At 38.1% G+C, this 72,089-nt stretch overlaps 4 protein-coding genes and 2 pseudogenes across 5 annotated transcripts; 3 read left to right on the top strand and 3 right to left on the bottom strand.

The window, feature by feature from the left end:
- Positions 1-2,304: 2,304 nt before the first annotated feature.
- On the bottom strand, positions 2,305-3,660 carry LOC133872567 (uncharacterized). Its single transcript, XM_062310128.1, has one exon. It carries the CDS (start codon positions 3,658-3,660, stop codon positions 2,305-2,307), a length of 1,356 nt encoding a protein of 451 aa, XP_062166112.1.
- Positions 3,661-12,609: 8,949 nt separating this feature from the next.
- LOC133872565 (uncharacterized) lies at positions 12,610-14,621 on the top strand. Its single transcript, XM_062310126.1, has one exon. The coding sequence runs from the start codon at positions 12,768-12,770 to the stop codon at positions 14,619-14,621; it is 1,854 nt and encodes a 617-aa protein (XP_062166110.1). The 5' UTR covers positions 12,610-12,767.
- A 607-nt stretch (positions 14,622-15,228) lies between these two features.
- LOC133872217 (uncharacterized) lies at positions 15,229-25,280 on the bottom strand (annotated as a pseudogene).
- An 18,389-nt stretch (positions 25,281-43,669) lies between these two features.
- LOC133872481 (uncharacterized) lies at positions 43,670-45,513 on the top strand. Of its 2 annotated transcripts, none has more exons than XM_062309990.1 (2): positions 43,670-45,177; positions 45,305-45,513. In XM_062309990.1, exons 1-2 carry the CDS (start codon positions 43,822-43,824, stop codon positions 45,380-45,382), a joined length of 1,434 nt encoding a protein of 477 aa, XP_062165974.1. In that variant the 5' UTR covers positions 43,670-43,821; the 3' UTR covers positions 45,383-45,513. The 2 variants fall into 2 exon arrangements, with proteins under 2 accessions (XP_062165974.1, XP_062165975.1); XM_062309991.1 differs by lacking the exon at positions 45,305-45,513 and having other exon boundaries at positions 43,670-44,794; positions 44,971-45,210.
- An 8,226-nt stretch (positions 45,514-53,739) lies between these two features.
- On the top strand, positions 53,740-55,599 carry LOC133872560 (uncharacterized). The gene has a single exon (XM_062310121.1). It carries the CDS (start codon positions 53,740-53,742, stop codon positions 55,597-55,599), a length of 1,860 nt encoding a protein of 619 aa, XP_062166105.1.
- A 301-nt stretch (positions 55,600-55,900) lies between these two features.
- Positions 55,901-71,361, bottom strand: LOC133874380 (uncharacterized; annotated as a pseudogene).
- Between the last annotated feature and the right edge of the window lie 728 nt (positions 71,362-72,089).

Genomic DNA, 72,089 nt, shown 5'->3' with positions numbered 1-72,089 from the left:
TTCCCCTATTAAGGGCGGGTTCCTCTCCACCCCCCTGTTCGAAAGCCAGGGGAGGGCCTGGTCCGAGATCGGACATTCTTCCGTTTTTTCCCCTATTAAGGGCGGGTTCCTCTCCACCCCCCTGTTCGAAAGACAGGGGAGGGCCTGGTCCGAGATCGGACATCCTCCCGTTTTTTCCCCTATTAAGGGCGGGTTCCTCTCCACCCCCCTGACCAGAACATAGCGAGCCGAATTCCGGATGACCTTCTGCGCTTCCGTTTTCTCCGGAGGAAGTTCTCCTGTCTTCAAGTACCGCACGATTTCTGCTCCCCACTCAGGCTCTGTTTCGTTCAATTGCATCACCTCTGCTTCTGCCAGTATCGTTGGGGAGGCTTTGACCAAAATTTTGTAGCCTCGTACGGTCATTGCCGGGTCTGTACCCGAGCCAATACGCGAAAGGGCATCCGCCAGAATATTCTCCTCCCTGGGGACTTTGGTTAGAACGATCTTATCAAAGTAACGGTGGAAATGGCGTACCTTGTTTAAGTACTGTAGCATCTTTGCCCCTTGAGCTGCATAGCTCCCATTCACTTGCTCTACTACCACACGTGAATCGCTCCGGATCTCTAGATTCGTTATTCCCATTTCCCGGGCAATCTCCATGGCCGAAAGGACGGCCTCATATTCAGCTTCATTGTTGGTTGCGGGAAATCCGAACTTAAGAGCATATCGGAACTCTTCCCGATCGGGTCCCCGGAAAACTATCCCGGCTCCACATCTCCCCGCAGCCGACGAGCCGTCTACACAGGCTATCCAGGTTTAGTCTTTTGGTAACTCCTCCACTCCAGGCGCTTCATTCATCTCTACGACAAAGTCCGCCAGAGCCTGTCCCTTCACTGCCGTCCGGGGATGATATTCAATATCATATTGCCCCAATTCAATTGCCCAGTTGACCAATCTTCCTGATAAGTCCGGTTTCTGCAATATCTTTCGGAGGGGATATTCTGTCAACACCCGAATAGCATGTGCTTGGAAGTAGGGCCTCAACCTTCGCGCCGAGATTACAAGGGCGTATGCCAACTTCTCTATGCGGGGGTATCGTTCCTCCGCGCCATGCAGAACTTTGCTCGTGAAATACACCGGCTTCTGTCTACCAGACTCCTCTCTTACTAGCACCGAGCTAACTGCAGTCTGTGAAACCGCGAGATACAAGTAGAGGATCTCTCCTTCCATCGGACGACTCAGGAGCGGGGGATTAACTAAATACGCCTTCAATTCCGCGAAGGCTTGCTCACATTCTTCCGTCCAGCTGAAGGCTTTTTTCAGGACCTTAAAGAACGGCAGGCATTTATCCGAAGACCGGGAAACGAAACGATTCAATGCTGCTAACCTTCCCGTCAACCGCTGCAACTATTTCGTTGTCCGGGGGGATGGCATCTCCAGAATTGCCCTTACCTTGTCAGGATTCGCCTCGATTCCCCTCTGCGACACCATGAATCCTAGGAATTTACCGGAATCAACACCAAATGCGCACTTCTGCGGGTTCAACTTCATGTGGTATTTGCGCAGCGTATCAAATGTCTCCGCCAGGTCCGCGACATGATCACCTGAGGTCAGGCTCTTAACCAGCATATCATCTACATACACTTCCATGTTCCGTCCGATCTGGGCCTCAAACATCTTATTCACGAGCCTTTGATAAGTGGCCCCGGCATTCTTTAGTCCGAACGGCATTACTTTGTAACAATACAGTCCTCGGTCAGTAGTGAAAGAGGTTTTTTCTTGGTCAGATTCGGCCATCCGTATCTGATTGTAACCAGAGAAAGCATCCATAAAGCTCAACACTTCATGTCCTGCCATTGAGTCTACTAGCTGATCAATCCGGGGAAGGGGAAAGCAATCTTTAGGACAAGCCTTATTGAGGTCCGTAAAGTCTACACACATCCTCCACTTTCCATTTGCTTTTTTCACCAGAACCACGTTGGCCAACCATTCCGGATAATCGACTTCTCGAATGAAACCGGCTTCGAGCAATTTACACACCTCAGCTGCAATCGCTTGGTTACGCTCAGGCGCAAAAGTTCTCCTCCGCTGCTTCACGGGTCTGTAGTTCCGATCAACGTTTAGTCGATGCTCAATAACTGAGGGGTCTATCCCCGGCATTTCATTATGTTCCCAAACAAAGATATCAACATGGTCACACAAAAATCCCACCAGTTTCTTCTTTTCCGCCTCCGGGAGTTGCGCTCCAATCCGGAGTTTCCGGTTCTGGGGCCCGACCGTCACATCCTCCAAGTCGCCGGTCGGACTCCTCATCTGTAATTGCTATTTGCCTGAAGAGCTTGCCCCCGGGTCGGGGCGTGCATCTCTGGAGGGGCTTGCCCCCGCACTGGGGCGTGCGTCTCCGGAAGGGTTTCCCAAAGAGATGTTATAACATTTGCGGGCCACCTTCTGCTCTCCCCGGACCACTCCTACTCCATCATCCGTCGGGAACTTCATACAAAGATGAGGTATCGAAGTTACCGCCTTCAGTTCGGCCTGAGCCGTCCTTCCGAAGATCGCGTTGTAAGCCGACGGTTGGTCAACTATGAGGAACTTAACCGGTATTGTCTTCTGGGTGGGGGAACTTCCCACAGTAACTTGCAATTCAATTGATCCTAAGGGCATTACCTGCTCCCCGGCAAACCCTACCAAAGGGAAGCGAAAAGTGGAAACTTTCTCCCTGCTAATCTTCATCAAATCGAAAGCTGATTTGTATAGGATATCGGCAGAGCTGCCATTGTCCACCAAGACCCGGTGTATCCTATGATTCGCTATCACCATTGTCACCACCAGAGCATCGGAGTGGGGCAAGTATACCCCTTCATAATCCTTGTCCGAGAAAGTAATGGTCAGCTTCTCACACTTAGCTGCTTTCAACGGTCTTGCAATCGAATAAATGGACACCTCCCTCATCTCTCGGGCATATGATTTTCGGGCTGAGTAAGTCTCGCCCCCTCCTCCAAAGCCTCCAGCTATAGTCTGAATCTCGGGAAAATCGCCCGGCCCCCCGTGCCGACTGCGGCTTCTACTCCGCTCCCGCTGACGCGCCCTCTCAGGCTGAGAGTCTCTGTCGGGCAGTCGAACCGGCCTCCTCTCGTAGCGGTACGGGGGGCGCGCCGGATGTGCATCCCGGCCGCCCGAACCTTGACCCTCAGCTGGTCTATTCGGCTGGAATCTCGCCGTCGTGTCCTCACGCTTTCCCAAAAAGCACGTCAATTTGCCATCAGCTATATACTTCTCGATCATCTCTTTCAAGGCAACACATGTATTGGTCCAGTGGCCGAAGGAGTCATGATAATGACAATATTTGTGGCGATTACGGGGATGCGGCCGACCTTTTATCGGGGACGGATCCTTGTAATTCGGGTCTTTTTTGATTTCCATAAGGATTTCTCTAGCCGGGGCGTTAACAGGCGTCCAGCTATAATTTTCGACTCTCTTAACAGGCTTGCGCTGGGTGAACTCCTTCCTTACCGGGACAGCTTCCTGCTTCGACCTTCCTCTATCCCCGGAACCACTTTTCGCAGCTTCATCTGTTTCTCGAAATGCCCGAAGGGTTTCTTCCTGGTTCACAAATTCCTCCGCACGATCATAGAAATCCTGCAATCTCTCAGCTGGCCTTCTCGCCAAGTCCGCCATAAGAGCACCATCCTTCCTTATGCCTTGGTAGATGGCACAATGAATGAATTGCTCATTTTGGCTTTCAGCCGCCAACCTCTCCTAATTAAAGCGAAGCAGGTAGCTTCTTAACGACTCCCGAGGACCTTGCTTGATGGTCATCAATTGTTGAGCAGGCTTCTTGCGGCCAATACCAGCCATAAACTGGGACGCAAACTTTCTAGCAAGACTTTCAAAGTTTGCGATCGAGCCGGGTGGCAAGGTCCTGAACCACTCCCTGGCCCCTCCTGCCAAGGTCAGGGGGAACGCTCTACACGCGACCTCGTCCGACGTGGCATGAAGCGCCACATGCGCACGGAAACTTGTCAAGTGCTCGATAGGGTCTCCCAACCCCGTATACACCGGTATCTCAGGCATCTTGAACTTGTTTGGGAGTTGGCGCGACATGATATGTTCGGTAAAAGAGGACACAGCGGCGGAAAACAAGCTATCAGTCAACAAAGCTTTTCCCGTCACTCCCGCTTGAGCAGAGCCCATCAAATAATCGCACTGTTGTTCTAACTTTGTTAACTTTTCCACCCACTTCTCTTTCCCCTTTTCATCCTTCTTAGCAAAGTTAGCAAGTTCGGCGTCTCTGTCAGCTTCACCTCCATCTCCCGCTACTCCTTCCGGAAGCCCGGCATCACGCTTAGGGTCCCTCTGGCCACTCTGCGACACTTCTTCCTGAGTTTCCTGCTGTTCCGTACGATCTCGTTCCTGCAACTCCTTCTCGAGCCGTGCTACCTTTTCATTTAAGCGGGCTATCTCTGCCTGGGGATCATGTGAGGTTCCCGCCTCCTCCCGCACATTCTCTTCAGTCATACTTCTTCGAGTCCACCGCGTACTCACCATGAGAGGTGTCAGACACGTTGTATTGGTGGGAACACGCGACCACGTCGTTCCCACAGACGGCGCCAAAATGTTGATATCAAATTTCGAATATAACACGTGTCTACTCCTGGTGCTCTCGGACCTCGAACGATTAAACTGGAAGCTAGAGGGCAACTTTCTCCAAGTCCTGCAAAACAAAAGGACCGGCGGGGTTTCCGGCCAAATCCCCTCCGACGATCAAGTTAGTAGGAGTTTTTTAATGTGAAGGATGGAAAAACTTCTTTTGGTCCTATCACCTGAAAAATCATGTTGTTGTTTTTATCCTCATTTGTTCTTTATTATCCTCTTTTTCCCTTAATCCGTACGATCATTAATTACTCTGAGATGCTTATCTTTTCCTCATTAATGCCTTTCAGCCGTTCCAAATAGTCACCTCATGCCGCATTTCAGGCTTTCCTGTATGGCGGCGGGCGTCTTTGACCCGATGGACCACTACTTTCCTGTGAAGTGACTTCTCCCATTAATGCCCTCATTTAATATTTCACTGTTTCGCCTTTCTTCTCCGGACTCTCCACGTCGTTGTCGTCGGACTCTGCCCTTGTCCGGGGTTATTAAAAATCTCTTTTTAATTCATGTAAATTTCCCTAACAAGGAGTTTGTTTCTTTAGTGATGGTAAACCATTCATATATTCACTCTTCTCTTCTGTAATAATATTAATTGGAGGAGTTTTCTTTTCTTTAGTTGATCCACAGATTCCATGCTAGTGCTTTCCTCAAAGATGCATTATACAATTTCATGGGCAAGAAATCATCAGTTCAACAAATGTTGCCGTCCTATTCCACCAGACAGATTAACGACATAAAATGCTAGAACTGGCAAAACGCTAGACGGCACAATAGCTTGAAAATGCAACAGTAGCAGTTCTAATGTAGCTAATTATGCAATTTCAAACATCATCCAATCTCCACACTTATTGCATGTTAGTCATGGAAGTTATAATGTACACCGGCCAGTTTTAGTGTTCTCATTGCATATATCTTAAATGGCTATATAATTAATTTTTTTTTTCCTTGTTTTGGCCAGGTGACCAGTAGCATATATATCAAGGTAGGAGTAAGTTTAGTCGGTAAATACAAAGTGATGAGAGGCTTTAATATTTTATTGCACAAATGAAAGAAATCTGTCTGGACATTCAGATTAGTAAAGTAATGGTTTTGGTTTTAGTAGCCATGCTGGACTAGGGCATGATAAGAAGAAACACTAATTGTTTACGCGCGGTGGATTTCCTAGGAATTAAATTCACTTCTGGTTTCATTTTTACTTCCTTCCGCTACTATAGTAATGCCCTACGGACTAACGACTACAAATTAGAACTTAATGAATACATTTTTTTTTTTTTAAGTTTTTATTATTTTTAGTTTTATAATTTTATAATTTTTAATTAGGCAAGGGATGTGTCAATTTTTTAAGGCTGGTAACGGGAACTTCCGTCAATTTTTGAACGGAAATATCATCTTCATCTTTAGCCATAAACAAGATACCATCTATGATAAGAAATGAAGCATAAGAGAAAAAATAAAAATAAAAAATAAAGTTTTAAACCGCATTTAGTCAAAGGTATTTAACTCTATTTTTTATTTTTTATTTAAGCTTCTTTTTTTAAAAAAAAAAAAAAAAAAATAGCTATTTTCTTTTGTTTTTATACTTTACCGGTCAAAAAAAGTAACTGTCATACACGTACCTGACTTGATTTCCATCCAAAGTGACAGACAACAAGGACAGATGGTATTTTTTGCCAATATGAAATAGATTGGTGGGGTCTATCGCCGATTTTTGAACAGCAAAATGCAAACAGGTTTATACTTTAGAGGATAAAATATAATTTCTCCATTTTTTTTTTAATTTTTACAAAACACTTCCAAAATTTTCACAAACCAATTTTAATTTCTTTTTAAATGTGACTTCCACCAAATTATTTATCAACTTTCACCTTTTTCAAAACCCATAACACCTCTCAAAATCTTACCAAACAGGGCTTTTTTTTTTTTTTTTTTTTGAATGAAAACTTTTATAAACCAACAACCAAGCATTACACTCCAGATCATCATCGAACCACTACCGAGCTACCCTAGATCAATGTCGAGCCACTCTCGGACCACTGTCGCGCCACCACCAAGCCATCTACAGACCACCATTGATAGGGGCAGAGCTAGCATTTGCGATTTTGGGGGGGAGGGAGCAAAATTCAAAAAAAACAAAAACAAAAAACAAAAACAAAAATTTGGGTGGCAAAACCAATAAATAAAAAATTTATGGGTAAAATTTTAATTTTTTTTTAGGAAAATCATGGGGGCTTTGGGGGGGGGGGGTTGCAAGCCCTTATTTACCTCCGCCGCTGAACACTAAGCCACCCCCGAACCACCACCAGGCTACCGTCAAACCATCACCAGACCACCAATGGGCTTCCGCTAGACCAATTCTTAAACTCAAATTATTAACAGACTATTCAAAACAAAAACTCCAAAAATCTTCTTAAAACCAAAACATTTCTCAAAAATAGAAAGCGCAAAAACATTTTAAAAAAATATTCAGAGATTGACAATTCAAATTCTATCTACCTTTTATTTTATGTACGTATTTAGAGTGAATGAAAAGTTTGTGACTTAAGCATCGAGTAAATAGTTATCTTGAAACAGGATTAATTAAGAAATTATCCTATCATTTGATCATCCAATACATGTACATGGTGACTAAATACATATATTATAGATGATATATACTTACACAAAAGATGCCATCCCCAAGTTGAGATGCATGATTAAATATGAATAGTGCCAGTGAACATATATAGTTCATATATATATGGCTTCCATTTTCTTCAAATACAATCACTACTTCAATCTCCTTTCTTTTTCTTTTTCTTTTTTTTTTTTCTTTTTTTTTTTTCTTTTTTTTTTTAATATACCAAGGACTGTACAATAGTTACCTCTAAATCAAATTAAGGGTGCGTTTAGGATAATTGTGATTTTGTAGACAAAAAGTACGATTTTAAAGCAAATCGCAGAAAATGATTCGTTTGGAAATTGCGTTTTTAAAAAGCTGCGATTTGAAAATGCAAAAAACTAATTTTTCAAATTGCAAACAAAAGGATCGATGCTTTTTTGAAAACACAAAATTTTGAAGTCTAATCTACGATTTTGTCAGACACTTAACTGTGTTTTTAAAAATCACTTTTTCAAATCGTACATTTTAAAATCACACTTTTTAAATTCACAAACGCAAATGGACTCCAAGACAAGGCCTCTTAGGAGAATGCCTAGAACAGGATGTAGCGGTTGCAGATATAATATCGAAGTGATCAATTCAACAAACCCACAAAAGGAATGAACACCGTCTCATAAAGACTCATATATCCCAGGCCATCCGACAAGAAGCTATTAATGTCACAACAGAAAAACAAAAACAATTCATTGATTTCTAAACAAAAGAAAGAAACTAAATTGAACTTCTTTTTATCGTTGGATATACATAGAGTATGAAGCATGGACTATTAATCTGTTAATCTGATATGAAAGTGATCATCTATATATATATATATGGAAGTCAAAAAGGCTGAATGAGTTTGTAAACTAAACTAGTCCAATCACATATATATCAACGAGTATCGATCTAAGATGGAAGACAATGGAAAATATATTTGAGTTCGAGAAATTTGGCAACAGCAGAATAATGAAAGATAATACAATACAATTGACAAATAAATATAAAGCGGAATATAAATAAAGATATAGAATTATAGAAACGGATCTTCTCCATTTCATTTGACACGAAGAGGAGCCGGTTATAGGTAAATATGAGGGGCAAAATTGTCTCAAATTTAATATAACTGTTTAGTGTCGTTTAGCGTGTTAAACGGTGCCTCTAATCTAGAGTCTCAAGACTCTCAACTTTATATTTAGTAACGCTTCAAAAGCAACACTATTCAAGAGTTACTAAACAATTTTTTTTTTTTTTTTTTTGGGTAGTGGAAGTTGCTTGGCACAAAGGGGTGGAATTCCGCAAATGTAATCTTTTGCTTTTTCCTCACTGAAGTTGCTCGGCACAAATGGGTGGAATTCGGCAAATGCAACTCTTTTGCTTTTTCCCAATGAAGTTGCTTGGCACATCGGGGTGGAATTCAACAAATACAACTCTTTTTCTTTTTTCCCAATGAAATTGCTTGGCCCGAATTTCGCAAATGCAAATCTTTTGCTTTTTCCCCAATGAAGCTGCTTGGCACAAAGGGGTGGAATTCGGCAAGTGCAAATCTTTTGCTTTTTTCACAATGATGTTGCTTGGCACAAAGGGGTGGAATTTCGCAAATGCAAATCTTTTGTTTTTTTCCCAATGAAGTTGCTTGGCACAAAGGGTTGGAATTCGGCAAATGCAACTCTTTTTCTTTTTTCCCAATGAAGTCGCTTGGCACGAAGGGGTGGAATTTCGCAAATGCAAATCTTTTGCTATTTTCCCAATGAAGTTGCTTGGCACAAAGGGGTGGAATTTCATAAATGCAAATCTTTTGCTTTTTTCCCAATGAAGTTGCTTGGCACAAAGGGGTGGAATTTCGCAAATGAAAATCTTTTTTTTTTTTTTTTTTTTCTTTTTTTATGAAGAAAACTTTTATAAACCAACAACCAAGCATTACACTCCAAACCATCATCGGACCACTACCGAACCACCCCAGACCAATCTCGAACCACCCCCTAACCATTGTCGTGCCACCACCAAGCCATCCACAGACCACAATTGATAGGGGCGGAGTTAGCATTTGCGATTTGGGTGGGCAAATTGAAAAAAAAAATAAATAAATAAACAAAACAAAACAAAACAAAAATTTAGGGGCAAAACCAAAAAAAAATAAAAAATTATGGGTAAAATTTAATTTAATTTATTTATTTTTTTTTTAATTTTTTTTAGGAAAAACATGGGGGCTTGGAGGAGGGGGGGAGGGGAAGCCCTTATGTGCCTCCATCGCTGACCACTGAGCCACCCCTAGGCAACACCGAACCACCACTGAGCCACCCTTGAACCACCACCAAGCCACCGTCGAACCATCATCGAACCACCAATGGGCCTCCGCCAGATCAATGCCGAAACTCAAATTATCAGCGGAAAACATTTTTCTGAAAAATAATTTTTTTGAAAATATTTTTTAACAAAAATCATGTTACGTCGAAACAAACAAGTTTTAAGGTGGATTGTGAAGCTTAAAAACATTGACGACTAGTATCCACTTCAGGCCCAAATCATGGTTTCGCCAATTGTTTTGCTGGTATAATCAAAGGGCTTAAGATTTCATTTTTTTCATGATACAGGAATCAAGCTAGTAAACTTTTATAAAACTATTTTCATTTCTTTTCTTTTCTTTTCTTTTGTAAGTAACTAATTTCATTTCTCAAATTCTGGAAACTCTTCTTAAAATTAGTTAAATAAATTAACAGACTATTCAAAACAAACTCCAAAAATCTTCTTAAACCCATAACATTTCTCAAAAATAGAAAGCGCAAAAACATTTAAAAAAAAAATCAAAGATTGACTTCAAAATTCAAGTTCTATCTACCTTTTATTTTATGTACGTATTTAGAGTGAATGAAAGTTTGTGACTTAAGCATCGAGTAAATAGTTATCTTGAAACAGGATTAATTAAGAAATTATCCTATCATTTGATCATCCAATACATGTACATGGTGACTAAATACATATATTATAGATGATATGTACTTACACAAAAGATGCCATCCCCAAGTTGAGACGCATGATTAAATATGAATAGTGCCAGTGAACATATATAGCTCATATATATATGGCTTCCATTTTCTTCAAATACAACCGCTACTTCAATCTCCTTTTTTTTTTTTTTTTTTTTTTTTTAATATACCAAGGACTGTACAATACTTACCTCTTAATCAAATTAAGGGTGCGTTTGAGATAATTGCGATTTTGTAAACGAAAAATATGATTTTAAAGCAAATTGCAGAAAAAGTCACTGATTTTTCAAATAGCAAACAAGGAGATGCTTTTTTGAAAACGTAGAATTTTAAAGGATAACCTGCGATTTTGTCAAATACTTAACTACGTTTTTAAAAATCACTTTTTCAAATCGTACATTTTAAAATCACTATTTGTAAATCGTACTTTTTGAAATCTCAAACGTAAACGACCCCAAGACAAGGCCGCTTAGGAGAAGGCCTGGAACAGGCTGTAGCGGTTGCAGATATAATATCAGAGTGAGTAATTCAACAAACCCACAAAAGGAATGAACACCGTCTCATATATGCCAGGCCATCCGATAAGAAGTTATTAATGTCACAACAGAAAAAGAAAAACAATCCATTGATGTCTAAACAAAAGAAAGACACTAAATTGAACATCTTTTTATCTTTGGATATACATCGAGTATGAAGCATGGACTATTAATCTGTTAATCTGATATGAAAGTGATCATCTATATATATATATATATATATATATATGGAAGTCAAAAAGGCTGAATGAGTTTGTAAACTAAACTAGTCCAATCACATATATATCAACGAGTATCGATCTAAGATGGAAGACAATGGAAAATATATTTGAGTTCGAGAAATTTGGCAACAGCAGAATAATGAAAGATAATACAATACAATTGACAAATAAATATAAAGCGGAATATAAATAAAGATACAGAATTATAGAAATGGATCTTGTCTATTTCATTTGAAACGGAGAGAAGCCAGTTATAGGCAAATATGAAGGGCAAAATTGTCTCAAATTTAATATAACTGTTTAGTGTCGTTTGAATAGAAGCAACTGTAATTAGTGTCGTTTAGCGTGTTAAACGGTGTCTCTAATCTAGAATCTCAACCCTATGTTTAGTAACGCTTCAAAAACGACACTATTCAAGCAATACTAAACATCCGCAAATGCAAATCTTTTGTTTTCTTCCTTATTGAAGTTGCTTGGCACAAAGGGGTGGAATTAATCGCAAATGCAAGTCTTTTGTTTTTTTCCCCATGAATTTGCTTGGCACAAAGAGGTGGAATTAATTCACAAATGAAAATCTTTTGCTTTCTTCCCCATGAAGTTGCTTGGCACGAAGGGGTGGAATTCCGCAAATGCAAATCTTTTGCTCACAAACATCCTCAGAGCCCATCTCACAACCCAGAGTATTCCTAGTAGCCTCACCAAAATAGTTTTTTAACTATTTTGATGAGCCAATTTGATGAAAATCCTGAAAAACCACTCCCAGCAGCCTCACCATTTTAACTAAAAAAATTTGATGACTAAAATTACTAACCAAATTAGATGAGGCATTTTCACTCAACAACCCACTCACCAAATTTTGTTTCACCTTTCTCTCTCACATGATTAGCACACTTTTTTCCTTTTTTCTCTCATTTTCTTCTCCCATCTCTCACACGATAATGTCCTTATTTCATGGATATGAATGATTTTTTGTAAAAAGATTATATAGAGAAAAAATAAATAAATATGAAAAAATTATTATTTAAATGGAATAGTGAATATTGACTAGTTAAAATGGTGAGGCTGCTGAGAGAATTTTAATAAAGTGGCTCACCAGAATAGAAAAAAGTGATTTTTAGTTATTTTGGTGAGTAAAATTTGGTGAGGCTACTAGGAATGCTCTTATATATACAAAAATATATTTGATAATTGGTAAGAAATAGAACTATTAATTCGAGAGTTGTCAATATGCATGGCTCACAAGCCACAAACTTTACGGGTATAATATTTTCCTCATAATAAATTAACAAACGCCCGCCACAATATCATGTAAAATTAGAAAGAAAGAAAAAAACGGAGAATGAAAGATACAAGTTGAAAAGAAAATTTTGGATTTGGAAAAAGAAAAAAAGCAGTGAAAATCAGAATATACTTGCACCTCCTCACAAGATATGTCTATATATTAATGTAGCTTACAAGTTTAGAATTTATTTCTTTTTTCTCCTTGAAGTTGCTTGAGGCACAAGGTAGTGGAATTCTGAAAATGCCAATCTTTTGCTTTGTTTCTCCTTAAATTAAGTTACTTGACCGGGCACAAAGCAGTGGAATTGGAGCAAATGCACAATTAATATATTTGGCATTTTCCCCTGCTATCACAACTCTCAAAAACCTGCCAAAAATCTTACCTCCTAATTTGACCTCCCTCCTCCACACGACCAAACACCTGCCACCCACCCACTTACCTCTCCCTTGTTTGCACGTGTAAAAACAAGAGATGGAGATGGAACTTTTTCTAAGAGAGATCTTGAGTCGGGATTCGTTCGGCCACGACGAGCTGTCTGGGCATCAATTGAAGATCTTAGAAGAGCTGAAAAATGACGGCAAAGAGGAAGTTGTTTGTGTGCGCTGCAACAAACCGGTCGTACGGGGTCTCGCTTTCAAATGCAAGGTCTGCCCATTCCTCTGTCATGTATCATGCTCCCGAGAAGGTGAGAATGAGTACTACGGGTCAACATATTATTTTCATTTCGGTGGTAGGCATGATCAGTTGATGTTGACAGAAGAGCTGAAAAATGATGGCAAGGAGGGAGTTGTTTGTGTGGTGTGCAAGGAGAAAGTAGAGGCGGGTCCCAGATACAAATGCTCCGCTTCTGAATGTAACTTCCAGCTTCACAAATCATGTGCCCAGCTGCCCCGGGAGATGCACCACCCCTCGCACCCAGACCACATCCTTATTCTTCAATGGCCAACAGTATATTCCAGTGAAAGTAATTGTAATGCTTGCGGTAAAAGTTGCGGTAAAAGCTTCTTTTACAAGTGCGAGGAGTGCGATTTTATAGTTGACATCACATGTGCTACCCGCACACAAGTTAATAATACCGGCGATTGCCAACACGCATTCGTCCCATTCTTTAGGAAGATCCACTTCACTTGTGATGCTTGTGGTCAGGAAGGCACGGACTTCGCCTCCTTATGTACCATCTGTCGACTCTTGATTCACTCCAGATGTGCTGGATTTCCACACACCATGATAATTTCAAGACACGACCACGCCCTCTCTCTTATTTATTCTCTTCATCATCAAGTCAAGGATTTTAACAACGTATTTTGTAAATTATGTGGTCAAAAGGTGAATACACAGTATGCAGCCTTCTCTTGTCAGGAATGTGATTTTGTAGCACATTTGTACTGTGCAAAAGCATGTAGAAGCGAGTCGCTGCCTGAAAAATCTGTAGATGTTATGGAGAAGATCAACCCAAGTGAGATACAACAATATTTTATCCATCCACATAATTTAATTCTTAGCCATGATCAAGAAGTACTCCTGCATGATAAGCTGTGTGATGGTTGTATGCATTTTATAATCTCGGCCCCGTTCTACAACTGTACGCAATGCAACTTCTTTCTTCACACTACATGTGCTCAACTACAAAAAGAGAAGAAAGACATACTTCATCAACACGCGCTCGCCCTCCTCCCACTTGCACCTTATGATGGTGGATTATTCTTTTGTCATGCTTGTGGCCGTCTTCGTCATGGCTTCACCTATAAATGTGGCACATGCAATTTTGCTATGGACGTTCAATGTTGTTCAATTCCAAAAACCTTGAAACATGAAGGTCACCAACACTCACTCTTCCTTTCCGTAAGATCTGATAAAAATTGCAGTGCTTGTGATCACGAATACCAGATTGGCTTTGTTAAGGGGATATTTGTATGCACTGCTTGTGATTTCGCCTTGGATTTTAAATGTGCAACACTTCCACTCGTAACTAGGCACAGATATGACGAACACCCCCTTGCACTCACCTACGCTGCTAAAGACAATTCCGAAGAACATTATTGTATAATTTGCGAAGAAGAAATGAATCCAAAGCACTGGTTTTATTATTGTGCAACATGTGACTTTCCTGCTCATCCCCAATGCGTTCTTGAAAAATATCCATACATCAAATTTGGAAAAACTTACGATAGTAGAGACCACCAACACTCTGTCACTTTTGTTCAAAAGACTGAGTACTCACCCCCATGTGATGCTTGTGGCAAGACTTTCAATGGCATAGCCCTAGAATGCACACAATGCGAGTTCTTCGTCCACTACGAAACTGATTGTTTGGAAAATGTTTGAGGTATTAAATCTTTTACCAAGAGATAAATACCAAAATGATGTAGAGCTTATTCATTAGAAAATATCAAAACATTGCATTGTTGCATAAGTTTGTTTGTTGAGTCCATAAGTAATTGTGATTGCTTCATCTATCTTTTAGTTTATCTTGGAGATCATTTAGGTTGGCAGTTTATATCGAAGTGTGATAGTTCAGAACTGTCGTGAGTAGTTCTTGTGTTGAATTATTTTTTTATTTCTATTGTTATTAGAATAATAATACTTTATATTATTCACATATGATTTACTTTCTTATTTAGATTAAGTTTACTTGTTTACCATTCATAGTCTCTTTATAAATAAAGGCCTCTATAACATACTTCAATATACTGAATAATAAAGATGTAGTCCATACTTCTCTCTCCGCTTCCGCTCTCTCTCTCATCTCTCTTTTTCTTCCCTTCACAGCTTCCTCCTATCAAATATTTCTACAATTGTTATTGTAATCTTTATTTCAAGAGTTAATAAAATCATAAGCCGTTATTTTCCACGTATATATAGGAATCAATCTATATCACTAAATTTTAGGAAGAAGTAATAATTACTAATGGTATAAAAAAAAAAATACACAAAAAAGAAAAAACTATTTATACGGAGCAACCTTAAAGCAAATAAATAACTAAAGACTATACTTGGATCAAAATTTAATTGCCCCACCAATACATACTGTCCAATGCATGCAGAAATATGCTGTAAGACAGTTGATGACCGTTGCCCATTTCGTAGAGAAACTCAAATTCCTCCAAGAGACAAGAATGAAACTTTGTAATAAACAGAACCTCCTGCCGATTGTCTGCTTCAACTCAAGATACACTTGATACAGTTTTTCTTGCCCCAAAATCATGTCCAAGCACGCATATCACTTCATTTCTTCTGTTTCTTCTTTTTCCCTTTTTCTTCTCGTCTCTAACCTTTCATCTAAACGTTTTGAATGTTATGCACGAATCTCTAGTAACTTCGATTTTGCATCTCGAAAAAGTGCATCAGACCTTGAAGCCTTCAGTTGCTAAAAAATCAAATTGAAAATCAGCCCATCATTTATTTGTTTTTCTTTCATTTATATTTTCGGCCATGCAGCTCATTTTGAATACAATAGGCAAGAGACAATGAACAAATACACGAACCTTTAGATGTTCCATAGCTGCAAGGTTGAAACCAAGTCTATCTTTGCATTCCTGACAGAAATTCAACCATCATCTTGTTAATGATATATCTCAAGTTGCTCTGTTTTTCTTATCATATCATAGATAATAATACCAAATCAATATATATATATATATATATACACTTAAACAATAACAAGGCAAGATCCAAGGGCTAGCATCATATATGTGGGACCAAATCAAAATCAACTTGTCTCATCCATACGCCGTTTGATATGCAATGACGAGTCTTGAGGGAGATTTGACACAGATTTGACGAGATCAAATTTAACACAGATCAGCACATATATTACAAACACAAATCAAATTTTTCATTAGTTGATCCACAGATTCCATGCTAGTGCTTTCCTCAAAGATGCATTATACAATTTCATGTGCAAGAAATCATCAGTTCAACAAATGTTGCCATTCTATTCCACCAGACAGATTAACGACATAAAATGCTAGAACTGACAAAACGCTAGACAGCACAATAGCTTGAAAATGTAACAGTTGAAGTTCTAATGTAGCTAATTTTGCAATTTGAAACATCATCCCATCTCCACACTTATTGCATGTTAGTCATGGGAGTTATAATGTACACCAGTTTTAGCGCTCTCGTTGCATATATCTTAAATGGCTATATAATGTTCTTTTTCCTTGTTTTGGCCAGGTGACCAGTTACATATCCAGGTAGGAGTAAGTTTAGTCGGTAAATACAAAGTGATGAGAGGCTTTAATATTTATTGCACAAATGAAAGAAATCTGTATGGACATTAGAATTAGTAAAGTAATGGTGTTAGTAGCCATGCTGGACTAGGGCATGACAAGAAGAAACACTTGTTTACAGCGGATTTCCTGTTTGGCTCAGTCTATGCATCAGGCAAAACACACATTTCTGGTTTCAATTTTACTTCCTTGCGCTACTATAGTAATACCCTACAGACTAACGACTACAAATATTGGCCAAGACTGTAACATGGAGAGTAGCAACCCCAGAGACAGGTTTGCTCAAGTCCTTCACCTCACGTGTAATAAAATGCAGATTAAACATATAATTTCTAATCATATAAATACTAAAACCAGCATTCACCATGTAAAACTCTTTAGTACAAAACTCTTAGCCTATGATTACCTTGACTCTTGCATACAGAATGTCCTTAAGAACTGTCAACACGGGTCTAGCAGATGAGGTAGTTACCAACTGATTATAATGTGTCTGAAGTAGCACTGTAGAAACCCTGCAAACAAGATCAATCTGCAAAAGACAATGCAATTAATAGGATTACATCAACTAATAAAAGCCTATTCTCTTCTATCATTCTAGCTAACATTTAAAAGGACATAGTACAGGCAGATTCCATCTACCCAGATGTATCAAGTGATAAACAAACGAATTTGCATTCTCTCCGATGAGTTTTCTCAAGTTTCCAAGTGCCTTCCAATCTTCAAAATTAATTTTTTGTTTCTTATGATTGTTTACGACTCCTTGCTTTTTCTTTTCTTGATACAATAAGTACTTCTTAGGAGAAAACCCCAAGGAATAGCTCAATCGACTGCGGACTCCCCTTCCCCCAAGGGGCCAGTTACATTTTTTATTTATTTAAAAAAAAAAAAAAAAAAAAAAAAAAAAAAAAAAGAAGAAAAAAAGAAAAAAAGAAACCAAAGTACTTTTTAGGAGAAACTTCATTTACTCCCTGATTTATCACGACTTTTTCAATGTCTTCCCTAAACTTCAAAATTTTGAGATGTGGGGTACTAATTTATCAACCCCTTTCCATCACCACATCCATTAGGATTTTTCGTAAAATTCTAACAAAAGAAACACAAATGACCAAAATACCCCATCAAAAAATTCAAAAAAAAAAAACGATTCATGGCCACGCCGTGGGTCGTTTTCCTTTTTTTCATTTTTTTTTTTTTTTTTTTTACTTTTTTTAATTTAAAATTTTACTTTTTTATTTTTTGAAGCTAAGGGCATAGTTGTATTTTTCAAAATTTTACATTTACATGCTAGCCGTTTAATTTAACGAAAAATCAAACAGCAGGAGTGAATGGAAAGGGTTGATAAATCATAACCCAACATTGCAAATTTTTTAAGTTTAGGGGGGACATTGAAAAAAGCATAAACAAACAATGAAAAAATGCTTACAGTGACAAAGAATGATGCTAAAATTGAAAATAGTGGAACACTAACGCAAACAAACAATGAAAAAATCGATAAGAAAGAGAAAGAGAAAATATATTATAGTTGATAGTCTATTAAAATGCTAATCATATAACATTTACAAGCATGTGCAATCTATGCCTATGTTTCTGCAACTAGATAAGGCAGATAAGCCTACCTTTTCGAGATTTGAAGTCCAATCCTTCAAGTAAGACATAAGCTTCAAAGCATCAGAAAACGGTAAAGCCTGCACAGGAAGACACTTGCAGTTAAACTTCACATATTAATGATCCAGATAGAAAAGGGGAATCATAATTGCACAATAACATCTAGTGGCACAAGGAAAATAAAGATTCAGTTTTCTGTCCACTTAATAGAGTCATCTAACTTTCAGGGGCAAGATCCAAAGTTCTTATTTTTCAACTTTTACTTTGTTGGATCAGCAAAGAAGGTTTCAAAAACCAATTGATCTTTAACCAACAAAAGGTGCACTGGAATTCTTTTTCGACATCAGTTTAGGAGAAAACAATTGTTATTTAAAAAAACCAAAAAAATTAACATACAAGCTTTCACAAGCCCAAAAAACAACTTATGAGAAAAATACAATATCAGATGGTGGAAGTATCACATGCATTCCAGTGGCAAGGTTTCAATGAGCAATGCCTAATACAATTGAATTCATCAATATAAGGTAGAAGAATTACAGTTGATTTTTCCCAATGGGGAGACATCTTAAGTTCAATGTCAGGAATCATGGTTGAACCATTATGTGTCACGTGCTTCATTGTATTAAGATAAGGACAGAAGTTTCTTACAAACTAGTTTGTAGGAAACTCTTACAAACCGGCCACTAAAAACGATATGTATCCTTTAAGCTATTAAAAAAGCATGTGAGAAGCACATGCTATTTAAAAAGTATACCAATGTTTCTCACAAACTAAGAGACATGTCACAATTTTTGTCCTTAAGAAAAAATGACAAAACACCCAGATGGACCATGATTTAAATTTAGGGAATACTGGCTAAAGGGTAGTTATCAAATTTTAAGATTGAAATGAGAGATTTCCACTCATTTATTGGTTGAGTGCTCATCCAGGGCAATTTCTTTAAAATTTATGTATGATAAACCCCTTCCACACAAAATGATTTACATTGATTAGTACAACTGATTTACATTGATTACTACTTAGTTCATGATTTAACAATATGAGAACAACAGGATATTAATGCTGCTAACTTACCAGCAACGCAGGCTCCAAATCACTAGTGCAAACATTAGAAAATGCACGGAGAACATAATCAGATGGTGAGAGCCCGAGCATAATAATATTTGGTTGGAATTCCACAACTTTTCCCCTGGCTTTCTCCTCCTGAATGTTAAAAGGCCAATCAAATCAATGGGAATATTAATGAATCAGAGATCACGTTACAGATATCCCATGAGATTAAGTCACCAGATTGATATATACATTTCAAATAAATTGTTGGGTGGGAGGGGTTGGGTAGGGGGTTATATATGCGTTTGTGTGTCTATGTATCCAGTGAAGAAGCCACTCAAAAAAATAAATAAATAAATAATAATAAAAGATGCAAAAATTGGGTAAAATTTGAAGAAGGTGACTTTTGTAAAATAAATGGATCCAAACATCATTTTTCTCTATGTCACCAAATGCTCATTATGGGTAGGCCCCCACCCAAAAAATTGCTTCATGCCCTCCAAGAAATGGAAACAAACAGATACATGGACACATCAGTGAGACCAAATTGGTAACAATAATGGAAACTAAATTTACCTCATGTTCAGCAATACGCTTCATTTCTACCTCCGCTATGTCTAGTGCATCAATAATTATGTCAGTTGCTGTAAGGGTTTCCTGAGTCTTCTTTCCAGCTAAGGCCACAGCCCCCTCCTCAGGGACTTCTTCCTTGGGCGCATACCTGTTTTCAAATGCATTGTCAAGGTCAGACTCGAACATCTCTTCCAACCTTTTTTCTTTCTCTTCCTGCAGATTCAAATTGCACATTTTGTTTGGTTAAACATTAGTCACGAAAATCACTTTATCAGAATTAAGGGTTCTATTATTCCTTTTAATTAATGAAACAATTTTAGAATCAAAGTAAAAACAAGAAGTAAATACCTCAATGAAAAATGGTTCTTCAGTACGATCCCAACGACGGATGGATCGATCATGAGATCCAGTGACAATGAAATCACCCCGATTGCTGATAGCAAGACACTGAACATTCGCATGATGTCCCTCAAGGGTTAAAAGCAACTCAAATTTATCAGCATCCCAGTATTTGACTAGGCGATCTTTCCCCACACTGAATATGTAATGGGTATTTCGTACAAATTGTACTGCCATAACACTGTCATGTAAATAGCTCATCAGAATTGTTTTATAAGACTCATGCAAATTCTAAAGAAACATCTTTTTACGTTTAATTTTATCAATGTGCAGCACCTATCAGCATGAGCAAAAATGGACTTATGGCAATCACCAAAATCCAAACCCCAAATCTTCAAATTTTTGTCCATAGAGCCAGTCACCATCAGATGAAATATCCATACATAGTACAGGTAGCTTGTGACCATATAAGGAAAGAAAAAATTTGAGTGAATCCATAAAGAAAACCTGCAAAGGGTATAGATAACTGCATCAGAATGATGTAACTGACACCAAAGCAAATAAAGAAGCTCCACATACAAAAACAAGATATTACGTTCCAATAGGAAAAAAAATAAAATAATAATAATAATAATAATAATATTCAAATTATTAGAATTTTTCATCAAAAGCATATACAAGGAGAATCGACAGTAGTCCATCAACCATTTAGTCCAATATCCCTCCTTGTTGTCTTTGTTTAGAAATGGCAATGCTTCACCAATGATTAAACTCTCTAAAGCTACGTCTTCAATTAGAGAACAAGAACCACATATCCCTTTTATAGATTTTGTAATTTACTTGTTTGGACTTACTCACTTGCTCAGCACCTTGAACATGTACAAGCTTGTATCTTCACACTAACACATTGGCTTCCATTTCTACAAGTTATGGTTGGCAAGTGGTACGTAAATGTGATACATTTGGTCCAAGATGTTCACTTATAAATTTCAAGTAGCAAGTCATGATACACAACTGGCTTCATTTTGTAAGCTTTCAACAATTTTATCTAATCTTCATGGGTATCCCAGAAATCCAACACAACCATAGAGATGGGAAAGTTTAAAAGCATATTTCACATAACTAGAAAGACTCTATAGGTCCCTTCTAATGGTTTTTGGTCCAGTTTATCATAACCCTCAGTCAACATGAGAAGTAGATAACTCTCTTCCTTAGGCTTCTTGGAGACAAATGAGAAGAGATGAAACTAACTAACTTAGCAATTTAACTCTATCTGATTCAAAAGAAAACTGATAATGATGCTACCCTCGTGATTTCTCATTTCCTACGTAGCATGGATAGAGGTACAACTGTTTGTGTGTCAAGTCCTTTGACAAATCCCCAAACTTTGGGATACAGTGCTAACTTGTACGATTGTTTCCTTAAATCTCTCTTCGAATGAATCTATGTCAACACTCTTTTTGAAGCCTCTAACTTTGCAGATATCCGTGCCCTTTTTCCTTGTTCCTCTCTCTCTCTCTCTCTCTCTCTCTCTCTCTCTCAAAATGGATCATCAGTAATGATCCCCCTTGGTCAGATCAAAAAACCAGAGATCGAAGTAATCATCTGAGCCGCTGAAAGATCGTGTTTTCTCTAATATACTTCATGTGTACTTTGTTGCACCCCTTGCACTTTGTATAAATTTTCTTTGCTTGTAAAAAAAAAAAAAAAAAAAAAAAAGTGATGACTCGTAAAGGTGTCCAAAAGTTGGTTATTAATACACATGAAAATGTAGAATTAGAGGACAGATGATTCAAAACAAAATGGCATTGGACGAAGAACACAATTCAAAATGTCAAAAATGTTTAGGAATTCAAATTTCAAAACTACAATGATCCCTCAATTACCAACTAGCAAGAATCTTATACATGGAACCTATCAAACCAAACAATGAAACTAAACCAAAATCTATAAGGTTGAGTTGGTCAGACCTTCACTGTACAATCCAAGAGTGCAACAGCAATATATTTAGCATCAGGGCTTACTGCAACCACAAAAACATCATCGTTCATCTTCATAGACTTCACATTTGAAACTGTTAGGCGCTTAGTATCCTGCAAAACAAACAGAGACAGGTTAACCCTTTTTTATAAGTAAATCAACTTCATTAGAAAGCGCAGAAGGGCGCAAGCCAATACACAAAAAGTATGCAAGAAAGACCCCAATTAGGGAGAAAAAGAAAAACACAAGTCCATAAAACCCACAAAGCTAGAAAAGCGAGGGCTTTCATCAAATAAATCATCAATCATAAAAATCCAGATGTTAAATCATGAGATCTAAACCTTACAACAACAAAAATGCAACAGAATGACACTTCCAAGTGTGTCACTATGATTACATCTGATGCTAGAGATATTTTCCTTACTTTGTTGAAATGACACGACCATTTACAAGCACCCAGAGCAGATCACTTGAGTTCACATGTTATCAGAGATATCCATGAATTTCAGAAAAATGGAAAAGGCATCAAAAGGTTTACTTTTTCAAATGAACCGCACCTTAAGAGAAAGTGGAAGGTCCATCGTCATTATCATTTAATAATATTATGCTGGAAGTAATAGGACCTTTTCATAAGTACAATGTTGTTCATAAAAAAGAGTTTCAACTTGGACAAATATCCTAAAGAACAGATAATGAGGTACAATACAAAACTTAGAAATGTAGAGTTGAACGTAAGAAGAACATACTTGACCAGATTTTTGTTTAATCTGGTATTCCCAGAACTTAACATCGTGATCCGCACTTCCAGTGACAAAACCATTTTCATTTGGAATCGCAGCAATTGAACTAATAGAACCACCATGAGCTTCCACTGCTTCAAAGCACATTCCACTCCTGACGTCAATAATTTCTATGGTTCCTTTATCAGTTCCAACAAGTGCATACTTGTTTTGAGGAATAATTAAACCACATAGTCCATGCCCAGACTCAATAGTTCGAAGGCAAGCACCATTACTTGGATTCCAGATCTTTACTGCCTAGTGACTAGTTGACATCAAAAAAGAGTTGTCTGAACTAAGTGCAACACTTTTGACATCAGAACGGTGTCCTTGGAGCTTCACAGCAAGTGCTTTTGACCAGCCACTGCCTTCAATGGAATAAAATTCCAATAGATTGTCGTTCAAAGACACCGCTAAAGTAGCCACCAAATTCTTTGGAGTAACTGGACAGAAAGAAATGGAGCATATTTTTTTGCTAGCTCGAACAGTATGAAGAAGCTTAAAAACATCAGCGGCAGTAACCAAGCGGGCATTTCCTTCCTCTCCAGTGCCATGATTTGTATAACCAGTTTCCATAACCCCAACTGCCCCTTTTGCAGATTCTTTTACTTTCTTCCGATGAAGCCTACGTTTCGCTTTACGCTTTGCTTTAGTCTCATCCAGTATGTTGAATATCTCTACTATCTTTCCTGCAACTTGGCAAGCAAGCAAATTTCCTGATTTGTTGAATCTCACAGTAGAGACCCTATCTTTGTTTTGTCGCTGAATTTCTCCAAATGGCTTCAAAATATCCCATTTAATTTGGGTAGATGAATCTCCATCGTTCACAACTTCAGTTCCCTTTGTAGTAGCTAAAGATTGTCCATCAACCAAGTCATGCTTAATTGTGTAAAATCGAAGTTCCACATCTGCAGACCCACTGGCCAGAAATCTTTCCTCTGGGTCAACGTCTATGGACCATATTTCACTGTGATGACCACTTACTATTTGCATACAGTGCTGTATTTCAAGATCCCACACTCTCAAGAACTTGTCTTTGGAGGAACTAACAAGTTTTTTACCAGAATCTAAGAAAACAAGATCAGTTACCTACAATAAGTGAAAGCAAATAAACAACAATCACAATTTATACAGAGTGCAAGATAGATAAATGAAGAAAACAATAGGGATAAGCAAGCTAAGCCCAGCAACCATCTGAATATACAGGTTTAATTGAAAAGCTGCAATGATAAACCTGGTCACGATGCCCGCGAAGCCGATACAGGCCAGTCTCGCCAACCACATCCCATAATATTATATCATTATCCTTGCTTCCAGATGCAAGCAAAGATCCAAGCTTATTCTATCGAAGCACAGTCACAGCCCCCTTATGTCCATTCAATGTGGTCTCACAAGTTCCTTTGTCGCTATCCCAAATTCTTATGCTGCCATCAGCATATCCACTTGCAATCTGCAATCAAAAACTCTTCCTCTTACATCAACAGAGCACAAAAATTCATCAATTCACAATTAGAGAATTGGTAACCAACACCATATTTTAAAATAAAAAAATAAAAATAAAAATAGCAAACAATAAGCAACAAGTACTGAATTCATAGGTTCCAAACTCAATATTCTCAAGTTACCTATTACCTTTCCATAGCTCATTTGTTATCAACCAAAAAAGAAAACCTTTGTCTTTTTTTCTCTTTTCTTTTTTCGTTTTTGCAGGAAATGAAATTGAACTTTTAGAATATTAAATCCTAAATTCTCAATATTGGAACCCAGTAGAGCTAGAACCAGAACCTCCACATGGAATTGTGAGTGATAAATGTACGTTAGATGTTAAAATCTCAGAATGATTATCAAATAAATATTGGGGAAGAAATCATTCATGATACCAAAAAAACTGCAAGTTTTTTCACTAAAAATACTGGAAAACTTGAAATTCACACTCATGGTGAATTTCTTTCTAATTATACAGGAACCAATACACGTAGTGTTAGTATATCATTATTAGAACTTAGACCATAGTATCTCATTTTCAGACTTCAAAACATTCAAAACTAAGAAAAATATTTAAAGAAATTTCTTTTATTTCTCTTGGGTATTCGTCGCCTCACTTTCTCGGCAACTAAACTAATACCAAGGGAAAACAAAAAAGAATAAGAAAAAAGCTTCTACCAGAGAAGAAGAAGGCGAAGTGGCAATGGAGGTGACGGCGAGAGAAGGACCACGAGAGGCGGGCGAAGGGGCTAGGGTTTTGGTGCAGAGGCCCTGCCGCACGTGCCACACGCCGACCTTCTCCAGCGCCGGAGCCAGCAGGTGCTTCCCGGAGCTGTCGTACACTATGTTGGCCTCGCCGGATACGATGACTCCGAAGGCCGCCGCCGGCTCGTACCGAAAGTACGCCTTCACCATCGCTACTAAGCTGCTATGGCGGGTTTTGGTTTTCGCTGCCTCATTGTGAGGTTTAAGGGTTTAACCGTTTAAGGTCGATCGAACGTGGGCCTTAGGTCAAGTGATAGACTACAAAGCTAGCCCAAATTAAGTTTGTCGATTGTCAAGGTTTTGGTAGTAAAATGTTACAAGTTTACAAAGCCTACTATTTTTCTTCTTCTTCTTTCTTTTTTTTTTTTTTCTTTTTTTTTTTTTCTTTTTTTTTTGAGAGAAGTTACAAAGCCTACTTTTGATAAATAACATGTCCACACAAGAAGATAAGAGATATTCGAACTAGTGATATTCGCTTCATGAGGCGTGGTCTCCAACCGATTGAGCTACCCCTTAGAGACTATATAAATACCAACTATTTATTCAATTCTTGTCCAATTTTCATTCAACCTTTTTTCCAAACCAATTTTTGAATCTGTTTTCCTACATGTGAATCCTACATATCTAATGAATAATTTAAAAAATGAATAAATAAATAAATTGTTCGAGTTGGATAAGAGTTGGACAAGAATTAGAAAAATAACATTTCTCAAGTATATATAGAGAGAAAGAAAAATGATTGTTGTACAACTCCAATATCTTTTTTTCAAACTAACAATTGAATCATTTTTCTTACATGTGGATCCTACACATTTAATAATTGATTTTAAAAAAAGTTGTTTGAGTTGTACAAGAATTATACGAATATTATATATATATATATATATATATATATCTTCCTCAAATCCAAAAATCCTTATCATTCTTATTGAAATGACGATTTAGTTGTGAGAGCGAGAGAATACCGAAGATATTGCTCAATTGTTGATCCTATATATAATTTTTTTTTTTTTAAAAAAAAAAAAAAAAAAAAAAAAAAAAAAAAAAACTTAAAATAGGATGGCTAAGCCACCCCCTATTTGGTCAGGCCACCCACTAATTCTCCTTGTTATTTTTAGTGTTGTTTCTTTCTTTTTAAAGTTTTCTAATTATAATTTTTATTTTTTATTATATGGGACACCTGTGACCTGTCACAACACGATTAGTGTTGGCAAAGCATTTTTTTGACGATTTCCAATAAAAATTTGGACAAAGGTTGGGTGTATAGACTTATTTGTATTTTTGGCTTACTACATAAAGTTTTTAAATACTTTGTTTTACCACAGTGAGCTAATTACAATTGGGGGTGTTAGAAACACACTAGTTACACACTGCTTACACACCCTCCTCTCACATGGAGTGGGGCCCACCACATGCCCCACCCCATGTGAGTAGGAGAGTGTGTAACTAGTGCGTAACTGGCATTTTTTTTTTTTTTTTTTTTTGCATTATCCATTACAATTATGAGCAATCGCATTGACTGATTTTGTATTTATATTTTTTTTTTATATCGAAATTCATCATAGTTGTCCGTATATTTTCTAGCCTACCTCACACATCATATTTTACCTCTAAATAGAAAATATAATATAACTGTATCATCTAGTCGTTTAATAAAAAGGTATTTATACCATGCTCTTTCTAGTGATAGACATACTCTTCTAAAGCTAAACCAACCTAAATTCTTGTGTTCTCTTTCTTTTTGTTTGCTTCCACTTCTCTCACATATCTTATTTATTTTATTATTTTAAAATGAACTAAGTTACATTTATGAACCACTCATTCTTTATGATTTATATATGATGTTAGAACAACACTTACTTGCATATGAATATTCTAATATCTTTTTGTATGTTATAAGCTGCATATAAGCAAAATAGAAAATATAAAATGATGAGGCACAAAAATAAACAAACAAACAATACTAAATATTAGCACACAGCATACTCCTAATGTGATTCAATCTCTTAAGAATCCTAGTGAGTGTGCTGATAGACTCCCGATTGATCAAACCTCCTAGTGAGTGTTGATAACACAACCGATTGATAAGGATAAGATTATCTAGAGGAGATTTACTTGTAATTAGAGGTTTGATCAACCGGGAGTCTATCAGCACACTCACTAGGATTCTTAAGAGATTGAATCACACTAAGAGTATGTTGTGCGCTAATAAGATTTCTATCTAAGAGTTTGTGTTAGATTAGAATACTATAAGCTAAGGCTTATCATGTAAACAATACCACCTTGTATGTTCTATATATAATCTTATACACGCTCACTAGATGAGCAAGCTTGAAAGCCAATATACTCTGAAATTCTACATGGTATCAAAGCTACTATAGACTCACGACTCCAGATTTTTTTTTTTTTTTTTTTTCCGATCAGTATGTCTACCTCCCCAGATTCCTCCTCCAAGTCTACTTCATCCAACGTTCTCTTCACCGTCCCAAATATGAACCATACCTTGAATATCAAGCTGTCCAACAGCAACTTTCCTAGCTGGCGAACTCAGATTTTGGCCTTTGTTAAAGCCAATGATGCGTATGGCTTCCTGGATGGTACAACTCCACCTCCAGCCCAGACCATCCCAAATACTAGCACCACTCCTGGTGCCCCTGCCACCATGGCTAATCTCGACTTCCTTCTCTGGTGTCAACGTGATCAGTAGCTGCTCAGCGTGTTGATCTCCACGCTCACTGAACCATTAGTAGTTCATGCCGTCGGCTCAGCCACTACTCATCAACTTTGGACGACTCTTGTCTCCATGTTTGCTTCCCAAGCTCGTTCACGAGTTATGCAGATTCACTATCGTCTTGCTACAGCCAAGAAAGGTAGCTCTTCTATCACAGAGTATTTTCAATCCTTCAAAGCCATGTGTGATAATCTTGCTGCTGCCGGACAGCAACTCAATGACTTTAAAAGCACCTCCTACCTTCTTGCTGGTCTCGGATTTGAGTATGATCCCTTTGTCACATCCATCACCACTCGGTTGGATCCTCTCTCCTTAGATGATATTTGTGGTCATCTCCTTGCTCACGAGATGAGGATAGAGCACAATCTTTCCCCCACTGAGGTTTCCCCTCCAATGGCTAATATTTCTACTCGGGCTCCCATGAATCGTGGGAGAGGATATCGTGGTCGAGGTTGCACCACGTATAGAGGCAGAGAACCGTCTTTTGGTGGCCGAGGCAGAGGTCATTATTTCTCCCAAGATCCTGCTGCTCCTTCTCGGCCAATCTGCCAACTCTGTGGCAAGATTGGTCACACTGCTCCAAGATGTTATCAACGCCCGGACCCTGCTCTGGCTGCCCCTTCTCCTCCAGCATACTCAAATGCTCAAGCTTATTACTCCTCGCCTTCCCTACCTCCTGAAGAAAATTGGTACTCGGATACTGCTGCAACACATCACATGACAAATAATTTTCAGAATCTGAATCTCTCAGCAGATGAGTACACTGGCCAAGATCAGATTCGCATAGGGAATGGTATAAGTTTGCCGATTTTTCATTTTGGTTCTGCCTCCTTATCTCTCTCTAATCGTCCATTCCTATTGCAGAAATTACTTCATGTCTCTACTATATGCAAAAATCTCATTTCAGTTCACCAATTTGCTCTTGCAAATTCTGTTTTCTTTGAATTTCACTCTTCTCATTTTACTATCAAGGATTGCAAGACCAAACGTCCACTCCACCAAGGTCAACTTAACAATGGTCTCTATCAACTCTTCCCTTCGAAAGTGCCCACATCTCCATCCCAAGCATTCGTTGGTGAGAGGATTGCATCAAATTGTTAGCATAAACGTTTGGGTCATCCGGCCCTTCGGATTGTCAACCTTGTTCTTTCCAAATTTCAGCTTCCAATTTCAACAAATAAGGCACATGCACCATGCACCACCTGTCCACAGGCCGAGGGTCATCAATTGCCCTTTTCCCGTTCTACTACTACTACTATTTGTAATCCCTTAGACTTGGTTTATTCCGATGTTTAGGGCCCTGCACCACATCTTTCAATAAATGGACATCGTTTTTATGTTTCATTTGTGGATGCTTTTAGTAGATTTACTTAGGTGTATCCTATCTCCTCTAAATCTGATGTCATGTCTGTCTTCCTAAAGTTTCAAACTATGGTTGAACGCCTCCATAACACCAAAATTAAAAGTGTCCAATCTGATTGGGGTGGCGAATATCGTAATCTCAACAAATATTTTCAAACCATTGGTATTAATCATCGTGTGTCCTGCCCTCACACTCATCAACAACAAGGGTGTGTTGAGCGGAAACATCGTCATCTTATTGATACAACCTTAGCCCTTCTTGATGATAGCTCTCTTCCAAAGAAATATTGGGATGAAGCTTGTTTAACTTCTTGCTACTTAATAAATCGGTTACCAACCCCCTTGCTTGGAAACATTTCTCCCTTTCAAAAACTTTTCTCTCAAACTCCCGGTTATCAATTTCTAAAGGTGTTTGGTTGTGCTTGTTTTCCTAATCTTAGACTATATAACTCTCACAAATTCTCTCTTCGGTCTGAACCCTGTGTGTTCTTGGGTTATAGCTCTCACCATAAAGGCTATAAATGTTTTCATCTCGAAACTGGTCGAATTTTTGTTTCTCGAGATGTTATCTTCCATGAGGAAGTGTTTCCTTTCTCTCACGCCAAACACAATTCAGAATCCTCCCCAATAGAACCTTTTTCCTCAAATTCAGTCTCTGTTTCTCTTCCAATCTCTACTACCTGAGAGTTAGTTCCTAATTTCCCCAGCTCCTTTCCTTCCTCTCCTCCAATCCCCTTGTCTCCCACCTCCCCTGCCACTCTTTCTCCTTCTACTCCTCCTAGTCCCTCTCCTGCAGAACCAGCTATTCAATCAGCACTGACTCCTTCCCATATTCACCCTATGCGAACTAGATCTCAAAACAATGTTCGCCTAATTCGACAACTCACTGATAGGACTGTTTGATATCCTCTACCACGAGCCTTACTTGCTGAATCAGCACTTATAGAGCCCACATGCTTCTTTACTGCTGTCAAGGTTAGTGAATGGCGGACTGTTATGCAGGTTGAGTTTAATGCTTTACTTAAAAATCAAACTTGGTCTCTTGTCCCTCTTTTGGCAACCAATAATGTCGTTGGCTGTAAATGGGTTTTTAAGTTAAAGAGAAAGGTTGATGGTACTATAGAACGTCACAAGGCAAGACTGGTTGCTAAGGGGTCCATCAGCATGTCGGGATAGATTATGGGGAAACTTTTAGCCCTGTGGTTAAACCAACTACAATTCAAACTGTTTTGTCCATTGCTTACTCTGCAGGCTGGTCTATGCAGCAAATAGACATCCAAAATGTCTTTCTACATGGACTCTTGACTGAAGATGTCTATATGGCACAACCATCGGGTTTCATTCACTCCTCCTATCCTCATCATGTGTGCAAGTTGCAAAAGGCCATTTACGCTCTGAAACAGGCACCTCGGGCATGGTTTTCTCGTCTCAGTGGGAAGCTTCTTCAGCTCGGTTTTGTTGGTTCCAAGGCTGATCCCTCTTTGTTCATTTATCGTACAACCGCTATAATTATGTTCTTACTCATTTATGTTGATGATATTATCATTGTTTCATCAGTTCCTGCTGCTATTACCGAACTTTTGCAGCTACTCGGCACTGACTTTGCGGTTGAAGACTTAGGATCATTACACTATTTTCTTGGCATTGAGGTTATACCCGTGAAGGATGGTCTTCTTCTCTCCCAACAGAAGTACATTAGGGATCTACTAAACAAAACCAATATGGCAGATGCAAAACCGGTTAGTTCTCCAATGTCTTCTTCCTCAGCCTTGTCTGCATTCACGGGTGACCCTATGGAAGATCCCTTTTTTTATCGTAGCACAGTTGGTTCTCTGCAGTACTTATCTCTCACGCATCTGGACTTAGCGTTTGCTGTCAATAGTGTTTGTCAATTCATGCATCGCCCATCAAAGCTTCATTGGCAAGCCGTCAAGAGAATTCTTAGATACCTAAAGCATTCCATCACTCACAGCTTGTTGTTGCACAAGAACTCTTCCACCTCTATTCAAGCTTATTCGGATGCTGATTGGGCAGGATGCCCTGATGACAGGCGCTCTACAGGACTCTACTGTGTTTTCCTTGGCAACAACTTGATTTCTTGGAGCTCTAGAAAGCAGCCAACCGTGTCTAAGTCTTCCACAAAGGCCGAATACAAGTCTGTTGCCAATACTGCCGCAGAATTACTTTGGCTTTGTTCTCTTCTCCAAGAACTTGGTGTTTCACGGCCTAATCCACCAAAACTTTGGTACGACAACATTGGAGCCACTTACTTATCGGTCAATCCCGTGTTCCACGCAAGGACGAAACATGTGGCCATTGATTTTCATTTTGTTCGGGAGTTAATTGCTTCCAAGTTCTTAGAAATTCACTTTGTTCCAAGTTCTGATCAGATTGCGGATGTGCTCACCAAGCCTCTTGTTTCCAAACGTTTTCAACTCCTTTGCTTCAAGCTCAACGTTCGTTCACTCCCGCTGAACTTGAGGGAGGATATTAGCGCACATCATACTCCTAGTGTGATTCAATCTCTTAAGAATCCTAGTGAGTGTGCTGATAGACTCCCGGTTGATCAAACCTTCTAGTGAGTGTTGATAACACAACCGATTGATAAGGATAAGATTATCTAGAGGAGATTTACTTGTAATTAGATTTCTATCTAAGAGTTTGTGTTAGATTAGAATACTATAAGCTAAAGCTTATCATGTAAACAATACTACCTTGTATGTTCTATATATAATCTTATACACGCTCACTAGATGAGCAAGCTTGAAAGCCAATATACTCTGAAATTCTACACTAAACAACTGGTCACTTAGCCTCACATCCGATGGAGTGCCAAAGTCCACCACTCATCTCTCATAAGATTAGCCCATTTGGCATGCGAATAGAACCACCTAAAACTCAATCAAGTACATTTGGCCCTACGATTTTGTAGTCTAAACCTATATTTTTATACAAAATCGTTGAAACTTGAAAGCGTTATGTTTGGTAGGGACAGAGCCAGAACCTCTTATGAGCAGGGTCAGTGGTCAAAAAAATTTGTTAGTAAGGATTAGTAGACTAAATTTTTATTTTTTACTTAATTTTATTTTTTTATTTTTTTGGAATTGAGGAGGGGCCATGGCCTATGCCAGCCACCCCTAAATCCGTTCCTAATGTTTGGTTGTTTGAAATAGGCAAGGAAGTAGATTTAACTGCGATTTTTAAAAGCGTGTTTAACCCGCGCCCCCCCCCCCCCCCCCCCCCCGTCCTAGCCCCCAAACTTTTTTTTCGCTGTAGAAGTTCCCCTCCACCCCTTGTTGCCCACCCTCCGTCACTATTTAGGGGGCAACAATCTTTCACAGCACTGGAATGTGACGTCTGTGTATTGTATTTTCTTGTTTCATTATTGTTTGTGTAATTGTTTCTGTGTTTCAGATATTCAGAGGTTTAGGGAAACATGTGTTCAAAGGTTTAGGGCTAGAGGAAGAAGGAAGAAGACAACTCAAGTCTCCTACCAAAACGGTGCGTCTAACTTAAGTAAAATCTTTGCGTTTTAATAAGAAACAAACGTTGCGTTTTAACTCAAGTTATAAACCCCTTCAAAAAAAAAAAAAAAAACTCAAGTATAAACGCTAGTGCAGCTGGTTGCAGTGGCCGAAAACGTTTGAATAAAGAGGCAAGCGCGCATGCAAGACTTTTTCTTTTTGCCTTTCTCTGACTCTTGGCACAGACTTCGATTTGTCAAATTGAGGTGTATATTTAAAAGTTAATATCTTGACGTGTGAAACAATAAAACTTAGTGCTATTTGGGTATTTACAATTTGTCAAATTATCTTTCTTTAGATAAATAAGAAGCCTTTCAACAATTCAACAATTTGTGATTTTAAATTTTTTCTTACAGAATTTCTTCTTAATTACTTCAATGCCTTTAACAATTCAAATTAATTACTCAGTTTTTTTTTTTTAATAGAACCTGAGAAGTGAAAGGTATGTAATCAAACTTTTACATTAATTAAGCTTTTATATTTAAATTGCTCTTTTTGAAATTAATTGTTTATGAATATATATAATTTTTGTTATATGTTTTAATTATATGAATTATATAATTATAGTTACCTACATTATAAAGAACATCAATAATTCTATTGAGTTTCAATTAAATTATAAATTAACACACCAGGCATGAGAATATAAATTGTAATTAAGTTACATTTATATTTTTAAACAATAATTAAATTTTGTTAAATTATTTATCTATTCCGTTAGTTATATTCTTTAATATTTTTAGTCAATTTTGTTCAACTTTAATATTTTTTTTTCATTCATGAAAAAAAAAAATCTTGACCGCCTTAATCCAAAATCCTAGCTCAGCCAATACATACCAATATTATAAAATAAATTTAATAAATAGACGTAAAGAATAACCTTCATGAGATGACTAGTCATGAAAGTGGTAGCGAGCAAGGAACCATTGCCTACCTCAGCTGTCCTAGTCACTACCCACCAGCCAATTTACTCTCATTAGTCTCATATATATATATATTCCCATGTGCTTGTTTCCCAGTAGCTTTCGATGAAAGTGGCGGCATCAAAATGGACAATACGTAGTTAGGTAGCGCAAGTACTATATAAATCCAACTATATAACATACCAAAATGGGGGGAAAAAGTAAAAGCAAGTAGGTACGTAGCATATTGGGGTGAGGCAAAAGTGGAGTTGCAAGGATAAATTCCGTGAGATCGACTACGACCATCTTGATCCTCCGATACCTTTTTCACAAATTGCTTTTGATCTAAATAGTTTGTTTCAAAATTAAGGACGTGATTTATGGATAAGGATATATAAATTGTGCAATCAATGGACAACTCATTACCAATGCTTTAATATTATATTAAATTATTAATTATTTTAAAAGTTTAAATTAATATAAAAAAATAATATATTTAATTATTTAATTAAAACCTTATCAATGTAGTCAACCACTTCGACAATTGATTGCATATAGCATGAGGGATATATTAACCCCACCAACCCTTTGATTTGATACGATAAGATAGCAGCATATCATCGATGTTTTTTTTCTCTCTAGGGGTTTCCTGTACTCTGGAGGAGAAAGTGGTTTTTTCTAAGACTTTGGTCTTGAGAAGTAGTGAGATTTTCCTTGTCTCTTGTGTTTGATTGTTGTTTTCCTCTCTGAAGTTCGATGGTGGAGGATCTAATGACAATGTGGCAGAATTTTTCTCTTTTGGAAGAGGAGAGTTTGTCGGTGGAGGCAAGTTCTCGGTAATCGAGGACGCTTAAGTGTGGTTGGAAAGCTTCTGGCTGATCGTCTTATTGGGAAGGATACTCTCAAATCTACTCTGATTAGGGGGTGGAATCCTTCGGGTAAAATGATTTTCAAGACTCTAAGGGAGAATTTGTTTCTCATAGAGTTCGCAAATGTGTGGGATAAGTCCCGTGTTCTAGAAGGTCGACCTTGGATTTTTTAGGGATCTTTGTTTTCCATTGAAGATTTCAATGGTACCATTGCACCTACTCGTATTGATTTTGCAAAGGCTTCTTTCTGGGTCCGGATGTTCCATCTCCCTTTAGATTGCATGTGTGAAACTATGGGTGTTAAATTTGGTAGTTCGGTGGGTCAGGTCGAAGAAGTTGAGACGGATGAAGATGGTGTTGGCTGGGGGGAGTACCTTCGGGTTCGGATTCGTCCGGATCTTTCCAAACCTCTGGCAAGGGGTAGACTGTTGAAGGTTAATGGAGAAAATACTTGGATAGCTTTTCAATATGAGAAGTTACCAAAATTCTGTTTCCATTGTGGAGTTATCCGTCATGGTGCAGGCGGTTGTCTGGCAAGGTCGGGTCCTTCTTCTCAGGTAGGGGGTTCCGGGTTACAATTTGGTGTTTGGCTTCGTGCTTCTACCACGAGTAGCAGGTCAAGTATGGGAAGGGGATGGTTTGATCGTGGTTTTTCTTCAGGACCATCTTTGTATAAGGGGAGTGCTCTAGACGTTTTGGGAGGTGCTCTTTCTGGTCCTGGTTCCAAAATTCCTTTGGATAGGGGCGCTTCTTACAAGCCTTCCCTTATTCAGTCCAGCACTGCTACCGATCTGGTCGCTGTTTCGAAGGTGGCCGGTGTCCCTGAGAAGGGCTCTGGGATCAAAGGAAATATAGTTATGCTTGGTGGTAGGGATTTGAATTCCGGGTTTCAGGGCGTTTCGACTTTAAAGGCAGTTTCATCTGCGACTTTCAAGTGCACGTTGCCCATGCAGACTTTATCTTCTCATCAGGAGGTTAGTTGTGATAAGGAGGGGATTTTACCGGGCGATATTTTGGGTGCATGTTCAACTTCTCGTGCTGTTTTTAAAGATTTTGGGGGCTCATTTTCTGCTATAGGGGTTAGCTTAGGTGGCACCTCTTCGGTGGTGGATGGCGTGTCCACACATCTGTTCCCTTGTCCCCCACTACCACAAGTTTTGCGGGATCATGCTCTGTTTTCTCCTATCTGTTCTTCCCACGTCTCTCAGCCGAATTCTCTGGAGTTACCCCCGGTTGTGCCCGATGTATCCTTGCAACCACCGGCGGCAGAAACAGTGGCTTCAACTTCAGGGTTTCTCTCTATTCTTGGGGAACTTCACTCTGGGGATGGACAGTTGGAGGTTTCGGGAGTTTTATCTTCGGAGGATTCTCGATCGGATGATGTTGTGGTTTCTCATCCCTCTTCTGTTGGCAATGTTGTTTTCTCTACCCCATCTCTTCGGAAATGTAAGAAACAAGCTAGCCGTACATCTTCAGGTCCTGCTCATCCAACTTTGGTTATTGGCAAAAGGAAATCGGGGGCTGCAAAATCCCAGGCGGGTAGGGAGACTGTTTCAAAGAAACTTAAGGCTTTGGCGGAGGCTGGCACCCAGCCCCGCTTGCCGTTATGAATCTATTAAGTTGGAACTGCCGAGGGCTTGGCAACCTTCGGACAATTCAGGACTTTCACCATTTGGTGAAGAAACGGAAGCCTAGCATAGTGTTCCTTATTGAAACATTGTGTTCTAAAAGTTATATGGATCGTGTTCGTCACCGTATTGGTTTTGATAGTATGTTTGTTGTTGAACCGGTGGGCAGAAGTGGTGGTCTTGCACTTCTTTGGAAGGAAGCTCATATTTTGGATATTTATAATTTTTCTCGTTTTCATATTAATGTGGTGGTGAAGGCTGATGGGGGTAGTGATCCATGGCGTTTTACGGGTTTCTATGGCCAGCCAGAGAGTACCCGTCATATGGAGTCATGGGCTTTGCTTAATTATCTCAAACCTCTCCAACCTTTGCCTTGGTTATGTGTGGGAGATTTTAATGAGATTTTGGAGCAACATGAAAAGTTTAGGGCTGTTACAAGACGAAACTCCCAAATGGAGGATTTTAGGAGGGCTTTGGAAGATTGTGAGCTATGTGATCTTGGTTATATTGGTCCACAATTTACATGGACTAATGGTCGCTGTGATGCCAATTATACTCTTGAGAGATTGGATCGGGGCGTGGCTAATAGTGCTTGGTTTAATCTTTTTCAGCAAGCTTCCGTTACTGTGCTAGCTACTTCAGTCTCGGATCACAATCCGATTCTTGTTTCTTTCGCTGAATCTATGGAAGAGAGGGTTTTTCTGCGGTGCGGTTTTAAGTTTGAGGCTGGTTGGATGAGGGATGAAGATTATGGAAATCTTGTACAGGAAGCATGGACTGGGGGGGGGGGGGGGGGTGGGTTAGGTGGGGAACCGGTAGCTAACGTACAAAACAAATTGTCTTCTTGCCAACATAGCCTCACCCGGTGGAGTAGACAGAAATTTCGGCAAACTGAAGAGAAGCTTAAACAAAAGAAGAAGTATCTTCTGGAACTCCAAAGCCATCCTACTCCGTTTTCTCATGCAGAAATTAAGAGGGTTCAAAATGAAATTTCAGACATGTTAGAAAGAGAGGATATGCGGTGGAAGCAGCGGGCTTAACAAAATTGGTATGTTAATGGGGACCGCAATACCAAATATTTTCACTCTTGGGCGAATCAACGTCGAAAGTCCAATTCTATTCGGACTGTAACTGATGCTGCAGGGAGGATTTGGAGGAAAAAATCAGTGGTAAGTACTCATTTTGTAAATTATTTTAATATGCATTTTACTACTCAGCAACCTAGGGGAGTTGAGGATTGTTTGGAGACTCTGGAACCGCGGGTTACAGAGGCTATGAATAGGAATTTGTGTCGGCCTTTTAGTGCGGAGGAGGTCCGGGTTGCTTTGTTTCAAATGCCACCTCTAAAATCACCAGGGCCAGACGAGTATTCTGCTGTTTTTTTTATCAAAATTCTTGGGGGTGGTTGGTCCGGATGTGACCAGAGCAGCTTTGCATGCTCTTAATGGGGGTTCCTGTGATACAAGTCTTAATGCCACTCATATTTGCTTAATTCCAAAGGTTGATGCCCCTACCCGTGTTACTGAATATCGGCCGATTAGCCTATGCAATGTGCTTTATAAGATTATTTCTAAGGTGATATCTAACCGACTTAAAGATGTTTTGGCTCATATTATATCCTCGGAACAAAGTGCTTTTATTCCAGGGAGACTAATCACGGATAATGTTTTGGTGGCATTTGAAACCCTCCACACAATGGATACACGGTTGAAAGGTAAGGAGGAATTTATGGCCATGAATCTCGATATGAGTAAGGCCTATGATCGGCTAGAATGGGATTTTCTGGAATCCATTATGAGGAAACTTGGATTTGCCGACAGATGGATCCATCTAATTATGTCTTGCTTACAGACGGTTTCCTATTCTATTCTACTCAATGGTCAACCCACGGGCCACATAGTTCCTACTCGAGGTATTCGCCAAGGTGATCCACTATCCCCTTATCTTTTCATTATATGTGCGGAAGGTTTGAGTTCTATGCTGCAAAGATCTTCTAGGGAAGGTGCCATTACGGGTGTACCTATTTCTAGAGGCGGAACAAGAATTCAACATCTCCTTTTTGCGGATGATAGCCAAATTTTCTACTGGGCTAATTGTATGGAAAGGGATCACATTCATTGGTTGCTTGGTAAATATGAGGAGGCTTCGGGGCAACAAATTAACAGGGACAAAACGGGCTTGTTTTTTAGTCGGAATATTAAGGCGGCGGTTCGGGCCAACATTGTAGAAGAGACGGGATTAAGGTCCACTGGCTGTTATGAAAAGTATCTTGGTCTTCCCGCTCTTATAGGGAGATCTCGAGTTTCTACTTTTAATGGTATCCAAGATCGTATTTGGAAACGTATCAATGGTTGGAAAGAAAAGTTTTTGTCCCATGCCGGGAAGGAAATTCTTTTAAATTGGTAATTTAAGCGATTCCTACCTACACCATGAGTGTTTTTCGTCTCCCGAAAACCTTATGTCGCGAAATAAATTCCATGATGGGTAGAATGTGGTGGGGTCATAAGGAAAATCTTGGTAAGATTCCATGGATGGCTTGGAATGGGATGGGGAGGAGTAAGTTGGATGGGGGTCTTGGCTACTGCGATTTATTTAGCTTCAACACTGCCATGCTTGCCAAACAAGCCTGGCGTTTGACAATATTTTTAGAGTCTTTGGTAGCAAAAATTCTACGTGAAAAGTACTATCTAGGGAAAGACTTTACCAATTCTTCTTTAGGCTCTAGACCTTCATATGCCTGGAGGAGTATTTGTTCTGCAAAATCATTGCTTAATGATGGTCTGATTTGGAGAATTGGTGATGGCAAGAAGATAAAAGTTAAGGGCGACAAATGGATTCCCACAAGATACAAGTCCCTTTACCGGGCATCAATCCAGAAGCTAGAGTGTGTGATCTTATTGACTATGATTCAAACTGGTGGAATATACCTTTGGTTGAGCAACCTTTTCCTCCGAATTTGGTTGAGCATATTTGTAGTATCGCCATTAGTCCTCGGACGTCGCAGGATAGATTGATTTGGGAAGGAACCACCACGGGTCTCTTCACTGTACGTAGTGCCTATCATTTGGCAATGGGACGGATGGCTAGGAATCAAGGAAGTAGCTCGCGTGTGTCAACTAGACCCAATATTTGGAAGCTTGTGTGGCAACTAAAAATTCCTTGTAGTGCACAATTATTTCTTTGGCGGGCTTGTAACAATATTTTGCCAACAAAGGAGAAGTTATGTCAGCGTCGGATAGTTGAAGAACCTTTTTGTCCGATGTGTGGACAGCTAGCCGAAACAATTTCACATGCTATTTGGAGTTGTGATGCAGCAAAGGCGGTTTGGTCGGAGTGCCCACCACGCATCCAGAAGTGTTCTGTTATGGAAGGCGATTTCCTGCTGTTGTTTGGGCAACTGAGTACGCGTCTGTTGAAGGAGGAATTGGAGTTAATAGCTATGGTAGCCCAGCGGGTTTGGTTCTAGAGGAATCGATTTGTTTTTGAAGGAAAGTGTGAGCACCCCACCTATTTGTTGAAAAGTGCTACTGAAGGTCTTGCGGATTATCGGGCAACTTTGGTTCCTAGGGCAATGGATGATCCGGTTTTTGCTTCTCCGACAGTTGCTACATGGGCTCCTCCGTCTCCTATGGTAATCAAGCTGAATTGGGATTTTGCTGTTAATCGCGGGAAGCAACTTATTGGGGTGGGGGTTGTCACTCGTGATTTTAAGGGGAAGGTGGTTGGCTCAATGTGCTCCTCACAGAAATATATTTCGGACCCCACTATTGCTGAAGCTTATGGGGCACGAGCAGCAGCTGAGTTTGGGCGATTTCTAGGCATTCGAAATGTGATTCTAGAGGGAGATGCCCTTGCTGTGGTGCAGGCTTTGTGTCGGCCTGATGATGATGCTAGTAGATATGGCATTTTAATTGAGGATGCTAGAAGGCTCCTTAAGACTTTTCAGGTTTGGGATGTTAGGCATGTTAGAAGAGACGGAAACAAAGTGGCTCATAACCTTGCTAAAGTTGCTGTTTTACAACAGCAACACAAAGTTTGGTTGGACTCTTACACGACATGTTTGTCGGGACTTGTAGATTCTGAAATTATGGTTGTTTGATTTTTAATGAAATCACAAGATCCCTTCAAAAAAAAAAAAAAAGCATGAGGGATATTTGCCAGCCACTAGCTCTCTACCATCAACCATGTTTGCCCCATGCCCATGCAAGCAATTCCGTACAAACGAGATGCTCCCCAGCATGGCCGGCTCTACCATAGAAAAAATTAGGCGGTCGTCTAAGGCTCCCAATTAATAAATATTACTAAGATTTAAAATATATATATATATATATATATATATATATTAAGGCTGAATTATAGTTAATATTCTTTAATTAAGGCCCCTTAATTATAATAATAAGTAATTAGAAAGGCATTAATATCATTTAATTCTCCAACATTCAATTCTTGAAATAAGTCTTAAAAAAATTGATAACATTAAATAAGAGAGTCAAATAATGTTAAATACATTCTTAAATAAAACTCATTTCCTAACTTTAAACATTCTATTATTGAAAATAATAAAAAGAATGAAAATAATAATAATATTCACTTATGTTGTGGGAAGAGTTTTTTTGAGTCTTGTGATGAACATTGAACTACTAAAATTTCAATCAGAATGTAAATGGACAACAATAAATTTTGATCTCAAGTGCTAATTAGATCATTTGTAATTTTGCATCCAAAAAAGTGAAAAAAAAAAAATTAAAAAAAATAATACTAAAATAAATACTATTTAATTAAAATTTTATAATTAAAAAAAGCCTCACTTTGATTTGTCGCCTTAGGCCTCAAAATGCATTAAGTTGGCCTGCTTCTTAGCCAGATAATGACCTGTGGCTCAGGTAGTTACCAACTTACAATCCTATTTATAATGATAAATGGTAGAGCTCATTCTAGCGTCTTTCTAGTATCTTTCTGAATGACATAGATTTCATAAAAAAATATATGTATCTCAAAATGTTGAATGATCATTTGCAATCACATTATGGCCCTTGCTCAATGGAGAGTCCACATCGTGGAACTCCTTCCAACTTGAAAAAGGCCAAGTGACCAATTCGGGCATACACTCCTCAAATTAAAGTCTAAAACATTAAATGTAAGGGGTGGGGTGGAAGTATCTCCTAAATGCTTTGAAACTGTAAAAGAAAAAAGTTTATCAGAATATTTATATATAAATTGGGTGAAAGAAAATTTCTTCAATTCAAGTTATTTAACTTTTATATATATATAGAACATATGATTATTTACATGAATTTTAAAAATACTAGTAAAAATTAATTACATACTTAAAAATAGACACCTATTTAATAGAATGAATTTGATAAAATTTTTTTAAACCCAATTTAATTAAGACATGATTACAATTGCTCGTGATAAGCAAATGAGACATGTTATATATCTTCTAATTGGTTCTTCTCTTATCCTCTCACAGTTAGGGTTTATGTGTGAGATTCAAATAGGCTTTAGAAATTTAATGGTAATTTAAAAAAGTGAGATAAAGGAAAGAATGACCATAGAAGAAATGAATGGTTTTTATAAGCAAATAGATAAATAGGTAATAAAGTAAAGAGAGCATTTTGACGATGAGAAGGAGAATATATAGTTGTGGCCGACGGAGACATACACTCGCCACCACAAAAAGAAGAGCAAAAAGCTTCAATCATCTTTTGCAGAGTGTGATGGATGGGTGGGCAAAAGCTTCACGGGTGGTCGGCCACGTACTTAAAGGTTTGATAAGCTAATAATCAATTAATCCTTTCCCTTTACTTTGCTTTTGGGAAGTGTGAATGTTTGGAATTTTAGGCACCTGCAAATTATTTAGAATTGCAAGAAACCTCAATCGACCTTCTGCCATGGACACCTATCGCCTTGGCAAACAACAAATAGAGGTGTTTAAATAGGAGGGGTAAAATAGTTAAACCATTGCTTTGTTAATTATGAACATCTAGTATTGGATTCCACGTGTAAATCACAAAAAGAACACAATCACGTGCCTTACTTCTACTTCAAATCATTTTTGTTCTTCGGAGTGGATTTCAATAGCCATCCCTAATGGTGTAGCACCCTTAAAAAGGAGTGGGTGATCCAATCCATGTATTATAAATACAGCGATATATATAAATATATAAAGAAAAGGAGATCATCGATCGGGAAGCATTAATTAATGGCGAATGAGAAGAGCAAGATCCTGATATTTGATTTTGGGGAACTGGGTCCAAACATTTTAATGCATTTTTTAAAGTTGTTATGATGCTTACTATAAATCCTTTAAAATGGATGAAATATGTAGTCTTGCATAAAAGTATTTTCCTTTAAATTTTTTTGAGCAGTAAAAAATTAATTTGAGATTTTAGTTAAAGCATTTTGAACTTGATGTTCTTAATCATCCAAAATTATAAAATTTGTCTTCTATTACGAAATTATGTTAGAGATTGATAAAGACAAAAATAATCAAATGTATATCATCTTATTGAATGATTGATTCATCTTGTTTTGACTCTTCCGGTATCTATAGCAACTATTAAATGAGCATTTTGAAAAACAAAACTTTGTAACAAGACAGAGAATATGTTTCTTGCAAATAATTTAGCCGTCTATTTTAAAAAAGAAATTGCCGAAAACTTCAATTTAGATTTCACACTCTGTTTTTGTATTTTTATTTCTTTTTGTTTTCATGCCTAAATGTTACTTTACTAATATATCAATTTTGACACATTTATGTAGATATATATACTTATGCGTACATTCTTGTATTTAGTATAACCCACAACCATCTGAGTTCTAGTTTGAAACGGACAATGTTCGTTTGTAAAGGTGATCTATATAGAAGAATTAAGGCTGGAGATTCTGGAGCCACAGTGGTGAGAGATGAACCACTGGATTGGACCCATTACAACGCAAAGTCCAACAATTTTGTTACAAATTTAGGTAATTAAGTGGGATGTTTTTAGAGACCCTATATGTAACCAAATCTTGGTGCTTATTATGAATATGAGAAGGTTTTTTTCTTCTTAGAAAGGCAATTCTAGAAAATGCATTTTCACATGTACCCTGAAGATGAATCACATTTCCAAGATCCTGATGCTACAATTCATTCATTTATAACGTGCTGTGGATGGCAGGACTTTTTAGTTATGTTTTGGGTCGTTCCATATCTGGGATTTATTACATCAATAATGAATATATGTAATGTATAGTCCAAGACATGCCAAAGAACTATATATATATATCAAGCAATTATTTGGATCTCTCTCTCTCTCTTAGACATTTTTTTTCTTTTGACCGACATGTTTCGTGTTCAGACCTATTTGGATCTCTCTCTCTCTCTCTCTCTCTCTCTCTCTCTCTCAGACATTTTTTTCTTTTGACCGACATGTTTCCTGTTCAGAAGTCCACAACATAGAAAAAAGCAAAAGATTCGCATTTTTAGGTAGTCTTTTGCTTTTCTTTTTTTTCTCCTTAAATTAAGTTGCTTGGCCTGGCACAAATTAAAGCAGTGACATTGGAGCAAAGCAAAATATATTTGGCGTTTTTCCTGCTATCACAACTCTCAAAAAGCTGCCATAAATTAAATCCTACCACATAATTTGAACTCCCTCCTCCACCCACCCACTTACCTGATACCTCTCCCTTGCATGTTTGCACGTGTAAAAGTGAGAGATGGAGATGGAACTTTTTCTAAGTGAAATCTTGAGAACAAGAACGTTCTGCCACATGCCTCAGCATCGATTGAAGATCGTAGAAGAGCTGAAAAATGACGGCAAGGAGAAAGTTGTTTGTGTGGAGTGCAACAAACCGGTCATACTGGTTCTCGCTTTCAAATGCACGGCCTGCCCATTCTTCTGTCATGTGTCATGCTTCGGAGAAACTGAGCGATTCAAGTCAACATTTCTTTTTCATTTCGGTAGTAGGCATGATGAGTTGATGTTGACAGAAGAGCAGAAAATTGATGGCGAGGAGGGAGTTGTTTGTGTGGTGTGCAAGGAGAAAGTAGAGGCGGGTCCCAGATACAAATGCTCCGCCTCTGAATGCAACTTCCAGCTTCACAAATTATGCGCCCAGCTGCCCCGGGAGATGCACCACCGCTCGCACCCAAATCACATCCTTATTCTTCAGTGGCCAATGCGAGATTCCAGTAATAGTAATTGTAACGCTTGCGGTAACAGGTGCGGTGAACGCCTCTTTTACAAGTGCGAGGAGTGCGATTTTATAATTGACATCACATGTGCTACCGACACGCACCTCAATAATATTGACGACTACCAACACATATTCGTTCCCATCTTTAAGAAGATCCACTTCACTTGTCAAGCTTGTGGTCAGGAAGGCATGGACTTCGCCTCCTCATGCACCATCTGTGAACTCTTGATTCACTCCAGATGTGTTGGATTTCCACGCACTATGATAATTTCAAGACACGATCACGCCCTCTCTCTTATTTATTCCCTTCATCATCAAGTCAAGGACTTTAACAACGTATTTTGTAAATTATGTGGTCAAAAGGTGAATACACAATATGCAGCCTTTTCTTGTCAGGAATGTGATTTTGTAGCACATTTGTACTGTGCAAAAGCATGTAGAAGCGAGTCGCTGCCTGAAAATTCTGTAGATGTTGTGGAGAAGATCAACCCAGGTGAGATACAACAGTATTTTATCCATCCACATAATTTAATTCTTAGCCATGATCAAGAACTCCTGCATGATAAGCTGTGTGATGGTTGTATGCATTTTATAATCTCGGTCCCGTTCTACAACTGTACGCAATGTAACTTTTTTCTTCACACTACATGCGCTCAACTACCAAAACAGAAGAAACACATACTTCATCAACACACGCTCGCCCTCCTCTCATGTGCACCTTATGCTGGTGGATTATTCTCTTGCAATGCTTGCGGCCGTCTTCGTCATGGATTCACCTATAGATGTGACACGTGCCATTTTGATATGGATGTTCAATGTTGTTCAGTTCCAAAAACCTTGGGACATGAAGGTCACCAACACTCACTCTTCCTTCCCGTAAGTTCTTATAAAAATTGCAGTGTATGTGATCACGAATACCAGTTTTCCAACATTAGGGGGATATTTGTATGCACTGCTTGTGATTTCGCCTTGGATTTTAAATGTGCAACACTTCCGCTTGTAGCTAGGCACAGATACGATGAACACCTTCTTGTACTCACCTACGCTGCTAAAGACAATTCCGAAGAACATTATTGTCTGATTTGTGAAGAAGAAAGGGATCCAAAGCACTGGTTTTATTATTGTGCAACATGTGACTTTCCTGCTCATCCCCAATGCGTTTTAGAAAAATATTCACACATCAAGTTTGGAAGTACTTTCACATATAAAGGTCACCAACACCCTATCACCTTTGTTCGAAAGACTCGGTGCTCGCCTCCATGTGATGCCTGTGGCAAGACTTTCGATGGTATGGCCCTACAATGCTCCCAATGCAAGTTGAACGTCCACTACTTGAAATCCTGTTTTGATAAATTAATTGATTAAGTGCTACATACGTCCGTAACATTGCTTGGTCGTATGAGTAAGTTTGGTTGTAGAGTTGTCGAGTCCATTAAGTTGCGGTTTATTGGGTCCAATAAAGCTAAGCAATTGTGATTGCATCAGCTATCGTACGTTTTGTTTATAGTTTGGAGTTCATTTCGGTCGGGAGTTTATATTGAAGTCTAATTAGAACTATTATGAGTATTTATTGTGTTGAATTAGTCTTTTATTTCTATTGTTATTGTAATGTTTATTTCAAGAGTTAATAAAATCATCGGCCATTATTTTCCACACATATATAGGAATCAACCTATATCACTAAATTTTAGGAAGAAGTAATAATTACTAATGGGATAAAAAAAAATACACACAAAAAAGAAAAAAACTATTTATACGGATCAATCTTAAAGCAAATAAAGAACTAAATACTATACTTTGGATCAAAATTTAATTGCCCCACCAATACATATATACTATCCAATGCATGCAGAAATGTGCTGCATGTAAGGCAGCTGATGGCCGTTGAACATTTCGTTGAGAAACTCAAATTCCTCCAAGAGATATGAATGAAACTTGTAGTAATCAGAACCTCCTGCTGATAATTGTCTGCTTCAAAACAGGATACACTTGATACAGTTTTTCTTGCCCCAAAATCATGTGCAAGCATGCATATCATTTGATTTCTTCTGTTTCTTCTTTTTCCCTGTTTCTAACCTTTCATCTAAACGTTTTGAATGCTGTGCACGAATCTCTAGTAACTTCGATTTTGCATCTCGAAAAAGTGCATCAGACCTTGAAGCCTTCAGTTGCTAAAACATCAAATTGGAAATCAGCCCGTCATTTATTTGTTTTTCTTTCACTTATATTTTCGGCCAAGCAGCTCATTTTGAATTCAATAGGCAAGAGACAATGAACAAATACACGAACCTTTAGATGTTCCATAGCTGCAAGATTGAAACCAAGTCTATCTTTTTCCTGACAGAAATTCAACCATCAGCTTGTCAATGATACATCTCAAGTTGCTCTGTTTTTCTTGTCATATCATAGATAATAATACCAAATCAATATATATATATACACTTAAACACTAACAAGGCAAGATCCAAGGGCTAGCATCATATATGCGAGACCAATTCAAAATCAACTTGTCTCATCCATACGCCGTTTGATATGCAACAACGAGTCTTGATCGAGGGAGATTAGACACAGATTTGATGAGATCAAATTTAACACAGATCAGCACAACATTGCCATGATGCACATAGTACAGGAGTTTGTTTCTTTAGTGATGGTAAACCATTCATATATTCACTCTTCTCTTCTAGCTGTAATAATATTAATATTTATTGCACAAAAGAAAGAAATCTGTCTGGACATTCAGATTAGTAAAGTAATGGTTTTGGTTTTAGTAGCCATGCTGGACTAGGGCATGATAAGAAGAAACACTTGTTTACGCGCGGTGGATTTCCTAGGAAATTCACTTCTGGTTTCATTTTTACTTCCTTCCGCTACTATAGTAATGCCCTACGGACTAACGACTACAAATTAGAACTTAATGAATACATTTTTTTTTTAAAAAAAGTTTTTATTATTTATAGTTTTATAATTTTATAATTTTTAATTAGGCAAGGGACGTGTCAATTTTTTAAGGCTGGTGACGGGAACTTCCATCAATTTTTGAACGAAAATATCATCTTCATCTTTAGCCATAAAGGAGATACCATCTATGGTAAGAAATGAAGCATAAGGGAAAAATAAAAATAAAAAATAAAGTTTTAAACCGCATTTAGTCAAAGGTATTTAACCCTATTTTTTATTTTTTATTTAAGCTTCTTTTTTTTAAAAAAAAAAAAATAGCTATTTTCTTTTGTTTTTATACTTTACCGGTCAAAAAAAGTAACTGTCATACACGTACCTGACTTGATTTCCATCCAAAGTGACAGACAACAAGGACAAATGGTATTTTTTTGCCAATATGAAATAGATTGGTGGGGTCTATCGCCAATTTTTGAACAGCAAAATGCAAACGGGTTTATACTTTAGAGGATAAAATATAATTTCTCCATTTTTTTTAAAAAAATTTTACAAAACACTTCCAAAATTTTCACAAACCAATTTTAATTTCTTTTTAAATGTGACTTCCGCCAAATTATTTATCAACTTTCACCTTTTTCAAAACCCATAACACCTCTCAAAATCTTACCAAACAGGGCTTTTATTATTTTTTTTTTGAATGAAAACTTTTATAAACCAACAACCAAGCATTACACTCCAGATCATTATCGAACCATTACTGAGCTACCCTAGATCAATGTCGAGCCACTCTCGGACCACTGTTGCGCCACCACCAAGCCATCCACAGACCACCATTGATAGGGGCAGAGCTAGCATTTGCGATTTTTTTTTTTTTGGGGGGGGGGGGGAGGGAGCAAAATTCAAAAAAAAACAAAAAAAAAACAAAAATTTGGGGGGCAAAACCCAAAAAAAAAAAAAAAAAAAACTATGGGTAAAATTTTAATTTTTTTTTAGGAAAATCATGGGGGCTTTGGGGGGGGTGCAAGCCCTTATGTACCTCCGTCACTGACCACTAAACCACCCCCGAACCACCACCAAGCTACCGTCGAACCATCACCAGACCACCAATGGGCTTCCGCTAGACCAATTCTTAAACTCAAATTATTAACAGATTATTCAAAACAAACTCCAAAAATCTTCTTAAAACCAAAACATTTCTCAAAAATAGAAAGCGCAAAAACATTTTAAAAAAATATTCAGAGATTGACAATTCAAATTCTATCTACCTTTTATTTTATGTACGTATTTAGAGTGAATGAAAGTTTGTGACTTAAGCATCGAGTAAATAGTTATCTTGAAACAGGATTAATTAAGAAATTATCCTATCATTTGATCATCCAATACATGTACATGGTGACTAAATACATATATTATAGATGATATATACTTACACAAAAGATGCCATCCCCAAGTTGAGATGCATGATTAAATATGAATAGTGCCAGTGAACATATATAGCTCATATATATATGGCTTCCATTTTCTTCAAATACAATCACTACTTCAATCTCCTTTCTTTGTCTTTTTCTTTTCTTTTTTTTTTCTTTTTTTTTTTAATATACCAAGGACTGTACAATAGTTACCTCTAAATCAAATTAAGGGTGCGTTTAGGATAATTGTGATTTTGTAGATAAAAAGTACGATTTTAAAGCAAATCGCAGAAAATGATTTGTTTGGAAATTGCGTTTTTAAAAAGCTGCGATTTGAAAATGCAAAAAACTAATTTTTCAAATTGCAAACAAGGGGGTCGATGCTTTTTTGAAAACACGAAATTTTGAAGTCTAATCTACAATTTTGTCAGACACTTAACTGTGTTTTTAAAAATCACTTTTTCAAATCGTACAATTTAAAATCACACTTTTTAAATTCACAAATGCAAATGGACTCCAAGACAAGGCCTCTCAGGAGAATGCCTAGAACAGGATGTAGCGGTTGCAGATATAATATCGAAGTGATCAATTCAACAAACCCACAAAAGGAATGAACACCGTCTCATATATGCCAGGCCATCCGACAAGAAGCTATTAATGTCACAACAGAAAAACAAAAACAATCCATTGATTTCTAAACAAAAGAAAGAAACTAAATTGAACTTCTTTTTATCGTTGGATATACATCGAGTATGAAGCATGGACTATTAATCTGTTAATCTGATATGAAAAGTGATCATCTATATATATATATATATATGGAAGTCAAAAAGGCTGAATGAGTTTGTAAACTAAACTAGTCCAGTCACATATACATCAACGAGTATCGATCTAAGATGGAAGACAATGGAAAATATATTTGAGTTCGAGAAATTTGGCAACATACAACAGAATAATAAAAGATAATATAATGCAATTGACAAATAAATATAAAGCGGAATATAAATAAAGATACAGAATTATAGAAACGGATCTTCTCCATTTCATTTGACACGAAGAGGAGCCGGTTATAGGTAAATATGAGGGGCAAAATTGTCTCAAATTTAATATAACTGTGTCGTTTGAATAGAAGCAACTGTAATTAGTGTCGTTTAGCGTGTTAAACGGTGTCTCTAATCTAGAGTCTCAAGACTCTCAACCTTATATTTAGTAACGCTTCAAAAGCGACACTATTCAAGAGTTACTAAACATTTTTTTTTTTTTTGGGTAGTGGAAGTTGCTTGGCACAAAGGGGTGGAATTCCGCAAATGTAATCTTTTGCTTTTTCCTCAATGAAGTTGCTTGGCACAAATGGGTGGAATTCGGCAAGTGCAAGTCTTTTGCTTTTTTCACAATGATGTTGCTTGGCACAAAGGGGTGGAATTTCGCAAATGCAAATCTTTTGTTTTTTTCCCAATGAAGTTGCTTGGCACAAAGGGTTGGAATTTGGCAAATGCAACTCTTTTTCTTTGTTCCCAATGAAGTCGCTTGGCACAAAGGGGTGGAATTTCGCAAATGAAAATCTTTTTTTTTTTTTTTTTTTCTTTTTTTATGAAGAAAACTTTTATAAACCAACAACCAAGCATTACACTCCAAACCATCATCGGACCACTACCGAACCACCCCAGACCAATCTCGAACCACTCCCGAACCATTGTCGTGCCACCACCAAGCCATCCACAGACCACAATTGACAGGGGCAGAGCTAGCATTTGGGATTTGGGTGGGCAAATTGAAAAAATAAATAAATAAATAAACAAAACAAAACAAAACAAAAATTTAGGGGCAAAACCAAAAAAAAAAAAAAAAAAAAATTATGGGTAAAATTTTTATTTTTATTTTTATTTTTTTTAGGAAAAACATAAGGCTTGGAGGAGGGGGGGAGGGGAAGCCCTTATGTACCTCCATCGCTGAACACTGAGCCATCCCTAGGCAACACCGGACCACCACTGAGTCACCCTTAAACCACCACCAAGCCACCGTCGAACCATCACCGAACCACCAATGGGCCTCCGCCAGATCAATGCCGGAACTCAAATTATCAGCAGAAAACATTTTTCTGAAAAATAATTTCTTTGAAAATATTTTTTAACAAAAATCATTTTACGTCGAAACAAACAAGTTTTAAGGTGGATTGTGAAGCTTAAAAACATTGACGACTAGTATCCACTTCATGCCCAAATCATGGTTTCGCCAATTGTTTTGCTGGTATAATCAAAGGGCTTAAAATTTCATTTTTTTCATGATACAGGAATCAAGCTAGTAAACTTTTATAAAACTATTTTCATTTCTTTTCTCTTCTTTTGTAAGTAACTAATTTCATTTCTCAAATTCTGGAAACTCTTCTTAAAATTAGTTAAATAAATTAACAGACTATTCAAAACAAACTCCAAAAATCTTCTTAAACCCATAACATTTCTCAAAAATAGAAAGCGCAAAAACATTTTAAAAAAAAATAATCAAAGATTGACTTCACAATTCAAATTCTATCTACCTTTTATTTTATGTACGTATTTAGAGTGAATGAAAGTTTGTGACTTAAGCATCGAGTAAATAGTTATCTTGAAACAGGATTAATTAAGAAATTATCCTATCATTTGATCATCCAATACATGTACATCGTGACTAAATCCATATATTATAGATGATATATACTTACACAAAAGATGCCATCCCCAAGTTGAGATGCATGATTAAATATGAATAGTTCATATATATATGGCTTCCATTTTCTTCAAATACAACCGCTACTTCAATCTCCTTTTTTTTTTTTTAATATACCAAGGACTGTACAATACTTACCTCTTAATCAAATTAAGGGTGCGTTTGAGATAATTGCGATTTTGTAAACGAAAAATACGATTTTAAAGCAAATTGCAGAAAAAGTCACAGACTTTTCAAATCGCAAACAAGGAGATGCTTTTTTGAAAACGTAGAATTTTAAAGGGTAACCTACGATTTTGTCAAATACTTAACTACGTTTTTAAAAATCAATTTTTCAAATCGTACATTTTAAAATCATTATTTTTAAATCGCACTTTTTGAAATCGCAAACGTAAACGGACCCCAAGACAAGGCCGCTTAGGAGAAGGCCTGGAACAGGCTGTAGCGGTTGCAGATATAATATCAGAGTGAGTAATTCAACAAACCCACAAAAGGGATGAACACCGTCTCATATATGCCAGGCCATCCGATAAGAAGCTATTAATGTCACAACAGAAAAAGAAAAACAATCCATTGATGTCTAAACAAAAGAAAGACACTAAATTGAACATCTTTTTATCTTTGGATATACATCGAGTATGAAGCATGGACTATTAATCTGTTAATCTGATATGAAAGTGATCATCTATATATATATATATATATATGGAAGTCAAAAAGGCTGAATGAGTTTGTAAACTAAACTAGTCCAATCACATATATATCAACGAGTATCGATCTAAGATGGAAGACAATGAAAAATATATTTGAGTTCGAGAAATTTGGCAACAGCAGAATAATGAAAGATAATACAATACAATTGACAAATAAATATAAAGCGAAATATAAATAAAGATACAGAATTATAGAAATTGATCTTGTCTATTTCATTTGAAACGGAAAGGAGCCAGTTATAGGCAAATATAAAGGGCAAAATTGTCTCAAATTTAATATAACTGTTTAGTGTCGTTTGAATAGAAGCAACTCTAATTCGTGTCATTTAGCGTGTTAAACGGTGTCTCTAATCTAGATTCTCAACCCTATGTTTAGTAACGCTTCAAAAACGACACTATTCAAGCAATACTAAACATCCGCAAATGCAAATCTTTTGTTTTCTTCCTTATTGAAGTTGCTTGGCACAAAGGGGTGAAATTAATCGCAAATGCAAATCTTTTGTTTTTTTCCCCATGAATTTGCTTGGCACAAAGAGGTGGAATTAATTCACAAATGAAAATCTTTTGCTTTTTGGGGTGGAATTCCGCAAATGCAAATCTTTTGCTCACAAACATCCTCAGAGCCCATCTCACAACCCAGAGCATTCCTAGTGCCTCACCAAAATAGTTTTTTAACTATTTTGGTGAGCCAATTTGATGAAAATCCTGAAAAACCACTCCCAGCAGCCTCACCATTTTAACCAAAAAAAATTGATGACTAAAATTACTAACCAAATTAGATGAGGCATTTTCACTCAACAACCCACTCACCAAATTTTATTTCACCTTTCTCTCTCACATGATTAGCACACTTTTTTCCTTTTTTCTCTCATTTTCTTCTCCCATCTCTCACACGATAATGTCCTTATTTCATGGATATGAATGATTTTTTATAAAAAGATTATATAGAGAAAAAATAAATAAATATGAAAAAATTATTATTTAAATGGAATAGTAAATATTGACTAGTTAAAATGGTGAGGCTGCTGGGGGAATTTTAATAAAGTGGCTCACCAGAATAGAAAAAAGTGATTTTTAGTTATTTTGGTGAGTAAAATTTGGTGAGGCTACTAGGAATGCTCTTATATATACAAAAATATTTTTGATAATTGGTAAGAAATAGAACTATTAATTCGAGAGTTGTCAATATGCATGGCTCACAAGCCACAAACTTTACGGGTATAATATTTTCCTCATAATAAATTAACAAACGCCCGCCACAATATCATGTAAAATTAGAAAGAAAGAAAAAAACGGAGAATGAAAGATACAAGTTGAAAAGAAAATTTTGGATTTGGAAAAAGAAAAAAAGCAGTGAAAATCAGAATATACTTGCACCTCCTCACAAGATATGTCTATATATTAATGTAGCTTACAAGTTTAGAATTTATTTCTTTTTTCTCCTTGAAGTTGCTTGAGGCACAAGGTAGTGGAATTCTGAAAATGCCAATCTTTTGCTTTGTTTCTCCTTAAATTAAGTTACTTGACCGGGCACAAAGCAGTGGAATTGGAGCAAATGCACAATTAATATATTTGGCATTTTCCCCTGCTATCACAACTCTCAAAAACCTGCCATAAATCTTACCTCCTAATTTGACCTCCCTCCTCCACACGACCAAACACCTGCCACCCACCCACTTACCTTTTACCCTTGTTTGCACGTGTATAAGCGAGAGATGGAGATGGAACTTTTTCTAAGAGAGATCTTGAGACGGGATTCGTTCATCCACGGCGAGTATGACCATCCATTGAAGATCTTAGAAGAGCTGAAAAATGACGGCAAAGAGGAAGTTGTTTGTGTGTACTGCAACAAACCGGTCGTACTGGGTCTCGCTTTCAAATGCAAGGTCTGCCCATTCCTCTGTCATGTATCATGCTTCAACGAAACTGAGAATGAGTACTACGGGTCAACATATTATTTTCATTTCGGTGGTAGGCATGATCAGTTGATGTTGACAGAAGAGCTGAAAAATGATGGCAAGGAGGGAGTTGTTTGTGTGGTGTGCAACGAGAAAGTAGAGGCGGGTCCCAGATACAAATGCTCCGCTTCTGAATGTAACTTCCAGCTTCACAAATCATGTGCCCAGCTGCCCCGGGAGATGCACAACCCCTCGCACCCAGACCACATACTCATTCTTCAGTCGCCAATGCTATATTCCGATAAGTATAATTGTAATGCTTGCGGTAAAAGTTGCGGGAAAGGCCTCTTTTACAAGTGCGAGGAGTGCGATTTTATAATTGACATCACATGTGCTACCCGCACGCCAGTTAATAATTCCAACGACTGCCAACACGCATTCGTCCCGTTCTTTAAGAAGATCCACTTCACTTGTGAAGCCTGTGGTCAGGAAGGCACGGACTTTGCCTCCTCATGTACCATCTGCCGACTCTTCATTCATTTCAAATGTGCTGGATTTCCACGCACCATGATAATTTCAAGACACGATCACGCCCTCTCTCTTATTTATTCCCTTCATCATCAAGTCAAGGATTTTAACAACGTATTTTGTAAATTATGTGGTCAAAAGGTGAAGACACAGTATGCAGCCTTCTCTTGTCAGGAATGTGATTTTGTGGCACATTTGTACTGTGCAAAAGCATGTAGACGCGAGTCGCTGCCTGGGAAATCTGTAGATGTTATGGAGAAGATCAACCCAGGTGTGATCCAACAAAATTATATCCATCCACATAATTTAATTCTTTGCCATGATCAAGAACTCCTGCATGATAAGTTGTGTGATGGTTGTATGCATTTTATAATCTCGGCCCCGTTCTACAACTGTACGCAATGCAACTTTTTTCTTCACACTACATGTGCTCAACTACCAAACGAGAAGAAACACATACTTCATCAACACACGCTTGCCCTCGTCTCATGTGCACCTATTGTTGGTGGATTTTTCTCTTGCGATGCTTGCGGCCGTTGGCGTCATGGCTTCACCTATAGATGTGACACATGCGATTTTGATTTGGACGTTAAATGTTGTTCAATTCCAAAAACCCTGGAACATGAAGGTCACCAACACTCACTCTTCCTTCCCGTAAGTTCTTATGAAAATTGCAGTGCATGTGATCATGAATACCAGATTGCCAGCGTTAGGGGGATATTCGTATGTGCTGCTTGTGATTTCGCCTTAGATTTTAAATGTGCAACACTTCCACTCGTAGCTAGGCACAGATATGACGAACACCCCCTTGCACTCACCTATGCTGCTAAAGACGATTCTAAAGAACATTATTGTCTGGTTTGCGAAGAAGAAATGAATTCAAAGCACTGGTTTTATTATTGTGCAACATGTGACTTTCCTGCTCATTCCCAATGCGTTCTAGGAAATTATCCATACATCAAGTTTGAAAGTACTTTCAAAAATGAAGAACTTCACCAACACCCTCTCACCTATGTTCGAAAGACAGAGTACTCGACTCCGTGTGATGCCTGTGGCAAGACTTTCGATGGCATGGCCGTACAATGCTCTCAATGCAAGTTGAACGTCCACTTTCAGTATTCTTGTATGAAAAAATTATTTGAGATTTGATTAAGTGCGACGTCTGTAACATTGCATGGTCGTATGAGCAAGTTTGGTTGTAGAGTTGGTAATTGAGTCCATTAAGTTGCGGTTTATTGGGTCCAATAAAGCTATGCAATTGTGATTGCTTCAGCAATCGTTTAGTTTATCCCTTTCTAAGTTTGGAGTTCATTTGGGTCGGAAATTTATCTTGAAGTCTGATTAGAACAATTATGAGTATTTATTGTGTTGAATTAGTCTTTTATTTCTATTGTTATTGTAATCTTTATTTCAAGAGTTGATAAAATCATCAACCATTATTTTCCACACATATAGGAATCAATCTATATCACTAAATTTTAGGAAGAAATAATAATTACTAATGGTATAAAAAAAAAATACACAAAAAAGAAAAAACTATTTATACGGATCAATCTTGAAGCAAATAAAGAACTAAATACTACACTTTGGATCAAAATTTAATTGCCCCACCAATACATACGTACTATCCAAGCATGCAGAAATGTGCTGTAAGGCAACTGATGACCGTCGTACATTTCGTTGAGAAACTCAAATTTTTCCGAGAGACAGGTATAAAACTTTGTAGTAAACAGAACCTCCTGCCGATTGTCTGCTTCAACTCAAGATACGCTTGATACAGTTTTTCTTGCCCCAAAATCATGTCCAAGCATGCATATCACTTCATTTCGTCTGTCTCTTCTTTTTCCCTTTTTCTTCTCTTGTCTCTAACCTTTCATCTAAACGTTTTGAATGTTGTGCACGAATCTCTAGTAACTTCGATTTTGCATCTGGAAAAACTGCATCAGACCTTGAAGCCTTCAGTTGCTAAAATATCAAATTGAAAATCAGCCCGTCATTTATTTGTTTTTCTTTCATTTATATTTTAGGCCAAGCAGCTCATTTTGAATACAATAGGCAAGAGACAATGAGCAAATACACGAACCTTTAGATGTTCCATAGCTGCAAGGTTGAAACCAAGTCTATCTTTGCATTCCTGACAGAAATTCAACCATCATCTTGTCAATGATACATCTCAAATTGCTTTATTTTTCATATCATATCATAGATAATTATACACACACACACACACTCAAACAATAGCAAGGCAAGATCCAAGGGCTAGCATCATATATGCGGGACCAATTCAAAATCAACTTGTCTCATCCATACACCATTTGATATGCAACGAGTCTTGAGGGAGATTAGACACAGATTTGATGAGATCAAATTTAACACAGATCAGCACAAACATTGCCATGATGCACATAGTACAGGAGTTTGTTTCTTCAGTGATGGTAAACCATTCATATATTCACTCTTCTCTTCTGTAATAATATTGGAGGAGTTTTTTTCTTTAGTTGATCCGCAGATTCCATGCTAGTGCTTTCCTCAAAGATGCATTATACAATTTCATGTGCAAGAAATCATCAGTTCAACAAATGTTGCCATTCTATTCCACCAGACAGATTAACGACATAAAATGCTAGAACTGACAAAACACTAGACGGCACAATCGCTTGAAAATGTAACAGTGGCAGTTCTAATGTAGCTAATTTTGCAATTTCAAACATCATCCAATCTCAACACTAACTGCATGTTAGTCATGGAAGTTATAATGTACACCAGTTTTAGTGTTCTCATTGCATATATCTTAAATGGCTATACAATGTTTTTTTTCCTTGTTTTGGCCAGGTGACCAGTTACATATCAAGGTAGGAGTAAGTTTAGTCGGTAAATACAAAGTGATGAGAGTCTTTAATATTTTTTTTTATAAGTAAGAATTCATTAAAAAGCGCAGAAGGGCGCAACCCTAGTACACAGAAAGTATACAAAAGTGTCCCTAAATAGAGGAAAGGAAAGAACAAGAAAGTAAAAAGTCAGCGAACAACAAACTACCCGGGCTATGCGCCGACACCCAAAGATATAACAAATTAAGCACATTTCTACAAAGAGCACCAACCGAAACCTCCACATCCTCAAAAAGCCTAGAATTTCTCTCACGCCACAAGCCCCACAAAACATATAAGGGAACCTGCTTCCAAATACGAAGAACAGGACCACGACCCAGCAAAGTGCCCCAACCACTCAATAAATCCATGACACTACTAGGCATAACCCACTCCACCCCGAACAAGCTATAAAAAAAACTCCAAACAACCTGTGCCACATCACAATGAAGAAGAAGGTGATCAACAGACTCCCCATGCTTTTTACACATAACACAACACTCAACCACCACAATACCTCACCTAAGTAAATTGTCATGAGTTAAGATCTTTCCTAAAGCCGCTGTCCAAACAAAGAACGCCACCTGCTTCGGAGCTTTAACACGCCATATACCATTCCAAGAAAAAAAGGCCGCCTCGTGACAAACTAAAGCTTTGTAGAAAGTCTTCACTTCAAAATTCCTCCTCTTGGAAAGATTTCACACCACCCTATCAACCTCACCATGCCGAACCCGAGTAGAGTATAACTGAACAAAGAAGGACATCACCATCTCCACCTCCCAATCTTGAGCATAGCGCGTAAAGAGAACATTCCAATGAACCACGTCTCCTACCACAGACAAATTATCCACCACCCAAGCATCAAGAGAAAGCGCAATAGAGTACAAAGCTAGAAAACAGAGCTTGAGAGGCTTGTCCCCACACCAAAGATCATGTCAAAAGCGAATATGAGACCCATCACCCACCTCAAAATGCAAAAACTTGGCAACACTATCCCACCCCCTTCGAATAAACTTCCAAACACCGACACCATAAGGCCCCGTAACAGGTAAGGAACACCAACCTCCCCTCACACTCCCGTACTTCACCTCAATCACCAGTCTCCACAAAGCATCACGCTCCTGAGAGAACCTCCAAATCCACTTCCCCAATAAGGCTTGATTAAAATTAATAACATTACGAACACCCAGTCCACCAGCCTTAATTGGAGTACAGACTCAGTGCCAATTGACTAAATGAAGTTTAGTCTCATCACCCAAACCACTCCACAGAAACTCCCTTTGAAGCCGCTCCAGTTTCTTAGCTACACTCACAGGAATAGGGAACAGAGATAAATAATAAGTAGGAATGCTAGAAAAAGTACTGTGAATCAAAGTTACCCTACCACCCTTGGACAAATATAGTTTCTTCTAACTAGCCAACCTTCGTTCCACCTTCTCAATAACCCCATTCCAAATAGAAATAGACTTGAACGACGCCCCCAACGGCATACCCAAATAATTCATCGGCAGAGACCCAATTCTACAACCCAGAAAATGAGCCAAAGACTCTACATCTTCCACCTCGCCAATAGGGACGAATTCGGATTTGCCCAAATTGATCCTCAACCCTGACACTACCTCGAAACATAAGAAAGTACACCTCAAATTTTGAACATGCTCAGCTTGTGCTCCACAAAAAATTAAGGTATCATCCGCAAACAGTAAATGATTCACCACTAAAGCTTTATTACCCATGAAGCCCACTGAGAAGCCTGAAAGCAAGCCTTGGAGCATAGACGCATTCAACATCCTGCTAAGCGCTTCCATAACCACTACAAACAACAAAGGAGAAAGAGGATCACCTTGCCTAATCCCTCGCGAGCTCTGAAAGAAACCAGAAGGGACGCCATTTACCAAAATGGAAAATTTTACCGTAGAAACGCAAATTTTAATCCATTTCCTCCACCTCTCCTCAAACCCACACCTCTGAAGCATGTAAAGGAGGAAATCCCAATTCACGTGATCATAAGCTTTCTCCAAATCCAGTTTGCACAATAATCCGGCCTCCCCTGACCGCCTTTGGCTATCCAGACATTCATTGGCTATAACAACCGAATCCAAAATTTGCCTACCACCAACAAAAGCATTCTGAGAGTTCGAAATAATTTTTCCCAACACTGATTTGAGCCTATTAGCAAGGACCTTAGAAATAATTTTATAGACCCCTCCCACCAAACTGATAGGCCTAAAGTCCTTAACCTCCAAAGCATCAGCCTTCTTAGGAATAAGGGAAACAAAAGTTGCATTCAAACTCCTCTCAAACTGGCAACTATTATGAAATTCTGAAAGAACCGCCATAATATCTTTTTTGAGAAACTCCCAACATTTCTGAAAGAAAGCCATAGAAAAACCATCTGGACCCGGTGCCTTATCCCCGTTCATCTCCTGCACCACCTCCCACACCTCCTGCTCCTCAAAACCTCGTTCTAACCAAAGACACTCATCCGCATCAATGGAGGAGAAAGAAATTCCATCCACCCTTGGCCGCCACGAACTCTGCTTGGTGTGCAGAGAGTCATAATAATTTACAATATGATCCTTAATTACCACCGGATCAGAAGACAAAGCCCCACTGATCCTCAAAACTCCCACATGATTGTACCTCCGATGCGAATTGGCCACCATATGAAAGAATTTAGTGTTATTATCTCCTTCCTTCAGCCATAGAGCCCGAGATTTTTGCCTCCAACTAACCTCCTCAAACAGGAGCGTTTTTTCCAGCTCCCTGATCATGTCTGACTTCTGAACCCGCTCCTCCTCCACTAACCCCCGAGCTTCTTCAAAACACTCTAGCTCTTTAATACCTTCTAATAATTCCTTTCTTCTTCTTCCCCACATCACCGAAGACCTCCGCATTCCAAATCTTCAAGTCCACTTTTAAAGCTTTCAACTTGCTAGCCAGCACAAAACTCGGCAGACCTTGAAAATCATAAGACTCCCACCAACGTTGCACTTGTTCTACAAAGCCAACAGATTTGAGCCACATGTTTTCAAATTTGAAGTATTTTTTCCCGTCTCTATGCAATCCACAATCCAACATCAAAAGAAAATGGTCTGATAAAAGTCTAGGCAAACGACTTTGTGACACATCAGGGTAATGTTCTTCCCACTCTGGAGATAACAAAAACCTATCAATTTTAGACCATACCTAATTATTGGACCAAGTGAACTGTCCTCCTTGGAGAGGAATATCCACCAAAGTCTGCCCACGTATGAACTCCGAAAAATCTTCCATAGCAGCAGAAAAACCACCAACTCCCGATAGCTCACTAGAAAACCGCACCACATTGAAATCACCCCCAAAGTACCACGGTTTGTCCCACCAACTCATCAAGCCAGCCATCTCATTCCACAATACCCTCCTCTCCCCATCATCATTAGGCCCATACACACCCCCAAAAGCCCATAAGAAATTATCTTCAGCGTTACGCAATGAAACAGCTAAAGTATACCGTCCCACGCATTCATCCACCTTCTCCACAACCCTCCTATCCCACATAATCAAAATCCCACCTGATGCCCCACAAGCCCTCATAAAACACAAATCCACATGATGGCAACCCCATAAACTTCGAATCACCTCACTAGTAATGACTTCCATTTTTGTTTCCATCAAACACACCAAATCAACCTTTCATTCTCTAATGAGCCCTTTAATACGCAATCTTTTATCCAGTTCATTAATCCCCCTTACATTCCAAGAAAGAATTTTAAGCTTCATTAACACAAGACACGCCCTTGCCCTTTCCTCTCCTTCTATAAGATTGCTCTCCCTTCTTTTCATAGTTAATGGAACAATCCAGCCGCTTAATCTCCCTCTGGCCTTTAACTCCTGAAACAGAGGTAACCAAAGCCAAAGAATCAACCAAGGATTGGTCCCCCTTGGCTTCAATTTGTTCAAACAATGCCAACAATTTATCTTCAAATTGGTCACATGACACTCCTACTAGTTTGTAGTAACCCTTCACCCTCTCCATCACCCATCTAGGAGACACATTCGAAGCAGAATCCTTGTCCAACTCCACTGCCAAAGGCAAAACCGATAATCTGCCCAAACCCTCCACCTCATCCCCTACACCACCCTCCACATTTACAGACCTGAAATCAGAATGGAAACTGAAAGAGGACAACTCCTTTGAACCCTCCTGCTCTCTAGGAATGCCCACAAAAGAAACACCCTCCCCCTCAGAGATCGAAATAGAAACCAGCCCATTCCTAGACCTCAAACCGAGAGGGCCAAAAACCAAAGGAGGAGAGGGAGAAAAAACCGAAACAACCAAAGTGTCCGAAGCAGCCCCGACCACCAGCGCATCTTCTGCCTTCATCGGAGAGTCGACCACAGCAAGATTGGCCTCCGGACCCTCTAGGCCAGGAACGGAAGACACAGCCCCAGAAAAAGGTTCCGGTTGATAGACCAATCTAACCAAATCGTGGACAACAGTAGAAGAAGACGACCCACCGGAACCCTCTGGAGTCACCGGAGAAATACCCATCCTCACCGACGAACCCGCTCCATCTTCCCTGGCCGCTGCGACAGAATTAGGCCGAGGGCCCTGCACGGGACTGGAAAACTGATTCTCCGGAATAGGGAGACCGGCCGTTAACATGGGCACGACCCACCTGGAGGCTCAGAGACTGCCGGAGGATTCTCAAACCCGCCGCAGTCCAACGCCGGCGATGGACCCACCTCAGGACGCCCTACCAATTCCGCTAACGGGTCAAAAGAGCTGGGTTTTGGGGCTTTCGGAACCCAACGCAATCTTCTCTTCCTATTCTTAATTTTTTTCTTCTGCCCAGCACACTTGGACTTAGACCCAGGCCCAAATGAGAAAAGCCCTTCACAAACCCTGCTAAGAGCTTGATCCACATCAGCCTTCAGCTTCTCCAGCTGGCTTTTCCACAGCAAAAGAGAGGGAAACGTGTGCTCTTCTCCTGTCAGCTGAAAAACTGCAGAATCACCACAAAAGCTACCACCCTTGCCTTGAGCAGCAGACTTCATAGGCAACAGACTGACACCCATCCCATCCTTCACATTCACTGCGCCACAACAGTCACAAAAATCCTTCTCCAATGGTTAATACAGAGTGATGAGAGGCTTTACTATTTATTGCACAAATGAAAGAAATCTGTCTGGACATTAAGATTAGTAAAGTAAAGGTTTTAGTAGCATGCTGGAGTAGGGTATGATAAGAAGAAACACTTGTTTACGGTGGATTTCCTGTTTGGCTCAGTCTATGCATCAGACAAAACACACATTTCTGGTTTCATTTTTACTTCCTTGTGCTACTAAGCCTACTATAGTAATACCCTACAGACTAACGACTACAAATTGGAACTTAATGAATACATATTTTACATTAACACAGATTGGCCAAGACTGTAACATGGAGATTAGCAACCCCAGAGACATGTTTGCTCGGGTCCCTCACCTCACGTGTAATAAAATGCAGATTAAACATATAATTTCTAATCGTATAAATACTAAAAACAGCATTCACCATGTAAAACTCTTTGGTACAAAACTTTAAGCCTATGATTACCTCGACTCTTGCATACAGAATGTCCTTAAGAACTGTCAACACGGGGTATAGCAACTGGGTAGTTACCAACTGATTATAATGCGTCTGTAGTAGCACTGTAGAAACCCTGCAAACAAGATCAATCTGCAAAAGACAATGCAATTAATAGGATTAAACCAACTAATAAAAGCCTATTCTCTTCTAGCATTCTAGGTCAAGAGACAAAAGTCACAAAATACAGAAACAGATCTAATCTCTTCCACGAGCTAACATTTAAAAGGACATAGTACAGGTAGATACCATCTCCTACCTAGATGTATCAAGTGATGAACAAATGAATTTGCATTCTCTGGGATGAGTTTTCTCAAGTTTCCAAGTGCCTTCCAATCTTTAAAAATAATTTTTTGTTTCTTCTGATTTGTTTGACTCCTTGCTTTTTCTTTTCTTGATACAATAAGAAATGCTTATGAGAAAACCCCAAGGGGTAGCTCAATCAACCGGAGACTCCCTTTCCCCAAGTGGCCAATTACTTTTTTATTTTTTATTTTTAAAAAAAGTACTTATTAGGAGAAATTTCACTTCTTGATTTACCACAACTTTTTCAATGTCTTCCCTAAACTTCAAAATTTTGAGATGTGGGGTACTAATTTATCAGCCCCTTTCCATCACCACATCCATTAGGATTTTTCGTAAAATTCTAACAAAAGAAACACAAATGACCAAAATAGCCCATTAAAATAAATATATAAATAAAAAAAGATGATTCCCAGCCACGCCATGGGTCGTTTTCCTTTTTTCATTTTTTTTTAATTTTATCCTCTTTTTTTTTTTTTTTTTTACTTTTTTTTAATTTAAAATTTTAGTTTTTTATTTTTTTAAGCTAAGGGCATAGTTGTATTTTTCAAAATTTTACATTTACATGCTAGCCGTTTAAGTTAACGAAAAATCAAACGGTAGTGGTGAATGAAAAGGGTTGATAAATCATAACCCAACATTGCAAATTTTTTAAGTTTAGGGGGGACATTGAAAAAAGCGTAGCAGCGAAGTTTCCTCTACTTTTTATTTGACATAACCCGGAAGAGAATAATGTTTACAGTGACAAAGAATGATGCCAAAATTGAAAATAGAGGCACACTAACACAAACAAACAATGAAAAAATCGATAAGAAAGAGAAAGAGAAAATATATTATAGTTGATAGTCTATTAAAATGCTAATCATATAACATTTACAAGCATGTGCAATCTATGTATATCCAAGCATGCCTATGTTTCTGCAACTTTATAAGGCAGATAAGCCTACCTTTTCGAGATTTGAAGTCCAATCCTTCAAGTAAGACATAAGCTTCAAAGCATCAGAGAATGGTAAAGCCTGCACAGGAAGACACTTGCAGTTAAACTTCTCGTGTTAAATGATCTAGATAGAAAAGGGAAAATCCTAACCAAACCAAGCATAATTGCACAATAACATCTAGTGGCACAAGGAAAATAAAGATTAAGTTTTCTGTCCACTTAATAGAGTCATCTAACTTTCAGGGGCAAGATCCAAAGTTCTTGTTTTTTCAACTTTTACTTTGTTGGATAAGCAAAGAAGGTTTCAAAAACCAATTGATCTTTAACCAACAAAAGGTGCACTGGAATTCTTTTCTGACATCAGTTTAGGAGAAAACTATTGTTCTTTAAAAAACAAACAAACAAACAAACTTTTACAAGCCCAAAAAAAAAAAAAAAACTTCGGAGAAAAATACAATATCAGATGGTGGAAGTATCACAAGCGTTCCAGTGGCAAGGTTTAATAAGCAATGCCTAATACAATTGAATTCGTCAAGATATGGTAGAAGAATTACAGCTGATTTTTCCCAACGGGGAGAGATCTTAAGTTGGATGTCAGGAATCATGGTTGGACCATTATGTGTCACGTGCTTCATTGTATTAAGATAAGGATAGAAATTTCTTATAAACTAGTTTGTAGGAAACTCTTACAAACCAGCCTCTAAAAACGATATGATCCTTTAAGCTATTAAAAAAGCATGTGAAAAGCACTGCTATTTAAAAAGTACGCCAATGTTTCTCACACATTAAGAGACACGTCACAATTTTTGTGTCCTTACGATAAAATGACAAAACACCCGGATGGACCATGATTTAAATTTAGGGAATACTGGCTAAAGGGATTAAGTTATCAAATTTTAAGGTAGAAATAAGTGATTTCCACTCCTTTATTTTTTGAGTGCTCATCCAGGGCAATTTCTTTAAAATTTATGTATGATAAACCCCTTCTACACAAAATGATAGATGCTTCAGTACAACTGATTTACATTGATTACTACTTAGTTCCTGACTTCACTATATGAGAACAACAGGATATTAATGCTGCTAACTTACCAGCAACGCAGGCTCCAAATCACTAGTGCGAACATTAGAAAATGCACGGAGAACATAATCATATGGTGAGAGCCCGAGCATAATAATATTTGGTTGGAAATCCGCAACTTTTCCCCTGGCTTTCTCCTCCTGAATGTTAAAAGGCCAATCAAATCAATGGGAATATTAATGAATCTGAGATCACGTCACAGATATCCCATGAGATGAAGTCACCAGAATGATATATACATTTCAATTAAATTGTTGGGTGGGAGGGGTTGGGTAGAGGGTTATATGTGCATTTGTGTGTCTATGTATCCAGTAAAGATGCCACTTATAAAATAAATAAATAAATAATAATAATAAATTTAAAAAAAAAAAAAAAAAAAAAAAAAAAAAAAAGAGCGCAAAAAATGGGGTAAAATTTGCAGAAGGTGATTTTTGTAAAATAAATGGATCCAAACACCATTTTTTGCTATGTCACCAAACACCCAAAAATCGCTTCATGCCCTCCAAGAAATGGAAACAAACAGACATGGACACATCAGTGAGACCAAATTGGTAACAATAATGGAAACTAAATTTACCTCATGTTCAGCAATACGCTTCATTTCTACCTCCGCTCCGCTATGTCTAGTGCATCAATAATTAAGTCAGTTGCAGTAAGGGTTTCCTGAGTCCTCTTTCCTGCTAAGGCCACAGCCCCCTTCTCAGGGACTTCTTCCTTGGGCACATACCAGTTTTCAAATGCATTGTCAAGGTCAGACTCGATCATCTCTTCCAACCGTTTTTCTTTCTCTTCCTGCAGATTCAAATTGCACATTTTGTTTGGTTAAACAATAGTCACAAAAATCGATTTATCAGAATTAAGGGTTCTATTATTCCTTTTAATTAATGAAACAATTTTAGAATCAAAGTAAAAACAAGAAGTAAATACCTCAATGAAAAATGGTTCTTCAGTACGATCTCAACGACGTATGGATCGGTCATGAGATCCAGTGACAATGAAATCACCCCGATTGCTGATAGCAAGACACTGAACATTCGCATGATGTCCCTCAAGAGTTAAAAGCAACTCAAATTTATCAGCATCCCAGTATTTGACTAGGCGATCTTTCCCCACACTGAACGTGTAATGGGTATTTCGTACAAATTGTACTGCCATAACACTGTCACGTAAATAGCTCATCAGAATTGTTTTATAAGACTAATGCAAATTCTAAAGAAACATCTTTTTACATTTAATTTTATCAATGTGCAGCACCTATCAGCATGAGCAAAAATGGACTTATGGCAATCACCAAAATCCAAACCCCAAATCTTCAAATTTTTGTCCATAGAGCCAGTCACCATCGGATGAAATATCCATACATAGTACAGGTAGCTTGTGACCATATAAGGAAAGAAAAAATTTGAGTGAATCCATAAAGAAAACCTGCAAAGGGCATAGAAAACTGCATCAGAACGATGTAACTGACACCAAAGCAAATAAAGAAGTTCCACATACAAAAACAAGATATTACATTCCAATAGGAATTTTTTTTTAAAATAAAAAAAATAATAATAATAAAAAAAATTAAAATTAAAATTATTAGAAGTTTTCATCAAAAGCATATACAAGGAGAATCGACCGTAGTCCATCAACCATTTAGTCCAATATCCCTCCTTGTTGTCTTTGTTTAGAAATGGCAATGCTTCACCAATGATTGAACCCTCTAAAGCTACGTCTTCAATTAGAGAACAAGAACCACATATCCCTTTTACAGATTTTGTAATTTACTTGTTTGGACTTACTCACTCGTTCAAGCACCTTGAACATGTACAAGCTTGTATCTTCACACTAAGACATTGGCTTCCATTTCTACAAGTTATGGTTGGCAAGTGGTACGTACATGTGATACATTTGGTCCAAGTTGTTCACTTATAAATTTCAAGTAGCAAGTCATGATACACAACTGGCTTCATTTAGTAAGCTTTCAACAATTTTATCTAATCTTCATGGGTATCTCATAAATCCAACACAACCATAGAGATGGGAAAGTTTAAAAGCATATTTCACATAACTATAAAGACTCTATAGGTCCCTCCTAATGGTTTTTGGTCCAGTTTATCATAACCCTCAGCCAACTTGAGAGGTACATAACTCTCTTCCTTAGGCTTCTTGGAGACAAATGAGAAGAGAAGAAACTAACTAAATTAGCAATTTAACACCATCTGATTCAGAAGAAAACTGGTAATGAAGCTACCCTCGTGATTTCTCATTTCCTACATGGCATGGATAGAGGTACAACTGATTGTGTGTGTCAAGTCCTTTGACAAATCCCCAAACTTTGGGATACAGCGCTGACTTGTACGTTTGTTTCCTTAAATCTCTCTTTGAACTAATCTATGTTAACGCTCTTTTTGAAGCCTCTAACTTTGCAAATATTCGTGCCCTTTTTCCTTAATCCTCTCTCTCTCTCTCTCTCAAAATGGATCATCAGCATCATGATCCCCCTTGGTCAGATCAAAAAGCCAAAGATCAAAGTAATCATTTGCACCGCTGAAAGATAGTGTTTTCTCTTATATACTTCATCTATACTTTGTTGCACCCCTTACGCTTTTTATAAATTTGTTATACTTGTCAAAAAAAAAGGTGATGACCCGTAAAGGTGTCCAAAAGTTGGTTATTAATAAATGTGTGAAAATGTAGGATTAGAGGACTGATGATTCAAAACAAAATGGCATTGGACGAAGAACACAATTCAAAATGTCAAAAATGTTTAGGAATTCAAATTTCAAAACTACAATGATCCCTCAATTACCAACTAGCAAGAATCTTATACATGGAACCTATCAAACCAAACAATGAAACTAAACCAAAATCTATAAGGTTGAGTTGGTCAGACCTTCACTGTACAACCCAAGAGTGCAACAGCAATATATTTAGCATCAGGGCTTACTGCAACCACAAAAACATCATCGTTCATCTTCATAGATTTCACATTTGAAACTGTTAGGGGCTTAGTATCCTGCAAAACAAACAGAGACAGTATAACCCTTTTTTATAAGTAAATCAATTTCATTAGAAAGTGTAGAAGGGCGCAAGCCAATACACAAAAAGTATACAAGAATGACCCCAATTAGGGAGAAAAAGAAGAACAAAAGACCATAAAACCCGCAAAGCTAGAAAAGCGAAGGCTTTCGTCAAATAAATCATCCATCATAAAAATAGAGATAAATCATGAGATTTAAACCTTACCAAAAAAAATGCAACAGAATGACACTTCCAAGTGTGGCACTATGATTACATCTGATGCTAGAGATATTTGCCTTTGTTGAAATGACATGGCCATTTACAAGCACCCAGAGCAGATCACTTGCGTTCATGTGTTATCAGAGATATCCATGAATTTCAAAAAAAAAGCGGAAAAGGCATCAAAGGGTTTACTTTTTCAAATGAACAGCACCTTAAGAGAAAGTGGAAGGTTCATCATCATTATCATTTAATAACATTATGCTGGAAGTAATAGGACCTTTTTTATAAGTGCAATGTTGTTCATAAAAAAGAGTTTCAACTTGGATAAATATCCTAAATAGCAGATAATGAGGTACAATACAAAACTTTAGAAATGTTAAGAGTAGATCGTAAGAAGAACATACTTGACCAGATTTTTGTTTAATCTGGTATTCCCAGAACTTAACATCATGATCCGCACTTCCTGTGACAAAACCATTTTCATGTGGAATCGCCGCAATTGACCTAATAGAACCACCATGAGCTTTCACGGCTTCAAAGCAGGTTCCACTCACGACGTCAATAATTTATATAGTTCCTTCATCAGTTCCAACAAGTGCATACTTGTTCTGAGGAATAATTAAACCACATAGTCCGTTCCCAGACTCAATAGTTCGGAGGCAAGCACCATTTACTGGATTCCAAATCTTTACTGCCTTGTGACTAGTTGACATCAAAAAAGAGTTGTCTGAACTAAGTGTTACACTTTTGACATCAGAACGGTGTCCTTGGAGCTTCACAGCAAGTGCTTTTGACCAGCCACTGCCTTCAATGAAATAAAATTCCAACAGATTGTCGTCCAAAGACACCGCTGAAGTAGCCACCAAATTCTTTGGAGTAACTGGACAGAAAGAAATGGAGCATATTTTTTTGCTAGCTCGAACAGTATGAAGAAGCTTAAACACATCAGCGGCAGTAACCAAGGGGGCATTTCCTTCCTCTCCAGTGCCATGATTTGTATCACCATTTTCCACAACCCCAACTGCCCCTTTTGCAGATTCTTTTGCTTTCTTCCGATGAAGCCTACGTTTCACTTTACGCTTTGCTTTAGCCTCATCTAGTATGTTGAATATCTCTACTGTCTTTCCTGCAACTTGGCAAGCAAGCAAATTTCCTGATTTGTTGAATCTCACAGTGGAGACCCTATCTTTGTTTTGTCGCTGAATTCCTCCAAATGACTTCAAAATATCCCATTTATTTTGAGTAGATGAATCTCCATTGTTCACAACTTCAGTTCCCTTTGTAGTAGGTAAAGATTGTCCATCCACCAAGTCATGCTTAATTGTGTAAAATCTAAGTTCCACATCTGCAGACCCACTGGCCGGAAATCTTTCCTCTGGATCAACGTCTATGGACCATATTTCACTGTGATGACCACTTACTATTTGCATACAGTGCTGTATTTCAAGATCCCACACTCTCAAGAACTTGTCTTTGGAGGAACTAACAAGTTTTTTACCAGAATCTAAGAAAACGAGATCAGTTACCTACAATAAGTGAAAGCAAATAAACAGTAATCACAATTTATACAGAGTGCAAGATAGATAAATGAAGAAAACAAGACGGATAAGCAAGCTAAGCCCAGCAACCATCTGAATATACAGGTTTAATTGAAAAGCTGTAATGATAAACCTGGTCACGATGCCCACGAAGCCGATACAGGCCACTCTCGCCAACCACATCCCATAATCTTATATCCTTATCCTTGCTTCCAGATGCAAGCAAAGATCCAAGCTTATTGTATCGAAGCACAGTCACAGCCCCCTTATGTCCATTCAATGTGGTCTCACAAGTTCCTTTGTCGCTATCCCAAATTCTTATGCTGCCATCTGCATAGCCACTTGCAATCTGCAATCAAAAACTCTTCCTCTTACATCAACAGAGCACAAAAATTCATCAATTCAGAATTAGAGAAATGGTAACTAACACCGTATTTAAAAAATAGCAAACAATAAGCAACAAGTACTGAATTCATAGGTTCCAAACTCAATATTCTCAAGTTACCTATTACCTTTCCATTGCTCATTTGTTATCAACCAAAAAAGAAAACCTTTTTCCTTTTTTCTTTTAGGCAGGAAATGAAATTGAACTTTAAGAATATTAAATCCAAAATTCTCAATATTGGAACCCGGTAGAGCTAGAACTAAAACCTCCACATGGAATTGTGAGTGATAAATGTACGTTAGTTGTTAAAATCTCAGAATGATTATCAAATAAATATTGGGAAAGAAATCATTCATGATACCAAAAAAACTGCAAGTTTTTTCACTAAAAATACTGGAAAACTTGAAATTCACACTCATGGTGAATTTCTTTCTCATTATACAGGAACCAATACACGTAGTGTAAGTATATCATTATTAGAACTTAAACCTTAGTATCTCATTTTTCGGACTTCAAAACATTCAAAACTAAGAAAAATATTTAAAGAAATTTCTTTTATTTCTCTTCTCGGCAACCAAACCAATACCAAAAAAAAAAAAAAAAAAAGAATAAGAAAAAAGCTTCTACCAGAGAAGAAGAAGGCGAAGAGGCAATGGAGGTGACGGCGAGAGAAGGACCACGGGTGGCGGGCAAAGGGGCTAGGGTTTTGGTGCAGAGGCCCTGCCGCACGTGCCACACGCCCACCTTCTCCAGCGCCGGAGCCAGCAGGTGCTTCCCGGAGCTGTCGTACACTATGTTGGCCTCGTCGGACACGATGACTCCGAAGGCCGCTGCCGGCTCGTACCGAAAGTACGCCTTCACCATCGCTGCTAAGCTGCTATGGCGGGTTTTGGCTTTCGCTACCTCTTTGTGAGGTTTAACTGTTTAAGGGTTTAACCGTTTAAGGTCGATAGAACGCGGGCCTTAGATCAAGTGATAGACTACAAAGCCTAGCCCAAATTAAGTTTGTCGAATGTCAAGGTTTTGGTAGTAAAATGATACCAGTTGCAAAGCCTACTGTTTTTCTTCTTCTTTCTTTCTTTTATTTTTTCATTTTTGGAGAGAAGTCACAAAGCCAACTTCTTATAGATGACATGTCCACACAAGAAAATGAGAAAAATTTGAATTAGTGACATCCGCTTCATAAGAATTTGATGATTTAGTTGTGAGAGCGAGAGAATATGATGCCCAAAGATATTGCTCAATTGTTGATCCTATATAAAATATAAATATAAAAATTAAAAACAAATTGAAACAGAAATTAAACTTAAAATAGGATGGCCAAGCCACCCCTGTTTGGTCGGGCACCCACTAATTCTTCCTGTTATTTTTAGTGTTGTTTCTTTCTTTTTTAAGTTTTCTAATTATATTTTTTTATTATATGGGACACTTGATTAGTGTTGACATAGCATTTTTTTTTTTTTACGATTTCCGTTAAAAATTTGGACAAAAGTTGGGTGCATGGACTTATTTGTATTTTTGGTTTACTACATAAAGTTTTTAACCCTTTTTATACCACAATGAGCTAATTACAATTGGGAGTGTTAAAAACACACCAGTTGCACACTAGTTACACACCCCCTCTCATATGGGATGGGGCCTACCACACGCCCCACTCTATGTGAGAAGAAGAGTGTGTAACTAGGGTGT

Source organism: Alnus glutinosa, chromosome 7 (assembly GCF_958979055.1).
Source record: "Alnus glutinosa chromosome 7, dhAlnGlut1.1, whole genome shotgun sequence".
NCBI classification, from domain to species: Eukaryota; Viridiplantae; Streptophyta; class Magnoliopsida; order Fagales; family Betulaceae; genus Alnus; species Alnus glutinosa.
Note: the sequence above shows the minus strand (reverse complement) of the source record. Positions and strands in the feature narration are given on the sequence as shown.

What these genes read in the sequence shown, in the direction of transcription:
- LOC133872567 (XM_062310128.1), bottom strand. Translation starts at nt 3,660, where the DNA reads ATGGCGGACTTGGCGAGAAGGCCAGCTGAGAGATTGCAGGATTTCTAT.
- LOC133872565 (XM_062310126.1), top strand. Translation starts at nt 12,768, where the DNA reads ATGGAGATGGAACTTTTTCTAAGAGAGATCTTGAGTCGGGATTCGTTC.
- LOC133872481 (XM_062309990.1), top strand. Translation starts at nt 43,822, where the DNA reads ATGGAGATGGAACTTTTTCTAAGTGAAATCTTGAGAACAAGAACGTTC. An exon ending in AACACTCACTCTTCCTTCCC is followed by an intron (nt 45,178 to 45,304) that starts GTAAGTTCTTAT and finishes TTCCGCTTGTAG; the next exon opens with CTAGGCACAGATACGATGAA.
- LOC133872560 (XM_062310121.1), top strand. Translation starts at nt 53,740, where the DNA reads ATGGAGATGGAACTTTTTCTAAGAGAGATCTTGAGACGGGATTCGTTC.